The sequence below is a fragment of the Centroberyx affinis genome, unplaced genomic scaffold (genome assembly GCF_046629955.1).
Source record: "Centroberyx affinis isolate AG114_WGS23_722 - 3 ecotype Tasmania unplaced genomic scaffold, CSIRO-AGI_Caff_v1 ptg000012l_1, whole genome shotgun sequence".
Taxonomy (NCBI): Eukaryota; Metazoa; Chordata; class Actinopteri; order Beryciformes; family Berycidae; genus Centroberyx; species Centroberyx affinis.
In genome coordinates, this window is record NW_027278728.1 from 53,202 (window position 1) to 123,795 (window position 70,594).

The 70,594-nt window shown below is 42.8% G+C and overlaps 6 protein-coding genes and 1 long non-coding RNA gene across 9 annotated transcripts in view; 1 reads left to right on the forward strand and 6 right to left on the reverse strand.

The window, feature by feature from the left end:
• The window catches only part of LOC139656844 (single-strand DNA endonuclease ASTE1-like), a 4,088-nt gene extending 587 nt beyond the window's left edge, over positions 1–3,501 (reverse strand). Inside the window, exons 1-3 of the mRNA XM_071534510.1 lie at positions 2,245–3,501; positions 792–1,005; positions 339–483 (exon numbers count right to left, since the gene is read on the reverse strand). Of these exons, the coding sequence (XP_071390611.1) occupies positions 339–483; positions 792–1,005; positions 2,245–3,501 (1,616 nt within the window). The remainder of the gene's footprint in view (positions 1–338; positions 484–791; positions 1,006–2,244) is intronic.
• Positions 3,502–13,712: 10,211 nt separating this feature from the next.
• On the reverse strand, positions 13,713–17,836 carry LOC139656939 (single-strand DNA endonuclease ASTE1-like). The gene is made up of 2 exons (XM_071534623.1): positions 16,571–17,836; positions 13,713–13,811 (listed from the first exon to the last, which is right to left on the reverse strand). The coding sequence occupies exons 1-2, from the start codon at positions 17,834–17,836 to the stop codon at positions 13,713–13,715; spliced, it is 1,365 nt and encodes a 454-aa protein (XP_071390724.1).
• A 2,926-nt stretch (positions 17,837–20,762) lies between these two features.
• LOC139657818 (single-strand DNA endonuclease ASTE1-like) lies at positions 20,763–26,662 on the reverse strand. Its single transcript, XM_071535787.1, has 4 exons — positions 25,418–26,662; positions 23,681–23,894; positions 22,910–23,054; positions 20,763–22,479 (listed from the first exon to the last, which is right to left on the reverse strand). Exons 1-4 carry the CDS (start codon positions 26,660–26,662, stop codon positions 22,047–22,049), a joined length of 2,037 nt encoding a protein of 678 aa, XP_071391888.1. The 3' UTR covers positions 20,763–22,046.
• Positions 26,663–30,599: 3,937 nt separating this feature from the next.
• On the reverse strand, positions 30,600–37,280 carry LOC139657014 (single-strand DNA endonuclease ASTE1-like). Its single transcript, XM_071534744.1, has 4 exons — positions 36,021–37,280; positions 32,862–33,075; positions 32,435–32,579; positions 30,600–30,999 (listed from the first exon to the last, which is right to left on the reverse strand). Exons 1-4 carry the CDS (start codon positions 37,278–37,280, stop codon positions 30,600–30,602), a joined length of 2,019 nt encoding a protein of 672 aa, XP_071390845.1.
• Positions 37,281–40,758: 3,478 nt separating this feature from the next.
• LOC139657188 (NLR family CARD domain-containing protein 3-like) lies at positions 40,759–50,882 on the reverse strand. Of its 2 annotated transcripts, none has more exons than XM_071535061.1 (8): positions 50,801–50,882; positions 50,174–50,387; positions 47,425–49,237; positions 46,785–46,958; positions 46,005–46,178; positions 45,268–45,426; positions 45,056–45,102; positions 40,759–44,109 (listed from the first exon to the last, which is right to left on the reverse strand). In XM_071535061.1, exons 2-8 carry the CDS (start codon positions 50,277–50,279, stop codon positions 43,568–43,570), a joined length of 3,015 nt encoding a protein of 1,004 aa, XP_071391162.1. In that variant the 5' UTR covers positions 50,280–50,387; positions 50,801–50,882; the 3' UTR covers positions 40,759–43,567. The 2 variants fall into 2 exon arrangements, with proteins under 2 accessions (XP_071391162.1, XP_071391084.1); XM_071534983.1 differs by having other exon boundaries at positions 45,268–45,441.
• An 8,852-nt stretch (positions 50,883–59,734) lies between these two features.
• On the reverse strand, positions 59,735–66,244 carry LOC139657343 (uncharacterized). Its single transcript, XR_011696176.1, has 3 exons — positions 66,131–66,244; positions 64,101–64,224; positions 59,735–59,824 (listed from the first exon to the last, which is right to left on the reverse strand). It is a non-coding gene; the product is annotated as an uncharacterized lncRNA (long non-coding RNA).
• Positions 66,245–67,491: 1,247 nt separating this feature from the next.
• aldh5a1 (aldehyde dehydrogenase 5 family, member A1 (succinate-semialdehyde dehydrogenase)) overlaps positions 67,492–70,594 on the forward strand; it is a 15,920-nt gene continuing 12,817 nt past the window's right edge. For both annotated transcript variants that reach the window (XM_071535256.1, XM_071535338.1), the window contains exons 1-2: positions 67,492–67,874; positions 69,817–69,900. In XM_071535256.1, coding sequence (XP_071391357.1) covers positions 67,587–67,874; positions 69,817–69,900 — 372 coding nt within the window. In that variant the 5' untranslated portion in view covers positions 67,492–67,586. The remainder of the gene's footprint in view (positions 67,875–69,816; positions 69,901–70,594) is intronic.

The window sequence follows — 70,594 nt, forward strand, 5'->3', positions numbered from 1 at the left end:
ACAGCAAATCAACACAGATTTGGGTTTGAGGTTTAGTTGCTCTTGAATAGAGAGCAAAGACTGAGCAGAAATCATCAGAAATTTATTTGGAAGCCATATCAAAAAGAAAAGGCAGCATCTGGCCCAATGTTCCCTCTAAGCTGATAGTTCAGTGAAGTATCAGCTAAATGTGAATGTAATGACTGCAAGATTTCAATCCAGGTGGCTGACATGCTTTGTGAATGTGACCCATCAGTTGATAATTTCACCCAAACACTATAATAATTCTTTATACACTATTAGTAATTGTAGCCTAGTATTTAATGTAGAGAGCATAGTCATTGGTTGTGGAGTCTCACCTTGCGATGTGGGGTTCAGGTAGCGGGCAGCCCAGCAGCTGGTTCAGGTGAATGCTGTCCTTCATGCAGGCCTGCCATTGGTTGTAAGCGTGAACCACGCCCAGATCCGGCTTCTGGCTGCAGTGTGTCTTCATAGACCACAGAGCTGCAACACACACAACAGTTTATTCAGATGTTGTATTAGGAAAGATTGCTAGCTTGTGTCACTCAGAAATGTCAGTGGATATAATATCAATGGTGTGTGTGCATATACAGGTATATGTATCTAAGGTCAAAGAAAGACTTGGGGAATTTGAAAATTGTGCTTTCCGGGCCAGGAAAAGTTCTGGTAAATTATGCATATTCAAGATGTTTTGGAAATTGAGAAAGTGTGAAAGCATGTCAAAGTGCATTTGTGTGTATCTGTGTCCTGCAATGTGTGTGTGTGTGTGTGTGTGTGTGTGTGTCTCCTACCACTGCTCCCAGCGCTCTCTCTCTGTGTTTCTCCGGTCACCAGTCCCAGCATCAGCGCCTGCAGCAGGCTGCGGTCTGGAGGAGGACTGGCCTCCCGCATCCAGTAGCAGGTAACGGCCACTGGGAGGTGCAGGTGAGGCGGCAGCCCGCTCAGACGGGTCGGCTTCACCCCCAGAGCCTCCAGAAACACCTGGAGACGCAGCGAGTGTGCAGCCTGGAGGAACAGGACAGGACAGGACAGGACAGGGTAGAGAGTTCAGTTCAATGCAACTTTATTTTATCCCACATGAAGAAATTAAAAGGACGCAATGAAAGGTTCAAATATTAAAAGCAAGACATAGAAAAAGTAATGTAATTTAATGTCATGTAAATAGTAAATAGTAAATAGTATTGAATGTTTGTTTTTCCACAGTAGCTATTGATATGTTTCTGCTCAACACAGCACTTGAGAAATGTCTTCATGACCTCATGTAAATGCAATGTTATTTGGGGGGGGTTTGTTTGTATGTTATTGTACTCAGTCGTGTATGTGTGTATTTTAGATATATATAAATAGAATAAAAAAATAGATAAACTATTTTGGATTCTCTGTTGAAAGTGTAGCTTTAAGCCATATCTGGTGCAATTTATTTATTGTGTATTGTCCCTGTCAAATAAACAATTTAAAGTAAAAATTAAAAATCAGAAATAGAAACTTTTTGGACCATCGACGAACAAATACATTGGTAGAACCTAACACTAAAAATATATTTTCAGATCCAACAATGTCATAAATTGTTGAATCTGCATTTGTGAATCTAGTTACATTTATGACATGGCTTGCATTAATTTGTGGATTTTGTAATTGGTTAATCAATACATTTTTAAACAAGATTTCTGATCTATCCACCTAGAAAATGTCAGGTGGTGCAAAAATAAAAAAATAAAAAAAAACATTTTTTACAGCATTCCATTGGGAAGGTCACTTTGACCCTAAAGACAGAAATCAAAAGCTCTTAAAAAATGTAAAGATTATTATGTAAGAGGTTAAAAAATATGGGTTAGGATTAAAGAGAAAATTAAAAAATTGAAGAGAAAATGTATAAATTTAAATGTAACTGTACTGTGGTCTGACTGTTTTGGATTCTTTTTTTACTTTGGAACAAGAAAACTCCAAAATGAATTACATCTCAATAAAATGATAATATAATGATAAAAGTGGTTTCTAATTAATATTGTAGAATAATTCCATATCACATAGACTATTTCTTCTGCTTTTTTTTTTTTTTTCCAAACAATGGAGTTGGATTCAAAAAGTCCACGTCATGAGATGAAATCTTGGCAAGGCCTATTTTTTTGGGCTGTCATTATTATTCATTGCCACTGTCACTTTTTAAAGATATTTTTTCAGTTATAGTCTACATATATGATGAAAAAGTCTATATTCTGGTTGTGACAATGTTATGTAGCCTACCTTATCCATTGATAACAGTTTGAGCTGCTGAGCGACCCCCCGCACGGCGGGACGGACCATGCAGCTGCCCAGCCGGAGGCCCTCTCTGTCGGACTCCTCCACCCGCACGCTCCGCCCGCCGCCCAGCAGCAGCCCGTACATCACCTGGCGGAGCGGCTGGGAGGTCAGGTAGGCGCTGGGCAGACTGCCGTGGTCCACCATGGGGCCGAGGCGCACCCTCTTCAGCAACAACACAGCTAGGATGTCTCTGGTCAGCCGGCCCTGGGTGAGAGGCAGCCGGGCCCAGTCTGGGACCAGACCCACCGCCTCTGGGAGGAGGGGGGGCGCTGTCCCGTCTGTGAAGAACCGCTTCAGGTAGCTGGGAGGGAGCTGGTACTCCTCCGTGCCCCGAGACAAGCCCTGCACCACCCCCGCCTCTCTCTGCCTACTCAGGTCGCCCATCAGCCTCAGCGCCGCCTCCACGGCCTCCCGGGGCCGCTGGAAGTCCCTCAGCCAGCGGAGCAGCTCCTCCAGGCGGCCCGCCGACCCACTGCCGGCCGGGGCGGAGCGCGCCCAGCAGGAGGTCAGCTCCTGCAGCTTCACGTAGTCGTTCCCGGCCAGTGCGGCGAACACCGGAAGGATTTGGGTCTGGATGTTGAACAAGGTGCAGAATCTGGAGGTGGTGTAGCTCTTACAGCGGATGAAGCTCTCCCTCCAGGAGCCGTTCCGCCCCCCCGCCTTCCAGTGGAAATGGGGGGTGGGCAGCAATCCCGCCGGGAGGTCAAAGATGTAGAAGTCGCTGTCATTGGAAAGCACCGGACACTTCCACTCACTGGCCAGGGCGGCGATCTCTCGGTCGGCCTCTCCAAAGCACTGGGCCACCGGGACCTCCAGCCGGGCCAGCGTCTGTTTGAACACCTTCTTAGCCAGCGGAGGCTTGATGCTCCCCCGGCCGCCCAGCGCCGCGGCTTGGGCTCTTCGGAACCGGTCTTTGGCTCTTCTCCCGTTGGTGTCCAGTTTCTTAACGGTGATGTCCGTCCCTCCGCCCAGCACCACGTACGGCTCGATCCGGCAGTCTTTCAGGGCTTTGACAAACTTTCCGATCAGGTCCTCAAACGCAGCATACTCCCCGCCGTGATTCTGGTCCAGACCGGAGCCGAAATACAGCCAGGTGCACACGTTGGGTCCGTCAATCACCAGCCGGCTGTCCCTGAAGCAGACATCCTGGTAGATCTGGCTGTTGGCTTCGATTAAGCTGCACAAGCCCTGAACTCCCATGTCGAGTCTGGACGGCAGACTCGGAGCTTCAGCGGCCCGGGATATAGTCCAGTTGTTAGACTCCAGTCCGCTTTCCTTAAGTTTCACTTTCCTGACATCATTATGAAGCTCAGTGTTTATCTGCACGGCGACCATAATAAACTCTGCATGTGACCAGAGAGAGAGAGACTGGTGCGAACTAGCCGGGCTGCATTTTATTTCCTTATGGAACTGGCAAATATGATTTTATCTCCTGTCATTCATCTGCAGTGAGAGGGAGTTTCCAAAGAGCTGTCAGAGTCCACGTGAAAACAAACAGGGATGTATATAGAGTGATAGGCCTATCTATAAAGTCTATAGGCCTGCTGTCTGTTTTAATGGATTATGTAGTGGAGAGTAAATTAACTCTCTTTACACACTGTTTTATTTGCAGGAATACTGTTTACCATTTTTTCAGGCTGATATAAATCTTTAAATATCATATGATGGTGGATCAAACTGTCAAAATGGGTCAATGACGAGGCTACGTTTTTCTGACTAAAATGGATTTTCAAGTCCACAACAGTGTAGGCCATTCTGTGCAAAAAATACTTTGCTTGTGCATGCTTGTATTGCATTTCATAGGAAAGGTCACTTTTGGTTTCAAACACCTATTGAAAAGTCTAATAATGGTTTGTATGTAGAGTTCATTTTGCAGTTGCAATGAGAAGTGATAAATATAAGTTTACAGTGGTTACACCTCACAATTTTTATAAACTCCCAAAAATGAATTACATTTCAATAAAATTAAAGTGGTTTCTCGGAAAGCAAATACTGTAGAATAATTTGATATATTCCATGTGTTTCTTTAGGTTTTTTTTTTTTTTTGACACAAAATTAGCCATAACTAATCGACTGTGTGTGCAGTCATCACAAAGCTCGTGTCTGTGTACGTTCTGTGATGTTTTGTCTGTCTGTCTTTTCAAAGTGTATTCAAACTTTATGAATTTCTGAACTCTACCTATGAAAATGACTGTCCATCTACTCATATGCAAGACATTACTTTCTCCTTGACAGTTTGTTCAATCATTGAGAAACTCCGGGTCACAGGTTGGAAATAATGTGTCTAATTGTTGGTCCACACAGGTGGCAGTAATGAGCTTACATGTTGGATGCTAGGCCATGTGTGAGCCACTGTAAAGACATGAAGAAGAAGACCTCACTATGGAAATGTAGAGATCATTTGAGCGGAGGTAAGTTGTCCTGTAGGCTATACGCAGTGATTAATCTTTATAAGCAGACTTAGTATGGCACCATTGAATATGGCATTGCTGCTAGCGACTGTTGTTTGATAGTAGTGACAATGATTTGTTTGACATAAGTATGGAGATGCAATGAATTTAGTGTAAATCAAATGGTTGAATACATTTCTTTTAAGATTATGTAGCCTATTCAATATCGAAGGTAGGATTTGCTATATATTTCTTAAATATATCATTAAATACAAATATCGAAATTGTTGTGTATTTGTTCAATAAATTAAAAAAAACAGAAGAGGGTTCAGAAGAGTCGAGGGCCAAACAAAGACACAAATGTTTGGGCAGAGATTTCAATTGTCCTGCTGGCAACAGGTGCAGCTTCTTAATTAAAGGCAACAAGGCACTGCACTAGTGACTGGCTGCTTATTTCCACTGCATCTTTAGTTAAGTGTTCGAATAGCATTCCATGTCTAACAAATGTATGGAGCTGATCTACATACTTTGAGGATTTATATTGGGAAGGTTGGCTTTTTTCTTGTCAGGCATGAGGAAATTGTACTTTTTACTGTTCAGCAGGCTTAATGAGCGCACCTTGGCTGTTTGGATTCCATGTGACAAAATCATTACTTAACACAGCCTTTCTGTGTCAATGTCTTAGCGGCACTTTAACTCCTGAGCAACTCACCATTATTGCTGTTAATAAATGAGGGCAATGCCTGGTTCTAGCCATCCTGTTCTCAATTAAAGGGGCTGACTCTCCAGCTAACCATTAGTTTGTTACAGTAGGGGCCAATAATCATCTTTTGTAAACTATTCAACAAAGGCTTTACAGGCCCACATTAGTATACAATAAAACAAAATGATAGCAGCCACAAGTAAACTAGTGTGAGAGCTGGCTAGAGTTGCAGTGATATGTGCGGTGGTAAAATAACAAAACATTAGTGTACTTGGCAGTAATTACACATAGAAATTATTAAAAATATTATAAAGTAGTAATGCAGCCAAATAAACATATAGATGAGCTTTTATTTATGTTTGGTTTATGCTTAGAGTTTCTGAATAATTTACAGAGGATGATTCTTGGCCCCTGCTGTACCAATGTTAATGTGGCTAAAAAGCCAAAGGCTAGCTGTGGAGTCTGCCAGTTTAACTCGGAGCAGATGGGCCTGAGGCAGGCATGGCCCTAACTGCAATAGTGGAGAGTAGCTCAGGACACCTGGGTTCAAAAATTGTGAGCTATCTCTTTTAGCTAATGTCTATGCAACCAATAAACACTCTCTCCAAAAACTGCTTGACGAACACTTTTTACATCAGTTTGTGTTCTGAGATGGTGGATGCCAAAACCTTTTTTCATGTGAATTTATGTGCAATAGCCTGTAAATGTTGTACAATCCATTACTAATAACATAGCTTTAAAAATGTAAGGTTAGTATCATGGGTTTATAAGGGATGGATTGGTTTGTGGAGATATCAGTAATTAAGGGGGTTTCATGGCTTTTGTGCAGGTTTATAGGTTATTAATGAGTTATTAATGGAAAGTTCCTGACTCCCTGAATTTTACATTAAATTAGAAAGTAAGTTCAGTTTAGGTGTAGTGAAATAAATTTGTGCTAAATACCTAACTGTATTGTTATTGTAATAATGTGTGTTCTGTGTGGTGTTTTCATTTTTTCTGTACACAGTGTTTCAGTACACTTTTACGTTTTATCCTCTGGGATGCACTATTGCCTGTACTTTTATACCCAATAAAGTTAATCAATCAATCAATCGAGGAGTCAAAAATTAAGGGGGTTTTCAAGGTTGTTTGGATGGGCTCTCCTGCATTAATAACTCCCTTAATTGCCTTTTGTCTGCCTTTTCTACCTTATGTAATATTTTGTCTGCCTGTCCAAGTGTGCTTGGACCAAAAATAATAATTCCTGAGCATTTTTCCCACGGCGGAGCATCAGGCGCATCAGGAGCCAAATTCAGGTCAGGCAGTCAAACACCTGTCGCTTCGTCAGATGGCCTCTAGAGGGCGTCTTTGACTAAGAGTTGGCCTCTCTATGGGCTGAATAGCACATTCAGTCCCACACACTGACAACACGCCACATTGACTCACACAGAGAGCCCCACTCTCTGCCGATATACAGACACCCATGTGTCCTGCTGTCCTGCAAACCTTAAAGCTACACTAAGAGATTTTTTCTGACCACTAGAGGGCGACAGAAACCGCAACACATTTGTAAACACACACAGCAAACCTGCTGGGCTACAGAAGCCCTTTAGGACAAACCGTGCATAAAGGCTAATGGCTAAAATAAACTAAAAAAAAAATATCACCGGTTACCAGTCTCATTTTGACAGATTTTTCTCCCTGAAGGTTACATGTCCCACAATGACAAATGAAGAGGCAGGTAGTAAGTTTACTAGCTGAAAGTGCTTACTCGCTCGCTTCATCGATTCGCCATTACCAGTATTTTTTTCAGGGATGGGAGGGGCAGAGAGAGGAGAGGAGCTAGTTTTAAAAAAAAAAAAAGAAAAGCTACGACTCGGGCAGATGTGACACCAAGCTTTAGGAAAGACGTGAAAACAACAACACAGCTGGTCCGCATGTATGACTGTTTGTTTATATCATTACTTCTCACGGATATCTCCACGTAGCACACGTTAGTTTCAGGATTGGCTACTGGGTCTGAAATCGCTTATTGCAGGTTTAACTGTAGATAACGATATTACCTTGAGGTATTGAAGTGACATTAGTGGAATAGGCAATTTAACCATAGGCCGATAACCATGTGGTGCTAGCTGACCATTGCTCCGCATTGCTGACGCATGCGCCGTGGGCCTGCAGGATCTGGACTTGTTTTAGATGTTCGACTAACATTGACAAATAGTTTACCTGCAGCTGCTTCGCTGCCTTTGCTCACTATTCCCTCTGAAATAACCAAAACACTTTAACACCAATGTATAGTTTTCACCTGTGATTTTCTCTCAACAAAGTTCCATTAATCTGATAAACAGAAACTTAGGCTGCAGCCACACTGATCCGTTGGAAAACGGACAGAATTATTGACGATATATTCCTGTCCGTTGGGCTGTTTTGGAACATCAAGGTGGGAGAGGCAAAAAAACAGCTTTGCTCATAATGTTATGACAAGAAAAAACAATAAACAGTAGGCCTATAAATTAAATAAGAAACTGCCTCCAGTCATATCCCAACGTTACATCAGGCTTTCTCCGTTTTATCTTTGTTTTGGCTGTTTTATCTTTGTTTTGGTCGTGCCGTTGTTTCTGTGATCGCCGCTATTTTTTCCAAAACATAGGAATGACTGATTGGCTAAACGGACAGTGAGAAGTCCATCCGTCCAGAAAAAGTGGACTGGGTTGGGTTGAACTTTACCTCTATCAAAACGGATGGAAATCTGACGGACACGTCGTCCTGTCCGGACAACGGACAGCTGTCATTGAAAATGAAATGAACGGAGACGGACAGTCAGTGTGGCCGCGGACTTACCGGTTTGAATGTCAATATTTACCTCCGGCATCCCGTCCTCTGTGTCCAGAAACCATTTGGTGTGGGAACAGACAATGTGGCGCCGTCGAAATTATCCTGTCAGACGTTCACTTTCACTTTTTTTCACTTTCACTTCAGTCTGTTGTTGAAGCCCCAGGAACAGTTCAGCTCTGGGCTGTGCGGCGGTTTGGGCGTAGTGGCCAAACTCGGAACTGCAAGTCACGTGCCGCCATGGGGCCCAAAAATACTTACTACTACTACTACTATAAAATGAGAAATACTCTGTCCTTCTGTCTGTCTGCATCCATTTTGCTCCTCAATGGGTTGGCCAATCAATCTGAAACTTCACATGGGCATTGAGCATTGGCATAGGCAGGGACTGATGAAGCAGATTTTTCAATTTTCCCAAATTTACGCTGTTTATGCACATTTTTGGCAAGTCTGCGCGGAGTTGTGGCACGCGCATCCCCGGGTATGGACTAGTAGAGATTAGGGCTGGGCGATATGGTTGCAATCTATATCATGATAATCATAAGGATTTTTCTCGATATCAATATATATCACAATATGGTTCATGTATGCAAAAACACGTTAAATAATCAAATGAATGTTCATCTCATTGAACCGAATGGTGATGTTAGGTGTGGTATACCTCATTTTATCAGAGTTTTTAAGTAAAATTTGCTTGTCATCATCAATTTAGACAGCAGAAATGTATGTCACGATATTAAAATATCTTCATATCATCACGATATGATTCCACTGAAAGACGATAAACGATAATATTGAATTATCGCCCAGCCCTAGTAGAGATACATTAGAAAAGAAACGCCTGAAAAACCTGAAAAACTGAACATTTTTTCTGGGTATCGTGCAAAGTCAAAAAGGACTCTTTGAATTATCAAATTTTAAATAATTGGGTCCATTTTTTTTTAGAAGCCACCAAGAGCCGTATGAAACTGTATTTATGGTGCTCTGTGAAAGCAGGGGGCATGTGGTTGAGGAAGGTGGAGGAGCGGCCAAGCTTTGGTGTTGTAATGACATCACTGAACGATAGAGGCCAGCATTGGACCAGATACTACTGACCCTTTAATAATAGAATTGAATTGCTTTTAATAGAATGTTTCCATCAAAAATATAATTTTACACTATATAATAATAACATTAACATTGCCATTAAGCTAATCAAATACAAATAAAGGTTTTAAATCATGTATTCAGACAGTGAAAAACAAAATTGTTCATTTAAATTCTATTTGCTTTTCTTTTACAAATCCAAGTACATCCAAAACGAGACAAATGATCAGATACTGGTACAGCAGGTTTTCCTATCAACAAAAATTAGACCAACAGAGAAGAAACAGAAAAGAGTTGGTAGTCAGTGTCTTACCCAAGGACACTTTGATAGTACAGCTGGACAGCTGTGGGAATCAAACCTGCAAATGTTTTCTGTTATGGGACGGCCTCCCTTACAATGATGCCAACCTGCATAAATTTGTTTTCAAAAGAGACTTCAGAAACTCAGCCGACTTAATATCAGCAGACAAGCTCATTTCAAATTTAGCAGTTGTAATGGAAGTAGATAAAAATACAATTCTTCAGAATCCCAATATTAAGCAAAATAAATAACAGTTAGAATTTTTCTTGTCAGTATTTTCCAGTCTAGATTAGATTAGTCACCACAGCGTCTTGGTCTCTGAGCTAAAACTGTTCATCAGTTCATAAGGTTTTAAAAAGCCCGAAATCTTTTTGTATATGATGTATTTGTTCATACACCTTGCTTTGTGTAATAAGAAAAATCTCATTCAGTTCTAAAATAGACATTACTGATTTGGACCAAGAAAGGTTTGACTGTCCAAAATCAACAGCGACAGGATTTCAAATACTGATTTTTTCAGCACGTATGAGCATGTGTTAAAACAATGGAAAGTTGTGAACGTAGCCTCAGCTCCACTCTCTGTGCTCCTTCTTGCTGGCGAGTTCTGGGTTTTTGGGCCGGTGGCCTCGGTCTTTGGCTCTGAAGCGAGTTCTCACTGACACCAAATCCCAGCCCAGATCCTCCTCTGCTATCGCTGCGCTCAACGCTCTGGCCGTCAACTCCTCCTCGTCCTCGTCTTCGTCCAGGAGGAAGAGCCGCAGCTGGCTGGCGGTCAGATCTTCTAGAAGCTTTGGCTGATGTGGAGGCTTTCTTCTCTTCCCCACCGCTGACGAGGCCGTGATTTCCTGAGGCCGAGGCCGAGGCCGGCGTCGGGGCACGGCGGACAGCAGGGCTCGGAACAGCTTCATGCTTGTGGACTTCTTTGGCAGAAGAAACTCGAGCTTCATCCTTCTCCTCAGCGTGTGGACCAGCTGGTGGGCCAACGGTCCCTGGTACAACCTGGTGAGAAGGTGAGGAACACCACATCAGCCAGTAGCATCATGGGCGTCAATTGGGTATGTTGGGGTGTGGCACTCTCCATACTTTAGGAGTCCAAATTTGATCTTGTATTTTTTGGGCCAGTTTCCCAGACAGCAAATCAACACAGATTTGGGTTTGGGTTTTAGTTATTTTTGAATGGAGAGCAAATATTGAGCAGAAATCACCAGACATTTATTTGGAAACCACATCAAAAAGAAAAGGCAGCATCAGGACCAATGTTCCCTCTAATCTGATAGTTTGGTGAACTATCAGCTGAATGTGAGTGTCATGACTACAAGTTTTCAATTCAGGCGGCTGACATGCTTTGTGAACATGACCCATCAGTTTCACCCAAACACTATAATATTTCTTTATATACTACTAGTAATTGTAGTCTAGTATTTAATGTAGAGAGCATAGCCATTGGTTGTGGAGTCTCACCATGCGATGTGGGGTTCAGATAGCGGGCAGCCCAGCAGCTGGTTCAGGTGAATGCTGTCCTTCATGCAGGCCTGCCATTGGTTGTAAGCATGAGCCACGCCCAGATGTGGCTTCCGTTCACAGTGTTTCCTGGTAGACCGCAGAGCTGCAACACACACAACAGACAGTTCATTCAGATGTTGTATTAGGAAAAATTTCAAGTTTGTGTCACTCAGAAATGTCAGTGGATATAATATAACTGGTACATGTGCATATACAGGTATATATATATCTAAGGTCAAAGAAAGACTTGGGGAATTTGAAAATTATGCTTTCCAGGGCTGGAAAAGTTCTGGGAAATTATGCATATTCAAGATGTTTTGGAAATTGAGAAAGTGTGAAATGTGTGTGTGTGTGTGTGTGTCTTACCACTGCTCCCAGCACTCTCTCTCTGTGTTTCTCCGATCGCCAGTCCCAGCATCAGCGCCTGCAGCAGGCTGCGGTCTGGAGGAGGACTGGCCTCCCGCATCCAGTAGCAGGTAACGGCCACCGGGAGGCGCAGGTGAGGCGGCAGCCCGCTCAGACGGGTCAACTCCACTCCCAGAGCCTCCAGAAACACCTGGAGACGCAGCGAGTGTGCAGCCTGGAGTAACAGAACAGGACAGGACAGAGAGTTCAATTCAATGCAACTTTATTTTATCCCACATGGGGAAATTTAAAGGAGGCAATGAAAGGTTCAAACATTGAAAACAACGCATAGATAAAGATAGAACAGGACAGGCTTCTGTATGTAGGGAGGGCAGGGTTTGTAACTCCACTTTTACAAATCTCAGTGAGTGAGTTCAACATTCAGAAATAGGAAGAGGAGAGCAGATGAATACAAATAAAATTGAGTATCCTCTTGAATATTTGTTTTCCAAGATAGCTATTGATATTTTTCTGCTCAACACAGCACTTAAAGAATAAGGCCGGTGTTTTTTAATGCATTTCTTACCGTCAACAAATCCTATGAAAATAACAAAATCAACAATGCGTTGTCTCTACAAATATAAACGCGAATGTCTGTCACTCACTGACTGACTGACTGACTGACTGACTGACTGAGTGACTGACTGAATGACTGACTGACTGAGTGATCAAGTTACACCGTTGGTCGGCCGTGGCACGTGGCACATCATAGGCTCACAGAGCCAGAAATTTAAGTTTCGTTTTCATTGCCATCTTGTTTCTCCCACACAAGCAGGCTGACCAATATCATGCATGTAAGCTGAAGCTAACTGAAGCTGAAGTAGAATCTACACAATTATATCATATTAGCGTTTATTTCGATGCATATGCGCAAGCTCAGTCCACCTGAAGCCCTCTGTTCTATCAGTGGAGAGAGAGACACAGACAAGCATGGAGGTTTCGAAGCGCCGAGGGTTTACTGCCGACCTTCCACCAGTTTCCCGGGGGGCACGGTTCCAGCCAGTGCTGATAGATGGGCGCCGATTTGTACCCAGTGATCCGGCTGAGGGGGGGGGGCCTCCTTAGCAGGTGCCTGGTTAGGCTAGCTTCCATATAAAGTGACTCACAGCAAGTCACTGAGCTGAGAGGTTTTACAGCAAGAACCGAAGCAGCTTCTCTGTCTCCTTGCTGCCATGGATTGTTAACATGCTAATGTTGCCTAGAAGAGCTAGAGAGAGAAGTACAGTTTTTGATATGCTACGTTGCTAACGTCAGCTGTCAGTTGAGTTTTCACAGTTTGCTAACAAACTCATCTGCACAGTTCTCAAGCGAGACAGACTTTACAGCCTTAAAGGAATAGTTCATCCAAAAATGAAAATTCAGTCATTATCTACTCACCCCCATGCATTATGCTTCACAAGCTGTATGGAGTAATTTTATGGTTATTTTTTGTTATTTTTGGAAGATTGGTCCTCAAAGATTTAAATTGTTTTGGAGAGGGCTGCCACAGAGTCGTGTTGGGGAGCTAGGCAGGAACTATTCCTTTGATGACCAGACTTCTGTTGTGACCGTAGCAATTAATCCTTAGAATTCCATAATCACCACTTTATACTGTACTAGCCAAATTACCATGGCAAACTGCAGAAGTACCCTCCTATCCATTCAAGTTCTGCGGGCCAGCCGAGTACACGCCTAACAGCAGTTCAGCGTATTCAGCTCTCTTAGAGAAGGTGAGTGGGGAGCTGGAGAAGGCTCTACCTCCTCACTCTATAGTCCTACTGGGAGATGTCAACGCTTATGTTGACAATGAATTCAATTCCTGGAGGGGTGCGAATGGGGGGAATATCTGTTCTTGATCTGAACCTGAGTTGTGTGTTGTTGTTAGACTTCTGTGCTAGCCATGGATTGTCCATAACAAACACCATGTTCGAACACAAGGAGGCTCATAAGTGTACATGGTACCAGAGCACCTTGGGCCAAAGGTCAATGATGGACTTTGTAGTTGTTTCATGAGACCTGAGGCCAAATGTTGTGGACACCCGCAGTGAGGGGCTGAGCTGTCAGCTGATCACCATCTGGTGGTGAGTTAGTTCAGATGGCGATGGAGGCTGCCAGACAGACCTGGTAGACCCAAATGAGCTGGAAGGGGGTGAGCGGCCAGACAGGCCCAGTAGATCTAATGGGTTTGCTTGAAACGCCTGGTACAGGACTCTGTCCAGAACAATTTCAACTCTCAGACGGCCTCAAAGAGGTTCTGGAAAACCGTTGGTGACTCAGGAGCGGAAGGCAGGAGATCACCCAGGCTGTTCTCAGCAGGGCGGGGAAACCTCAACTGGGGATATAGTCAGAAGGTGGAAGGAGCACTTTGAGGAACTCCTAAACCTGACAGACTCATCCTCTGAACAGGAGGCAGGGCTGGAAGATTCAAGAGAGTCAGAGCCCATCTTCTTGGCAGAAAGCTCCTCAGTGGCGAGGTGCCGGGGCTGAGCAAGCAGCCAAAACCACGGGTGAGTTTTTATAGCTATGCTGAAGTGATGGCAGCGGCAGTTCCTCTAACGTCCACTAGAGGACGACTCCAAAAAGACTCCAAACTGCCCAACAAGAAGTGGAAGTTGGGCTGTCATCTCAGAAAGTCTCAAAAATCCGCAAATAATACAAGCCAAGTCAAAAATTTCATTTGATTCACAAATGCAGATTTAACAATTTCAACATTTTGGCTCTAAAAATATAAAATATCCTCTAAGTTTGGTAACTTGTGTGAAAACCTGTTGGGCTTTTTTTGAGGTACCAATGGATATTTGTTGTTCTTATTTTTATTTGTATTAATCCTATCTCATATATTTCTAGATCTTTAAGCACAATTCACTCCACAGAAAATAAACTACTTGAACCTCTCCTCTTCATCTTCGTGACTTAAGTGGATTTGATAGATAAGATCAATAGATCATAACTTTCACCTGGTTTTTGTTTTTAAATATGTTAGATTATTATTATTAATGTTGTTGTTTTGTTGTTATATCTGGGCTATTGGTGTAATTCCCACTGAAAATGCACTCATAACATTATAAGGCACTTTGGATAACAGCCTCCACCAAATGTCAGATGCATTTTTATTATTATATCCTGGATATAAAAGCATCCTATTCCAATTACTTTCTTATTTACAGGAATAGAGTTTACCACCTTTCGGCTAATAAAAATCTTTATACCTGTGATATCCACCTGATGTAAATGGGTCAGTGACAATAAGGTTTACAAAAGAGGGCAAAAATTCAGACTAAAATGGATTTAAAATGCAACTTCAAATCCGCAACAATGTATTCTGTGTATTCATATTTGTTTATAGCTTTTAAGATGGCATCAATACATGTTTAAACAAGATTTCTGATCTTTCCACCCAGAAAATGTCAGGTGCAAAAATAAAAAATACATTATGGCACTTTAACTGCATTTTGTATATCAAAATCTCTTAAAAAATGAAAAAAAAAAAATATATATATATATATGTAGGATAAGAGGTTAAAGATTTAGAAATTAAAAAGAGGTTAGAAATTAAAAATTTAACAAGACAAAATTGATAAATGTAACTGTACAGTTTTTATCAGATTTTATAATTTGGAACAAGAAAACTCCAAAAATGAATGCTTCTAATTAAACAGATATTGTAGAATAATTCCATGTATCACATATAGACTGTTTCTTTTTTCTTTTTTTATTTGGGCATAAAAGGTAACACATCATGATATGAAATGTAGGTCTGTAGGTTTTTCTTGCTGGATCACCGATGTGATGGCAGATGTAGGCTATTTTTATTATTAGCCTATATTCTGGATGTCTACTGTTACACATTACAGCGAACTATTTCAGAGTGTATCTACTTAATTTTGTTTAGTGTTGTCCTTATTAATTTTACCGGCTATATTGGGTGAATTAGGGTAATGTGGGACACTGACTAATGTGGGACACCTAAGCTCCAGTGCATTTATCTCTTCTTCTAACACATGCAAGTGAATAGGTTTGTTGTCAAATCCAAGCAGGGGTGTTATGTGATTGAAATCACATGACTTCACGATTGTGATATCATAGATGCAGGAGGGGCAATCGTCAAACAGGAAGTACCCCATGTAAAGTCCAATCAAAGGTCAATAACATAGGTTTTAGACAAAATGAATGCTAAGGCTATAAATCTGTCATAAACAAAACAATGTTCCTAATTGTTATCAGATTATGTTTGTGATATATTTATGCGTCAATTTATACAATAATATGGTGAAAATGTGTTTATGTTTTTTTTATTTCAATTAATTTTTAGTTGTCCCACTTTAGGAAAGGTGATTTTTAAAGTGGGACAGCATGCTTTGACTAATCTGGGACAGTCAAAATTGGGGAAATATGCATTTAGGAAAACTAAATGTGCAATATATATATTTTTATTCAAGGTTTGGGGGTCCTAGTCTTGTAATAGAGCATTTTATTTGTTTTTAGGTCAGGGATCAAAACCTTATCATGATTGGCCAGGTAAGATAGCTAGCTAGGTCAAAGCGACAGCTTTTAGTCACACTGAAATCAAATATATAGCATTTCTATATACCTATCAGTTAATTCTGTGCATAGAACATATTCATTTTCTTAGGGCAGACAAGTTTGCCTTGCATAAATTACGGTGATATAGCCTAATAATGAGTGTCCCAGATTTCAGCGCAAGCCGTCCCAGATTACAAAATGCACATTTTCTAGGAACAATTGGCACATGGAACACTAATATATGTGCCATTTCCTCTCTGAGTATGATATCTGAATTCTTTCTTCTGATTTCATTAGGAAACATCTTGGGGATTTCAGAATGGTATCAGGTGTGGATCTAATGTATTGGCTTCATATGGAAAAGTGTTACGTAAATCACAATTGCAAAAATTGTCCCACTTTACACAAATCCACCCCTTTATCTATTTTGTATTTAAGTTTTAGTCTGTCATTTCTTTACCAAGGTATTTTTTCAGTTGTAGCCTAGTCTAAATCTACGATGTCTGGATATTGTAAAATTATTAACTTAAAGAAAGTCTAAAAATGTGAATGCGTTATGTAGCCTACTTTATCCAGTGAGTCCAGTTTGAGCTGCTGAGCGACCCCCCGCAGAGCGGGACGGATCCTGCAGCTGCCCAGCCGGAGGCCCTCTCTGTCGGTCTCCTCCACCCGGACGCTCCGCCCGCCGCCCAGCAGCAGCCCGTACATCACCCGGCGGAGCGGACGGGAGGTCAGGTAGGCGCTGGGCAGACTGCCGTGGTCCACCATGGGGCCGAGGCTCACCCTCTGCAACAGCAGCACGTCCAGGATGTCTCCGGTCAGCCGGCCCTGGGTGAGAGGCAGCCGGGCCCAGTTTGGGACCAGACCCACCGCCTCCGGGAGGAGGTGCGGCGCTGTCTCGTCGGTGAAGAACCGCTTCAGGGAGCTGGGAGGGAGCTGGTACTCCTCCGTGCCCAGAGACAAGCCCTGCAGCACCTCCGCCTCTCTCTGCCTGCTCAGGTCTCCCATCAGCGTCAGCGCCGCCTCCACGGCCTCCCAGGGCCGCTGGAAGTCCCTCAGCCAGCGGAGCAGCTCCTCCAGGAGATCCGCCGACCCGCTGCCGGCCGGGGCGGAGGACGCCCAGCAGTAGGTCAGCCTCACCTCCTGCAGTTTCACGTAGTCGTTCCCGGCCAGCGCGGCGAACACCGGCAGGACTTGGGGCTGGATGTTGAACAAGGTGCAGAAGCTGGAGGTGGTGTAGCTCTTACAGCGGATGAAGCTCTCCCTCCGGGACCCGCTCCGCTCCACCGACTTCCACTGGAAACGGTGGATTGGCAGCAGTCCGGCCGGGAGGTCAAAGATGTAGAAGTCGCTGTCATTGGAAAGCACCGGACACTTCCACTCGCTGGCCAGGGCGGCGATCTCTCGGTCGGCCTCTCCAAAGCACTGGGCCACTGGCACCTCCAGCCGGGCCAGCGTCTGTTTGAACACCTGGTTGGCCAGAGGAGGCAGGATACTCCCCCACCCGCCTTCCTCCGCCGCGGTATGGGCTCTCCGGATCCGGTCTTTGGCTCTGCTCCTCAGGGTGTCCAGTCTGTTACCGGTGATGTCCGTCCCTCCGTCCAGCACCACGTACGGCTGGATCCGGCAGTCTTCCAGGGCTTTGACGAACTTTCCGATCAGGTCCTCAAACGCAGCATACTCCCCGCCGTGATTCTGGTCCAGACCTGAACGGAAATACAGCCAGTGGCGCAGATTGGAGCCATCAATCAGCAGCCGGCTGTCCCTGAAGCAGACATCCTGGTAGATCTGGCTGTTGGCCTCGATCAACCTGCACAAGCCCTGAACCCCCATCCTGAGTCTGGACGGCAGACTCGGAGCTTCAGCAGCCCGAGATGTTTAAATACCAGAGTCCAGTCCGCTTTCCTTAAGTTTCACTTTCCTGATGTCATCGAGTCGCTGTGCAGATAAACACATAGGCTGACTGTCAAAATGGGTCAGTGACAAACAGGCTATGGTTTTCTGACTAAAATGGATTGTGTGTATTCCTATTTGTTTTATTGCTTTGAAGATGGCTTCAGTTCATTTTTAAACGAGATTTCTTATCTTTCCACCCGGAAAATGTCAGGTGACAAAGATAAAAATAGCTACTTTGTTTATGCTGCTTTTATTGCATTTCATAGGAAAGGTCACTTCATGGTTTCAAACACCTATTTCTCCATAGAGAAACCAAAATATCTTAAAAAGTCTAATAATGAGTAGCCTATACATTATTTAAGGGGTTAATTTTGCAGTTGCAATGAGAAGTGGTAAATGTAAGAGGTTACACCTGACATAGTGATAGTTTTCCCTTTCTGAATCACACTGATGTGAGACTGAAGCGGCAGAGATCTGACCTGTGGAAAGATGGTTGCATTTTCTAAACTGTAAACTGTAAATCTATCGTTGAAGACGCTGCTTCTGTAATTTTTTTATTTGCTCTATTATCTTCAATTATTTTCATCCCGATCAGACTGGGAAGCAGTCTGGCAGCTGAAACGGGTTTCACTGCACCGGACAGGAAAGAGAAACTTAAAAGCCCTTGTGGGGAAACGAAAGTGAAGCTCCAACCTGCTGCTCCTCCTGACTCTGGATCAGTCGGGTAGAGACGGAAACACTGAAAATGTTGTAACTTCATCTAACATCCATCCAGCTTGTGAATTCCAAACAAACATTTCAACGTCGATCAGGTCTTGTTGGTCCTGGAGGTCGATACAGCTAGTGGAGAGGCTGATATGAAAGTTTTTCTGATGTTGGTCTTTTGTATGGAACGCCGTTGGGGTGAAAACGGCGTGACAAAATACTCCTCGACATGGTCATTTATTACCTCTGGAGACGAACACAAAACCCACATTGAGAAGATCAAACACACGCGTTCGAAAGCACCTGTTAACACGTATTTCTATTTCCATGTCAACAGTTAAAAAATGTACACGTTAAAAAAGAACATGTTACTTTCAAACATTGCGCTTTTCTTTTGAACAATAATAATAATAATAATAATTCATTTTATTTATGTAGCGCACTTTAAAATACAACGAAATCTCAAGGTGCTTCACAGAAAGAGTAAAACAATCATAGTTCAATGTTAAAACTGGTCAATTTACACACAAAAAAAAATCATACGATTATAGGCATAAACCAAAATAAGGGTTAAAATAAGATGAATAAAATTTGTTTTTTTTTATATAGATAATTAATTTTGAAGGCTGAATGCCCAAACCGGAAGTCTTATTTTCTGGTTATTCTGGCCAGAATAACAACAAACTGGTGCTGCTTCCTGTTGTGACATAGTGGGCGATATAGTTCCCATGTCAGCTGCCTTGACAGAAATGTAAGCATGATAAATCATGGCATATGGCTGTAGTCACAACTACACCACTTGCTCATTAATATAACACAGCGTTTTTACACGCTCTGAAATGTGTGTAGGTGCTTACATAGCCTACCAACTGACCAAGTCAAGGTAGTAGTATGCAAAGAATGCCAAGAATTGCAAATATAAGGAACTTCACTGGCTGAACTGCTTGAAGACGCGATGACACGGGCAAAAATGCCCTTCAACGTGGGTTTTTTGCTCATGTCTAGAGGAAAATAAATTACTGTGTCGACAAGTATTTTGTAATGCGGTTTTTGCCCCCAACAGCGTTCCGTACATTTGACCAACGTCGTTTCAATGGACAACATCAATCCACGTCGTTTCAACATTTTATAGATGACATTATTTCAACCTAAATAAAATTTACCTTTAAGCAAAGCCACCAAATCCCCACATACTTATTGAAGAAAATACAATTAAGCTAAATTTCACATCTTTCTTACCTTGTAATTTGGCCCAAATTGCGGTTTTCTGTATTAGGCCACACTTCGACTCCCGCCTGCATAAAGTTGGACTTGACACACCCACCAGAGGCGTGCACAGACTCTCTAAGGGGCAGGGGCAAAAAATGAAAAAGGGGCACCTCTTCCACCCGCACCAATTCTAACCCACCTGGTTTGGGGAGGCATAAACACACACACACCTTAAGCAAGAGTGTGTCTTTCAGTGGCATGGACACTTCCTGCGAAGGCACTTTTTCATTTTTCCTTTGTGTCGTTACTAGTTATAGGGGCGGCCTCGCCTACGACTTTATATACTCTAATACAGTAGTTCCCAAACTTTTTAAAGTCCTGTACCCCCTCAGACATTCAACCTCCTGCTGTGTACCCCCTTTATCTCAACCGGCCTATATTTGGGACAGGCGTCTATATGGGACAGGCCTTTAATTCCTTTCACACAAAACTCTTGCTCAGCAAAGATGGGAAATACTATCAAATTGTTTATTTAAACCAGTATGAATATTACTTGTATAAAAATTAGGCTATCGAATAACATATCAATTGCGAATCATTCATTTGATCTCGCTCAGAGAGAGAGAGAGAGAGAGAGAGGTGGTTGAGCGAGCTAGAAAGTGAATGAAGAGAGGGAGTGGTGGTAGCGAGAAAGCCGGTAAATCATAGAAATAAAACGTTATTTTCTGATTGTTTCACAGCTGTTATGTTCTAAAGCACAGAGAGAGAGAGAGAGAGAGAGCAAGAGAGCCCCGTATCAAAATACCGGCAGCCTACCTTAGAAAGGATGAAAGCCGAAAAAAGATCAATGGAGAAATGTCTTGCTGCTGCTTCTCCTGAGTTTTGTTCAGCAAATTGGACAACTGACAGCTTGAATTTCAGGTCGTACTTTATTCTCTGTGCCGCCATGGCGATCAACAAATGTGACTGACGTTTGAGTGCAAGTAAAAAATAAAATAAACTGCTTCACAGCGTCAATGGCAACCAGCTTCTAATTGACTGCTAAAGATCATGTGACTGCCGACTGTTAATTTCTGTGACTGAAGTGTTTTTTTAAAAGTGTGGGTTTATTTTTGACACAGAGAGGGTACTACAGATTTTTTTGGGCGTACCCCGACGTAATTGTGAGTACCCCTGGGGGTACTCATACCCCACTTTGGGAATAGCCGCTCTAATAAAACAACACAATGACAAATGTATTTCTGTGGAGTTTCCCTGCATTCCATTTGATGAACAAACCAAACCCTCCCTCCTTTCCAGGTCGTAACACATCACATAAACACCAGTGAACAGGTTAAAATAACAGGGACGACTAATCAAATCGAAACTTGGATCGAAACTCTTATACTAGGATTAATGTTTTATTTATGATTCTGAACTAAATTGTCATCACGAATAATTAGACAATGCTGTTTACCATTTATTTAGAAAGATTCCACACATTTGAATTTGGGGAAACCAGAAAAAAAAATAGGGTCGGCCAAGCTTTGTTGTTGTAATGACATCGCTGAACAATAGAGGTCAGCATTGGACCAGATACAACAGACCCTTTACTAATACAATTAATTGCTTTTTATAGAATGTCCCCATCAAAAATATAATTTCACACTATACAATAGATTGAACATTGCCTTTAAGCTAATTGGTTTTATCTCATGTATTCATTCATTTATAGACAGTGAAAAACAAAACCAAAATTGTTAAATTAAATAATGATTGATGTATTTGTTTTTCTTAAAAAGAAAAAGTTAAAGTGCTGCAATAAATAGAATATAAACAAATTCAAGTGCATCCAAAACCATTCGAGACAAATGACCAGATACTGGTACAGCAGGTTTTCCTATCAAAAAAAAAAAAAGACCAACAGAGGAAACAGAAAATAAAGGAGTTGGTAGTCAGTGTCTTGCCCAAGGACACTTTCACAGTACAGCAGGACAGCTGTGGGAATCAAACCTGCAAACGTCTTCTGTTATGTTCTGTTAAAATAAATAAATGTGAATTTTTCTTTTTCAGTCTAGATTACATCAGTCATAATAAGAAAAATCTCTTTCAGTTAAAATAGACATTATTAATTTGGACCAAGAAAGGCTTGGCTGCCCAAAATCAACAGCAACGGGACATTTAGATGGACAGATGAGTTTTTCAGCACATATCAGCATGTGTTAAAACAATGGAGAAAGTTGTGAACGTAGCCTCAGCTCCACTCTCTGTGCTCCTTCTTGCTGGCGAGTTCTGGGTTTTTGGGCCGGTGGCCTCGGTCTTTGGCTCTGAAGCGAGTTCTCACCGACACCAAATCCCAGCCCGGATCCTCCTCTGCTATCGCCGCACTCAACGCTCTGGCCTTCAACTCCTCCTCGTCCTCCTCCTCGTCCTCCTCTTCGTCCGGGAGGAAGAGCCGCTGCAGGCTGGCGGTCAGATCTTCTAGAGGCTGTAGCTGCTGTGGAGGCTTTCTTCTCTTCCCCACCGCTGATGAGGCCGTGGTTTCCTGAGGCCGGCGCCGGGGCACGGCGGTGAGCAGGGCTCGGAACAGCTTCATGCTTGTGGACTTCTTTGGCAGAAGAAGCTCGGGCTTCGTCCTTTTCCTCAGCGTGTGGACCAGCTGGTGGACCAATGGTCCCTGGTACAACCTGGTGAACATCAGCATCATGGCATCAATTGGGTGTAGGTGTGGCACTCTCCATACTTTAGACTCCAAATTTGATCTTGTAGTTTTTGTGCTGTTACCCAGACAGCAAATCAACACAGATTTGGGTTTGGGATTTAGTTGCTCTTGAATGGAGAGCAAAGATTAAGCAGAAATCACCAGAAAATTATTTGGAGGCCACATCAAAAAGAAATATCAGGCAGCATCAGGACCAATGTAGGGAACATTGGTCCTGATTGGTCCTAAGCAGATAGTTCGGTGAACTTTCAGCTAAATGTAACTGCAAGTTGTCAATTCAGGCGGCTGACATGCTTTGTGAACATGACCCATCAGTTTCACCCAAACACTGTAATATTTCTTTATACTACTAGTATTTAATGTAGAGAGCATAGCCATTGGTTGTGGAGTCTCACCATGCGATGTGGGGTTCAGGTAGCGGGCAGCCCAGCAGCTGGTTCAGGTGAATGCTGTCCTTCATGCAGGCCTGCCATTGGTTGTAAGCGTGAGCCACACCCAGATGTGGCTTCCGCTCACAGTGTTTCCTGGTAGACCGCAGAGCTGCAACACACACAACAGACAGTTCATTCAGATGTTGTATTAGGAAAAATTGCTAGCTTGTGTCACTCAGAAATGTCAGTGGATATAATATCAATAGTGTGTGTTTTATAATTGGTTTTGTGCTTCTGTACTGTTTATTTTTTTAATGATCTCCATCCTAAATCGCTAGCTTAGTACCAACAGACTTTCGTTAAATCTCAGCTGTGGCTTAGCTGACCAAAGGTCTTTTCTGTTGTCAGTTGGTAACTAACTGTTTTCATTTTACATGTATGTACAGGAGTGCGGAGGAGGAAATATTATATGAACTTGACTGAGCTGTTCTTTTTCTGCCAGTGTGTGTTTTGCAATGAACGGGGGCAGCTGCCTGACTGAGAGAGAAGTTGTCCAAGTCTTCAAACCAAGGGGTTACAGATGCTGTATATCTAAGGTCAAAGAAAGACTCGAGGAATTTGAAAACTGTGCTTTCCAGGCTAGGAAATGTTCCGGGAAATTATGAATATTCAAGATGTTTTGGAAATTGAGAAAGTGTGAAATACATGTGCATTTTATGTGTATGTGTGTCCTGCAGTGTGTGTGTGTGTTTGTGTGTGTGTGTGTGTGTGTGTGTGTGTGTGTGTGTCTCCTACCACTGCTCCCAGCGCTCACTCTCTGTGTTTCTCCGGTCACCAGTCCCAGCATCAGCGCCTGCAGCAGGCTGCGGTCTGGAGGAGGACTGGCCTCCCACATCCAGTAGCAGGTAACGGCCACCGGGAGGTGCAGGTGAGGCGGCAGCCCGCTCAGACGGGTCGGCTTCACCCCCAGAGCCTCCAGAAACACCCGGAGACGCAATGAGTGTGCAGCCTGGAGGAACAGGACAGGACAGGACAGGGAGTTCAATTCAATGCAGCTTTATTTTATAATTTAAAGCATTTACAATTTAAAACATTAACAAGACTAAGAGTCTAACAGCCCCGTGACAATTTTCATTCCTGCTGGGAATCGAACTCGGGTCTTCCGATTGAGTCTGCAGTCTAACTCTCTGCAGCACACTTTCACCCATGTGACCCATAAAGTGGTGAACAGAGCGACTGACCGTCTGACCGACAGTGAGACAGAGCGTAGATCCCCTGCTGTCACAGAGCTAAAAACAAGACGTAGAAAAACACAGGACAGATGATCACATTTGCAATATAGTATAAATGTAATGTAATTTAATGTCATGTATTTTTGGCTTCTGTATGTAGTTAGGGTGGGGTTTGTGAATCCATTTTTACAAATCTCAACTGTCTCAACACAGAACAAGTACAGATCGTGTGCAGACCCACAGCGCGCCCTCTAGAGGCCACCTGGCGAAGCGCAGGCTCCGTGCAAAACCGTTCATGAGTGAGCGACTGCGTGACCTGAATTTGCTGAATTTGAAAAATATGGAGTGAGGTCAACATTCAGAAATATAGGAGGAGAGTAGATGAATACAAATAAAATTGAGTATCATCTTGAATATTTGTTTTCCAAGGTAGCTATTGATATTTTTCTGCTCAATACAGCACTCAAGAAATGTATTTTTTTGGGGGGAGTTTGAACCCAACTTCTCCATGAAATTATATTATTAAGTCAATAAATTTTTTCCACAAGAAGTGGAAATTGTTGGGCTGTCGTCTCAAAAAGTCTCACAAATCCACAAATAAATGCAACCCAAGTAAAAAATATAATTTGATTCACAAATGCAGATTCAACAATTTTGGACATTTTGACTCTAAAAATCTAAGTTTGGTAACTTTTGTGAAAACCTGTTGGGCTTTTTTTTTTGAGGTACCAATGAATAGTCAAAAATATTTATGGTTCTTAGTTTTGATTGTATAAATCCTATCTCATATATTTCTGGATCAATTCACTCCACAGAAAATAAACTACTTGAACCTCTCCTCTTCATCTTCTCTCCATGACTTAAGCAGATTTAATAGATGATATCAATAGATCATAACTTTCACACAGATTCACCTATTTATTTTGTTTTGAAAATGTTATAAAATTATTATTATTGTTGTTTTGTTGTTATATCTGGGCTATTGGTTCAGTTCCCACTGAAAATGCACTCATGACACTGTAAGACACTTTGGATAAAAGTCTCCACCAAATGTCCTATCCCAATTAACGCATCACTGTTGAGCTTTCTTGAATACAGTAAAAGATAGACTAAATCACTTTCACCAAAAAAGGAAAATGCTAAGTGACAAACTATTGATATATGTAGGCTTAAGTTTTCCATCCTTTTCTCTATTAGTTATAGGCTATATTATTATTATTAGGCTATTATTAGCCTATTCTGGATGTCTGCTGTTACTTATTACAACGAATAATGGATGTGAAAGCGTTAGTTAGGCTACCTTATCCAGTGAGTCCAGTTTGAGCTGCTTAGCGACCCCCCGCAGAGCGGGACGGACCATGCAGCTGCCCAGCCGGAGGCCCTCTCTGTCGGACTCCTCCACCCGGAGCCTCCGCCCGCCGCCCAGCAGCAGCCCGTACATCACCTGGCGGAGCGGCCGGGAGGTCAGGTAGGCGCTGGGCAGACTGCCGTGGTCCACCATGACCCCGAGGCGCACCCTCTTCAGCAGCAGCACGTCCAGCATGTCTCTGGTCAGCCGGCCCTGGGTGAGAGGCAGCCGGGCCCAGTCTGGGACCAGACCCACCGCTTCTGGGAGGAGGGGGGGCGCTGTCCCGTCGGTGAAGAACCACCTCAGGGAGCTGGGAGGGAGCTGGTACTCCTCCGTGCCCAGAGACAAGCCCTGCAGCACCTCCGCCTCTCTCTGCCTGCTCAGGTCTCCCATCAGCCTCAGCGCCGCCTCCACGGCCTCCCGGGGCCGCTGGAAGCTCTTCAGCCAAACGAGCAGCTCCTTCAGGCGGCCCGCCGACCCACTGCCGGCCGGGGCGGAGGACGCCCAGCACGAGCTCAGCCTCACCTCCTGCAGTTTCACGTAGTCGTTCCCGGCCAGCGCGGCGAAGACCGGCAGGACTTGGGGCTGGATGTTGAACAAGGTGCAGAAGCTGGAGGTGGTGTAGCTCTTACAGCGGATGATGCTCCGCCCCCCCGCCTTCCACTGGAAATGGGGGGTGGGCAGCAGTCCCGCCGGGAGGTCAAAGATGTAGAAGTCGCTGTCATTGGAAAGCACCGGACACTTCCACTCGCTGGCCAGGGCGGCGATCTCTCGGTCGGCCTCTCCAAAGCACTGGGCCACCGGGACCTCCAGCCGGGCCAGCGTCTGTTTGAACACTTGCTTGGCCAAAGGAGGCAGGATACTCCCCCGACCGCCCAGCGCCGCGGCTTGGGCTCTCCGGATCCGATCTTCGGCTCTGCTCCTCAGGGTGTCCAGTTTCTTGTCGGTAATGTCCGTCCCTCCGTCCAGCACCACGTACGGCTCGATCCGGCAGTCTTTCAGGGCTTTGACGAACTTTCCGATCAGGTCCTCAAATGCAGCATACTCCCCGCCGTGATTCTGGTCCAGACCGGAGCCAAAATACAGCCAGTAGCACAGATTGGAGCCGTCAATCACCAGCCGGCTGTCCTTGAAGCAGACATCCTGGTAGATCTGGCTGTTGGCCTCGATTAACCTGCACAAGCCGTCAACCCCCATCCTGAGTGCGGATGACAGACTCGGAGCTTCCGCAGCCCGAGATATTTATACCAGACTCAAGTCCGCTTTCCTTAAGTTTCACTTTCCTGACATCATCAGTGTTTATCCACTACGTTACCATAATAAACTCTGCATGTGACCAGAGAGAGCGAGACTGGTGCGCACTAGTTGGACTGCATTTTATTTCTTTATGGAACTGCCAAATATGATTTTATCTCCTGTCATTCATCTGCAGTGAGAGGGAGTTTCCAAAGAGCTGTCAGAGTCCACGTGAAAACATACAGGGATGTAAATAGATTATTATTATTATTATTATTTTTAATCTGTTTATTGGGTTTTGCAATTTTTTCAACATACCACAAACAATCATGCGTATTCATTATTATTTTTATTATTATTATTATTTATTATTATTATTATTATTATTATCATTATTATCATTATTAGTAGTAGTATGTTCTTTGGTGATATGCTCTATAGTCCTGCTGCCAAGCTGTTTTAATGGATGATGTAGTGGAGTTAACTTACACAATGTTTCATCTGCAGGAATACAGTTTACAATTTTTTTCAGGTTAATATAAATCTATATACATCATAGCACAGTTAAACTGTCAAAATGGGTCACTGACAAACAGGCTAAGGTTTTCTGACTAAAATGGATTTTTATCGCTTTGAAGACTCCACTCAGAAAATGTCAGGTGACAAACAACTATTTCTCAACAGTTTTTTTTAAACAATGGATTTGGACACAAAAATGCACGTCATGATATAAAATGTAGCCTAATGGTTTTCCCTTTCTGGATCACTGTCAGACTGAAGCGGCTGCAGAGATCTGACCTGTGGAAAAGTGTGTTTGCATTTTCTCAACTAAACTGTAAATCTGTCACTGAAGACGCTGCTTCTGTAGTTTTTTATTTGTGCTGTTATCTTTAATTATTTTCAACATTATGTTCAGTTGTAGTAATGATGTGTTGTAATTTTATATAATATTAGTAGTAGTGATCATAATCGTAATAGCTGTATTTGAACACTCTAAGCCACAAGGGAAGAAGAACCAGTGAACTGATGCAGCTGAGGAGAAGATCAGTCATCTGAATTGATCCGGATCAGACTGGGAAGCAGCCTGGCAGCTGGACCGGGTTTCACTGCACCGGACAGGAAAGAGAAACCTGAAGATCTCCGGAGGGAAAACTAACTGTAACTGTTATGTGAAGCAGGACAAGTTGCTGGAAAACAACATTCCCCAAATTAATTAAAAAGGATTAAACATTTTCCCCAACAGTCATTATGCTTAATATAATCAATACTATCCTTATTTATATACTAATTTAAGTATACTAATACTTACTTAGTACTTCTACCTATAGGCTATCTGAGCATAATCAAAGTTTTGTTGTTTTGCACCTGTTTGTTTAATAAAGACTGACAACAGATTTAATCATGAATTTAAAACAAACTTTATTTAGAGTTAGTGCAATCACAATATAAGTGCTGGTTATAATGTGCTGTGTCATGATGTCATGAAGTGCCAAAATAACTACTGGTACAATCAATCATTTATAGATGAACCATAAACAAATGCAAATATTACAGCTGCTGCTTATACTCGGTCACATATCACATCACACACAAGCCACACGTCAAAAATGGATTGTCAGGATGCTGTGGATGGAGAAGTGAGACAATCTGTTTACTGTTAAATAAGGAAGTGACATGCATGACATATTGACATGACAACAGGTGAGGAAATCTGGTTTCAGTGTGTTTACCAAAGCTGCATTATCATATTATCATATACTCTATCAGATGTAAACATAATCCATTTTAGCCATATCTACACACTGGGTACAAGATGAATGTTAATGCCAGGTGTGAAGCGGACCTAAGTCACACCTACAGTAAATAACACTATGATAATAGTGACACTATTGCTACAGCGTGACACAGTATACTTGATAATGACTTGATAATATATATATATATATATTTTATACAATTTGTAGCAAGTAATCAGTACATAGAAATGGGGGGTGATCCCTATTTGCCTCAGTCCGCCCAATGTTTCTTCCAAGTTTTCGTAGTAAGGTTTCTCTTGGGAGTTTTTCCTTGTGTGCATTAGACTCTAAGGCTGGGGGTGCCGGGTAGGTTAGGCTATGCAGAATAGGTAGATTGTTTGTCTTGCTAAAATCTGCTCTTGCCTACCTTGTGTTTTTTGCTATGCTTGTCCTATGTAATTTTGTTCACCACTGATTGTGTTTAGTTAGATCTAGCTAGACACATCCTCTGTTAAGTCCTCTGAGACATGCTTGTGATAAAGGGCTATATAAATAAACAAACTTGAACTTCCAAAGAATAATGTATGGTTGGAGAAACAAGAAACTACTGCAACCGGAGGATCTGGAGGTGGGAGGAAATCCTTTAACTCTTTTCTGTTACACAAGTAAAATATATTGTGTGAAAATATTTGCAATAAAATACAAAATCTCACCTTGTGTGGCTTCTTCTTTCCCTGTGAGCTGTAAGACGTTAGCCCTGTTGGGGGCTCGCTGCACAGGGAAGAGAAATCCACACAATCCATATTCCAGTCCATATCCATATTGGAAAAGCGAGCCTCTAAATGAGCCGTTTGGACTTCCGTAACTTTGTGACGCCACAAAGGTTCGCTCATTATCATTTTTGTAAGAAGTAATAGACTAACAAAGTGTTTTTTTCAAAGCGGTTGAGCGGTTGTCATTGTTTATTACCGGAGAGTTTTCCCTACCTGTAGCCGCCGGGCCGCAGAGTCTCACGTTTCACTCTGGAAACGGTTAGCCAATCGGAACAGAGGGGGTCGTTAATATTAATGAGCCTTAAAGATGCGGCAGCAGAAACAGCCTGTTCTCGGTAAGGCTCAGAGAGATGCTGGAAAAAGAACGTGGAGAAATGGATTGAGAGTTTTTTTGGCACATGACACCACACACACAGCTTTGAATGGACAGAAAGACAGAAAATAAAACACTGGAAAGTATAGAATATGGGACCTTTAATAATACAGTTTGATTGCTTTTAATAGAATGTCTCCATCAAAAATAGAATTTCACACTATATTACAATTGTTTGAACATTGCCTTTAAGTACAAATAAAGGTTTTAAATCATGTATTCAGACAGTGAAAAACAAACAAAATTGTTCAATTAAAAAATAATCTACTTGTTTTTCTTAAAAAGAAAAATCGTTAAAATGCTGCTATAAATAGAATATAGACAAATCCAAGTGCATCCAAAACCATTCAAGACAAATGACCAGATACTGGTACAGCAGGTTTTCCTATCAACAAAAATCAGACCAACAGAGGAAACAGAAAAAGAGTTGGTAGTCAGTGTCTTGCTCAAGGACAGCTGTGGGAATCAAACCTGAAAATGTTTTCTGTTATGGGACGGCCTCCCTTACAATGATGCCAACCTGCATAAGTTTGTTTTCAAAAGAGACTTCAGAAACTGACTCGGCCAATTTAACATCAGCAGACAAGCTCATTTTTTAGCAGTTTAAATTTAGCAGTTGTAATGGAAGTAGATAAAAATACAATTCTTCAATTCTTCAGAATCCCAATATTAAGCAAAATAAATAACAGTTTGAATTTTTCTTGTCAGTATTTTCCAGTCTAGATTAGATTAGTCACCACAGCATCTTGGTATCTGAGCTAAAACTGTTCATCATTTCATAAGGTTTTAAAAGGCCTGAAATATTTTTGTATATGATGTATTTGTTCATACACCTTGCTTTTTATAATAAGAAAAATCTCATTCAGTTCTAAAATAGACATTGCTGATTTGGACCAAGAAAGGTTTGACTGTCCGAAATCAACAGCGACAGGACATTTAAAATACAGATAGACAGATGAATATTTCAGCACATATCAGCGTGGGCTAAAACAACAGAAAAAGTTGTGAACGTAGCCTCAGCTCCAGTCTTTGCGCTTGTTCTTGTTGGCGGGTTCTGGGTTTTTGGCCCGGTGGCCTCTGTCTTTGGCTCTGAAGCGAGTTCTCACTGATACCAACTGCCAGCCCGGATCCTCCTCTGCTCTCGCCGCGCTCCTCGCTCTGGCCGTCAACTCCTCCTCGTCTTCGTCCAGGAGGAAGAGCTGCTGCAGTCTGCCGGTCAGATCATCTAGAGGCTGTGGAGGTTTTCCTCTCTTCCCCGCCGCTGACGCGGCCGTGGTTTCCTGAGGCTGGAGCACGGCGGCCAGCAGGGCTCGGTACAGCTGTATGCTGGTGGAGTTCCTGTTCAGGAGAAGCTCGGGGGTCGTCCCTCCCATCAGCGTGTCGACCAGCTGGTGGACCAACGGTCCCTGGTACAACCTGGTGAACATCAGAAGGTGAGAGTCATCACATCAGCCAGTAGCATCATGGGTATCAACTGGGTATCTCAAGGTGTGACTTTACTTTAGACTTGAATCCATATTTTAACTTGTATTTCTTTGTTTCCCAGACAGCAAATCAACACAGATTTGGGTTTGGGGTTTAGTTGCTCTTGAATGGAGAGCAAAGATTAAGCAGAAATCACCAGAAATTTATTTGGATGCTGTATCAAAAAGAAATATCAGGCAGCATCAGGACCAATGTAAGAAAGTAAAGTAAAAATGTATTTGTATAGCACCTTCAAAGACAAGTGTCACAAAGTGTTTCACAAGTTCAAACATAAAAAACATACACAGTGAAAATACAAGCAACACACATAAGTGCGTCACAAATTAAAAACATAAGAAGACACGGTGACAGAACAGTCAACAACACACATTAGTAAAGGCCTGTCTGTATATATGGGTCATGTGTTGCCTTGAGTTGTCACTTAAAACTCTCCACAGTATTGGCATATCTATTGTCCATAGCCTAAGTGCGACCACAGCAAAAGCACGATCACCCTTCATCTTGAGTCTGGACTGAGGAATCACCAGTAGCTCCTGGTCTGAGGACCTTACAGACCTACCAGGTAGGTGTGGGGTCAAAAGTTTAGTAATATAGACCCGAGCCTGAGCGTGCAAAGCCTTGTATGTGATCAACAGAATTTTGCAATCAATCCTGAATTTAATAGGTAACCAGTGGGAGGCCAATATGGGTGTAATATGGGCCTTCCGACTGGATCTGCTAAGTGGTCTAGCAGTGGCATTCTGGATTAACTGAAGCTGGTTTAGAGAAGACTTGTTATGGCATGTAGACAGGGCATTACAATAATCCAGGTGAGAGGAAACAAATGCATGAATAATCATTTCAAGTTGCAGCTGAGGCACAACAGGCCTTAATTCAGCATCATCCACATGGATGTTAAAGTCACCAACAATAAGAACTTTATCCAGCTTAAAAACAGAAGACAGAAAGGGAGGGGAGATGACCGCAGCCGCCCGAAAGAGCAGAGGATTTTAAGGCACCATCCCCCAGATTCAGGCCACCGTGGTCCATCATGGACGATGGAATGAGAAGGAGAGTTTGGCGATCATACTCCAAAACACAAGGCACATCTTGGACAAACAGAAAAGCTAACAGCACAACCACACACAGGACAGGTAGGAACAGACAGGCAGCGGCAAAGCCAAACACAGGTGCCATTGTTCCCTCTAAGCTGATAGTTCACCAAACTGTCTAAATGTAAGTTAAATGTAAGTGTAATGACTGCAAGTTTTCAATCCAGGCGGCTGACATGCTTTGTCAACATGACCCATTGGTTGATAGTTTCACCCAAACACTATATCTATTTATATACTATTAGAGAGCATAGTCATTGGTTGTGGAGTCTCACCATGCGATGTGGGGTTCAGGTAGCGGGCAGCCCAGCAGCTGATTCAGGTGCATGCTGTCCTTCATGCAGGCCTGCCATTGGTTGTAAGCGTGAACCACATCCAGATCCAGTCTCTGTCTACAGTGTGTCTTCATAGACCGCGGAGCTGCAACACACACAGTTCATGCAGATGTTGTAAATAGGAAAATTGCAAGCTTGTGTCACTCAGAAATGTCAATGGACATAATTTCAATGGTGTGTGTGCAGAAAGACTCTGGGAATTTGAAAAGTTTCCAGGCCTGGAAAAGTTCCGGGAAATTATGTGTATTCAAAATGTTTTGGAAATTGAGAAAGTGTGAAATCAAAGTGCATTTTGTGTGTATGTGTGTCCTGCAGTGTTGGTGTGTGTGTGTGTGTGTGTGTGTGTGTGTGTGTGTGTGTGTCCTACCACTGCTCCCAGCACTCTCTCTCTGTGTTTCTCCGGTCACCAGTCCCAGCATCAGCGCCTGCAGCAGGCTGCGGTCTGGAGGAGGACTGGCCTCCCACATCCAGTAGCAGGTAACGGCCACCGGGAGGCGCAGGTGAGGCGGCAGCCCGCTCAGACGGATCGGCTTCACCCCCAGAGCCTCCAGAAACACCCGGAGACACAGCGAGTGTGCAGCCTGGAGGAACAGGACAGGACAGGGTAGAAAGTTCAATTCAGTGCAACTTTATTTTATCCTACATGGGAGAAATTAAAAGGAATTAAAAGGACCTTTTCCGGGAGAGGACCATGGCCTCAGACTTGGAGGTACTGATCCTCAACCTGCCGCGTCACACTCGGCTGCAAACCGGTCTAGTTCACATTGGAGATCACAGTCCAATGAAGCCAGAATGATGACATCATCTGCAAACAGCAGAGGTGCCTCCCTAATGTTACCGAACTGGACGCTCTCCAGACCATGGCTGCACCTTGTTATGCTGCTGCACCTTGATAAGCTCTGACTGTTGTTCAGGATTACGCACCTAACAGCAGTTCAGAGTATTCAGCTCTCTTAGAGAAGGTGAGTGGGGAGCTGGAGAAGGCTCTACCTCCTGACTCTATAGTCCCACTGGGAGACATCAACGCTCATGTTGGCAATGAACGCAATTCCTGGAGGAGTGTGATTGGGAGGAATGGCTTTTCCTGATCTGAACCCGAGTTATGTTGTTGTTAGACTTCTGTGCTAGCCATGGATTGTCCATAACAAACACCATGCTCGAACACAAGGAGGCTCATAAGTGTACATGGTACCAGAGCATCAATGATTGACTTTGTATTTGTTTCATGAGACCTGAGGCCAAATGTTGGGGACACCTGCAGTGAGGGGCTGAGCTGTCAGCTGATCACCATCTGGTGGTGAGTTAAATCAGATAGCAATGGAGGCTGCCAGACAGACCTGGTAGATCCAAACGTGTAGTGTGGGTTTGCTTGTAACACCTGGTAGAGAACTCTGTATGGAATGATTTCACCTCTCACCTCCGAGCAAACTTTTCTTGTATTGGGGTGGAGGTTGGATAGTTCAAAGTAGAGACCGGGATGACATGCAACAAAGGTCCTGGGCTGGATTCGAACACAGGACATTGTGGCTACATGGTACTTGCCTTAGACCACTGAGCCACCAGGACACACATTATATATAATTATTAAGTCAATACAGTTTTAGCCCCGCAACAGCAGGGCCTCTATGGGTCGCTCTGTTGGTCGGTCGGTCGGTCGCTCTGTTCACCACTTTATGGGTCACATGGGCGAAAGAGTGCTGCAGGGAGTTACCCAATCGCGGCATTGTTTTCAATGAAGGACGCGGCAGCGCTCTCCTGAACAGCTGCGCAGCCGAAAGCAGCGCGCGCCACCTTGATATTTCACTAGGTTTTGCGCCCAGGTTTTGTGAAAAGCCCTGCACACTCTCAATCGGGAGACCGGAGCACGATTCCCGCCAAGAACGAAGATGTCGACTGTTATAGTCTTGTTTCCACAAGAAGTGGAAATTGTTCAAAAAGTCTAAAAAAAAATAAATAAAAAGAAAATACACAAATAAATGTGAGCCAAGTCAAAAATGTAATTTGATTCACAAACGGAGATTCAACAATTTAGGACATTTTGGCCCTAAATAAATATAAAATATAAAATATGAAAAACCTGTTGGCCTTTTTTTCTGAGGTACCAATGGATAGTCAAAAATATTTGTGGTTCTTAGTTTTATTTGTATAAATCATATCTTATATATTTCTGGATCTTAAAGCACAATTCACTCTACAGAAAATAAAGTCCTTGAACCTCTTCTCTTCATCTTCTCTCCATCACGTCATCAGATTTAATAGATTATATCAATAGATCACAACTTTCACAAGGATTCATCTATTTTTTGTTTTGAAAAATGTTATCAAATTATTATTATTATTGTTGTTGTTGTTGTTGTTGTTGTTGTTGTTGTTGTTGTTGTTGTAGTTGTTTTGTTATATCTGGGCTATTGGTTCAATTCCCACTCATGACACTGTAACTTTGGACTGCACTTTGGTTAAAAGTTTCCTTTATCCCATGCATTTTTATTATATTCTGGAATTAGTCCCCAGTTTTATTTACAGGAATAGAGTTTACCACCTTTAGGCTGATAAAAAAATATTTATGTGGTATCCAAATTAAGTAAATTAGTCAGTGACAAGAGGTCAACAATTCGGACTAAAATGGATTTAAAGTCCACAACAATGTCCTCCGTGTATTCATATTTGTTTTATAGCTTTTAAGATGGCATCAATACTTTTTTAAGCAAGATTTCTGACCTTTCCACCCAGAAAATGTCAGCTGGTGCAAAAATAAAAATATATATTGTTATATTGTAAAACAACAACACAGCTGGCCCGCGTGTGTGGCTATTTGTTTATATCATTACGTCTCACGGAAATCTCCACAGCACACGTTAGTTTCAGGATTGGTTGTAGGGTCTGAAATCGCTTTGTACAGGTTTTAAAATATGGGTTAGGGTTTAGTTAGAGAAGCGAAAATTGAAAAAGAGAAGAGAAAATTGATAGGCATTTAGGCCTAAATGTAACTGTACTGTACTGATCTGATTTCTGTCTTTGGAACAAAATTCCAAATATGAATTACATTTCGATAAAATGAAAGTGGTTTCTGTCATTTTATTGAAATGTGATTCATGGAATTATTTTACAATATCTATTCTAATTAAACAGATATTGTAAAATAATTCCATATCACATTGACTATTTCTTCTGCTTCTTTAAAAAAAAACATAAAAAAAAACCAATGGCGTTGAATACAAAAATAGGTTTTCCGTGCTGGATCATCACTGATGCAATGGCAGATGTATTTTTATTAGGCCTATATATTCTGGATGTCTACTGTTACGTATTAGGACAACGAACTATTTCAGAATGTATGGACTTAATTTTATTTAGTGCTGTCCTTCTTATTAGGCTACTCATTTTAGTCTGTCATTTTTTTACCATGGTAATGTTTCAGTTAATCTATAGTCTAAACCTAGCTGTCTGAAAGTTGTATAGCCTAATTGTTCATTTAAAAAAAATAAAAAATAAGTCCATATTCTGGATGTGAAAGCGTTAGCTATACCTTATCCAGTGAGTCCAGTTTGAGCTGCTCAGCGACCCCCCGCAGGGCGGGACGGACCATGCAGCTGCCCAGCCGGAGGCCCTCTCTGTCGGACTCCTCCACCCGGAGCCTCCGCCCGCCGCCCAGCAGCAGCCCGTACATCACCTGGCGGAGCGGCCGGGAGGTCAGGTGGGCGCTGGGCAGACTGCCGTGGTCCACCATGACCCCGAGGCGCACCCTCTTCAGCAGCAGCACGTCCAGCATGTCACTGGTCAGCCGGCCCTGGGTGAGAGGCAGCCGGGCCCAGTCTGGGACCAGACCCACCGCCTCTGGGAGGAGGTGGGGCGCTGTCCCGTCGGTGAAGAACTGCTTCAGGTCGCTGGGAGGGAGCTGGTACTCCTCCGTGCCCAGAGACAAGCCCTGCAGCACCTCCGCCTCTCTCTGCCTGCTCAGGTCTCCCATCAGCCTCAGCGCCGCCTCCACGGCCTCCCGGGGCCGCTGGAAGCTCTTCAGCCAGCGGAGCAGCTCCTCCAGGCGGCCTGCCGACCTGCTGCCGGCCGGGGCGGAGCGCGCCCAGCGGGAGGTCAGCTCCTGCAGTTTCACGTAGTCGTTCCCGGCCATCGCGGCGAAGACCGGCAGGACTTGCTGCTGGATGTTGAACAAGGTGCAGAAACTGGAGGTGGTGTAGCTCTTACAGCGGATGAAGCTCTCCCTCCAGGAGCCGTTCCGCCCCCCCGCCTCCCACTGGAAATGGCGGATGGGCAGCAGTCCGCCCGGGAGGTCAAAGATGTAGAAGTCGCTGTCACTGGAAAGCACCGGACACTTCCACTCGCTGGCCAGGGCGGCGATCTCTCGGTCGGCCTCCCCAAAGCACTGGGCCACCGGGACCTCCAGCCGGGCCAGCGTCTGTTTGAACACCTTATTGGCCAGCGGAGGTATGATGTCCTCCTTCCCGCCCTTCTCCGCCGCGACTTGGGCTCTCCGGATCCGGTCTTCGGCTCTGCTCCTCAGGGTGTCCAGTTTCTTGTCGGTAATGTCCGTCCCTCCGTCCAGCACCACGTACGGCTCGATCCGGCAGTCTTGCAGGGCTTTGACGAACTTTCCGATCAGGTCCTCAAACGCAGCATACTCCCCGCCGTGATTCTGGTCCAGACCGGAGCCGAAATACAGCCAGTGGTACAGATTGGAGCCGTCAATCACCAGCCGGCTGTCCCTGAAGCAGACATCCTGGTAGATCTGGCTGTTGGCCTCAATCAAGCTGCATAAGCCCTGAACCCCCATCCTGAGTGTGGACGACAGACCTAGAACTTCAGTAGCCTGGATATTTATACCAGACTCCAGTCTGATTTCCTTAAGTTTCACTTTTCTGACATCATTATGAAGCTCAGTGTTTATCTGCACGGCGACCATAATAAACTCTGCATGTGACCAGAGAGAGAGAGACTGGTGCGAACTAGCCGGGCTGCATTTTATTTCCTTATGGAACTGCCAAATATGATTTTATCTCCTGTCATTCATCTGCAGTGAGAGGGAGTTTCCAAAGAGCTGTCAAAGTCCACGTGAACACACAGGGATGTAAATAGATTATTATTATTATTATTATTGTTATTATTATTATTATTATTATTATTACTATTATTATTATTATTATCATTATCATTATTATTTCCCCTGGTGACATCTAGAGGCTCTATAGTCCTGCTGCCAAGCTGTTTTAATGGATGATGTAGTGGAGAGTAAACCAAATTAACTCTCTTTACCTGCTGCTTGATCTGCAAGAATACAGTTTACCATTTCTTCAAACTGATAAAAATCTTTATACATCATACAAGATTCAAGATTCAATAATTTATTGCCATATCAACCTTACAGTTGATTGTATTAAAAGCTGAGCTATAGTTGATGAACAGTACTCGAGCGTAGGTGGCAGGTGCCTCTAGATGTTGCAAGATGGAGTGAAGACAGAGAGATACAGCATCATCCACCGACCTATTGGCCCTGTACGCAAACTGGTTGGGATTCAGCACAGCACTGGACAGATGCTTACATACTATACGCTCAAACACCTTCATTACAACAGATGTTAGTGCAACAGGCCTGTAGTCATTTAAACAGCTAACAGAATTACTACTGCAGATTTAAAGCATGCTGGTACTTTACACTGGTTGATAGGCCAGATAAAAATACAAGTCAAAACAGAAGCAAGTTCAGCAGCTCACCATTTTAAAGTTGCTGAAGACACAAGATCAGGGCCTGCCGCTTTCCTGCTGTTCTGATTGTGTAGCAGACACCTGACCTCATGTTCCCCAATCACAAAAGGTGGACTCAGGGGGGCTTTCACTGTAGGCATACTCTGTTGGAGGGTTGAGGTTTCATCAAACCGACAATAATATTTATTAAGTTCATTAGGAAGCTTGGGGTCATCGTTACAGGCTGAGTGTTTGGCCTTATAGTTGGTTATTTGCCGTAGTCCCTGCCACACACCTCTGCTGTCCTTATCCTGGAGCTTGTCCTCCAGCTTGCCTTTGTAATTGGCCTTAGCCTTCCGCACTGCCCGATCAAATTCATATTTTGTGGATTTGTAGAGTTCTCTATCATCCCTCTTTGAAAGCATTGTTTTTCTTCCTACATAATATTTCAACCTCTCTGTTGAACCATGGCTTGTTGTTACTAAACACAGTCACTGTCTTCGATGGAATGCACACAGCTTCTGAGAAATGGATGTAAGACATACTAGTATTGTATTCGTCTAAGTCATGGCATGACTCCTTAAAGACAGACCAGTGTGTGATATCTAAACAGTCACTGAGCCTCTCCATGGCCTGGGGAGACCATTGTTTCACCATCCTAGTTCTTGGTTTTGTGTGTTTCAATTTTTGATGATACTTGGGGATTAGAAAAATCATGTTATGATCAGACAGTCCCAAGCCGAATGAGCAGAATGAAAAGCATCAGAGATGACACTGTAACATTGGAGTCTTTTCCAGGGTGTATTAAAATGTCAAAATGGGTCAGTGACAAACAGGATAAGGTTTTCTGACTAAAATGGATTGTGTGTATTTGTATTTGTTTTATTGCTTTGAAGATGGCTTCAGTTCATTTTTAAACAAGATTTCTAATCTTTCCACCTAGAAAATGTCAGGTGACAAAAATCAAAATAGGACATTGTTTATGGCGCTTGTATTGCATTTCATAGGAAAGGTCACAATTTTCTCCATAGAGAAACCAAAAGATCTTAGAATGATGGTTAATTTTGCAGTTGCAATGAGACGTGATAAGGTTCCACCTGACATTTGTAATAGTTTTCCATGGATAACACTGTCAGTGTAAAAGTGTGTTTGCGTTTTCTAAACTGTAAATCTGTCACTGAAGACGCTGCTTCTGTAGTTTTTTATTGCGCTATTATCTTCAATTATTTTCAACATTATATTCAGTTGTAGTAGCCTAATGATGTGTTGTATTCTCCTGAAGCCTGTTGCTCCTGTCAGTGTCTGATCTGTGGCAGGCAGCTGCAGCCTGAAGAGTTTCTGTGCAGCTGAAGTGAAAGTAGAGAACAGAAGCTGCTGAGACGTTCCCTATTATAGTTACACTGTTCAATGCTATTTACTACTACTAGTATTACCACTGCTGCTGTTGCTACTGCTTTTACTACTAGCAGAATTACTACCATTACCACTAATAATATTACTACTAATAATAATTCAAAAATGCCATGTGATGTAGTAGGCCTATGTGTATGACATGTATTGTATATGATGCTATGTACAGCCCTTTGAGACATGCTTGTGAAAAAGCGCTACATAAACAAGACAAGACTAGATTACTAACGTAATAATAATAATAGTAATAATACGTAATCAAAAGAAGTAGGCCTATTATAAAATTAGTCTCTAAACAATATTATTATTAGCAGTAGTAGTATTAGTATTATTGACAATTATGACAACATTCTCTATTAGGCTATTATGTACTTATTTAATATATTATAGTGATCATAATCATAATAACTGTATTTGAACACTCTAAGCCACAAGGGAAGAAGAACCAGTGAACTGATGCAGCTGAGGAGAAGATCAATCATCTGAATTGATCTGGATCAGACTGGGAAGCAGCCTGGCAGCTGAACCGGGTTTCACTGCACCGGACAGGAAAGAGAAACCTGAAGAGCTCTGGAGGGAAAACGAAACTGAAGCTCCAACCTGCTGCTCCTCCTGACTCTGGATCAGTCAGGTAGAAACGGAAACACTGAAAAAATGTTGTAACTTCATCTAACATCCATCCAGCTTGTGAATTATGAATAGTGACATAAGAACTGCTTTTGCCACATTTCCTCCATAATGCACTGCTTTCCTCCATCAGTTTCCTCAGTATCAGGAAATAAAACAGAGAGAATCCCTTGGTACAGTGCAGCTTTATCTTATAGAAGTCCATCTATCCCAATACATATACACAGTATATACACATACACATTTGTACCAATAGGCTGGGTATTGGGTGGTGGTCAACTCCCAGTGTGAATGTATGTAACTGTATGTGAAGCAGGACAAGTTGCTGGAAAACAACATTCCCCAAATAATTAAAAAGGATTAAACATTTTCCCCAACAGTCATTATACTTAATATAATCAATACTATACTTATTTATATACTAATTTAAGTATACTATTACTTACTTAGTACTTCTACCTATAGGCTATCTGAGCACAATCAAAGTTTTGTTGTTTTGCACCTGTTAGTTTAATAAAGACTGACAACAGATATAATTATGAATTTAAAACAAACTTTATTTAGAGTTACGGCAATCACAATATGCTGGTTATAATGTGCTGTGTCATGATGTCATGAAGTGCCAAAATAACTACTGGTATAATCAATCATTTATAGATGAACCATAAACAAATGCAAACATTACAGAACAGCTGCTGCTGATACTCGGTCACATATCACATCACAGACGAGCCACACAGAATGAAACCAAGCTGAACTAACGTCTTCTCTGCTCTACTTTCCCACCTGGCAGTAACATCCATCCTGACTGGAGCAGAAATGCTTCAAATGTATGCTTCAGGTGTAAATACACTAAAAAACACACTGAAGCTTCATTCTCCCAAACCAGCTCAGCAGGTGGACAGAGACACAAGAAATACCAACAAATTGGAAATGAAAAGTGTCTCCAATCCAAATGTAGCAACTAGGAACAGAAATAAACTTTTGCAGGTGGATCCAACCAGGAAGTTCAAGCTCTTAATGCTTCAACTGCTTAGCCATTCAAATCAAACAGGTGACAGGCAGCTCAGATAGAAATATACTTGTCAAAAATGGATTGTCAGGATGCTGGTGGATGGAGAAGTGAGATGATCTGTTTACAGTCAAATTTAAAGGTAGTAAACATTATGGAAGGAAGGGGCATGCATGACATATTGACATGACAGCTGATGAGGGAAAGGAAAATCTGGTTTCAGTGTTTATACCAGAGACATCATATTATCAAATCAGATGAATGTTAATGCCAGGTGTGAAGCGGACCTATAGTCACACCTGCAGTTAGTTAATAACACTATGATAATAGTGACACTATTGCTACAACATGACCCAATATACTTGATAATGACAAGTAATGAAGGGTACAGGCATTTTTTTTAACAAGTAATCAGTATTTAGAAATAAATCATATTTTGAAAATAACTGTCCCAACCCCAGACCAAGAGAAATAATTGGTTGAGTTAAACTTCAATGGGCGGAGCCAAAGTACAACAGTTTTTCAGAGCTAACTGGCGAACTTAAATAGAAAATAATGAACTGTGGTCAAAATATAAGTGGAGATGATGTCTTTGTTTCCTTCATTCATGACCATGGCAATCAACATGTGGAAGGTCAGCAGCTAGCTAACTAGCTTACCTAGATAGCTATAGGCTAGTATGGCTAGTTTGAACTTGGAAGCTCAGCTAGCTAACCTAGATAAATTAATTTGTATTTTTTTCAGTTAGCAGCAGAGCGCTAGGCTTCATAATATTAGCTTCCTCCTCTCTTACTGCTTGTCTTTTTTCACTGGGCTTCAGTCTAATGTTAATTAGTCTGAAAAACTGAGGTTCTTTGGCTCTGCCAACTGAAGTTTAACTCAACGTTTGGAATGAAGCATGATGGAATCTGTCCATATTGCCATTAATATCTGTGCCAGGCAATGGGAGACAGAGGCCTGAGACAACATCCCTGAACACCTGGTCCAGGTGCTGCAGCAGCTGGACCAGGTGTGAAAAGGAGCTATGTTACCTGGACTAACGTGGAGGGGTGTTGGCTGTGCAATCTGGCTCTGCAAATCATCATTCAAAATGGCAGAGCTCAGTGATTGAGGCCCTATCCTTGCAGAAATGATGCACTGGGCTTCTGGTGAACTTGGCTCATGTTTGGCATCCTCTGTGTGCCTGGGTATTGCCTTCTCCTTTGATGATCCTTTAAAACCTCAAACACATTAATGGCAGGCCACATATACTTATTGTGGAGAGTTGTCAAAAAGCTTTAAACTTCATCCCAATTATTCACAGACCAATCAACAGCGCTGCACAGTCTAATTAATTTCTTTCATGTTTTTGTGACTCAGCGATTAATATCCGACTTCCGTCTTCGATGTTCATTAGTATGCAGATTTCTTGTTTTACATTATTTCAGTCTGCCAACTCATGTAAATAGATTACTGAGAATTAATGCAAATATATATACAGAGTTTAGTTTGGCATCTAGGCTCTGATCTATCATGAAACCAACGGAGCACCAGACACTTTATATGGTTTCTGGTGCATAAAGAAAGGTGTGTACAATGGACTTAAATCAGTGTCAGAATCCATGTATGGATTCTGTGAAGACACCTTGATTTACATATTCATCACCTCAAGATTACATCTTGCAGGAGGATGTTCTTCTCCAAACTAACAAACACAACTCTAGGGTTGGAATTGGTGCAGTAGGGTGGAGCATAGATAATGACAAGCAATACTGTACAGAGCTTAAGTCGAGATATGAATTGGATCCTTAAAAAAAAGTAATTGAGCTTGAGGCTAAATAATTCATTGGGTTTTAAGGCAATGCCTCAGCAGATAGACATGAAAAGTTGAAAATCCCATGATCTGAGTTTTCACCATACCATTGGAAATGACAAAGAAGCTAAAGTTTTGAATAAACTTGTGTGCAGGCAAAGGCACACCCAAAATCCTCAGTGTGCACACCAAATAGTCCAAGTCTGAGTAGGAACTGCTAAAACATGCAGATCTCAATCTGTGAACACTATGATCCACTTAATTTTACACAGTCTGAATCAGCTCTGTGTGTATACATTTGGCAGCAACAGTGCAATAGCTGCAACTGATCAGAGAATGCCTCAGCTGATGTCTGAGAAAAACTCTTGCAGGAGCATTATTTTAGAGAGATCATAGGTCTATTATGTCAAAGCGTTGACGTTATCTGAAATTAATTGGCCCTTCCAGCCAATCAAAAACACTGACTCACCCAAGTCACAGTTTAAGAGGACTTAATACAACAGAGTCCAATCCTTTGTGCTGTCAAGGAAATGCCAAGCTACTTCAACTGACACAATTTCAACGAGGAGTCACATTCCCAGACTTGAAAAACTGGGTAGACAGGCTCAGTGAATGTGGTGTAGAAGGTGTACAAGTGTGTCAGCGACCTGCCAGAGGAAACTCTGTAGAAGGACAGGATGCCGGCCGGACAGTCCAGGTAAATGGCCAATCTACGAGAAGCAGCCAAAGGGACTTGAAGGGGAATGCTCTTAAAGTTGTGACATGCATAGCAGCCATCAGCAGAACAGTGCAGACCCCAAGACAGTGGATTGTACCCCATCATACAATCATTTCCAACCCCCTTGCGACTGATGCCCTTGTATGCAACTCCGAGCCCGGCCCAGTTCCCTTCCCACTCAGCCTCCCAGTAGCAGCGGCCAGTCAGGCCTTCTTGGAACAGGACTTGTATGCAGTTGTCAAATCTGTCTGGGTGATCAGGATATGGCTGCTCTTCTTTCCTGTGGGTGATCTTCCTGTTCCCATCAGACAGGATGAGGAGTTTGTGGGCTGTGTTAGGATCCACTGTGAGCTCACATGCATCTGACGGCAGGAAGAAGTCAAGGAATTAGACAGAATTTATTATAGCAGTAATACCTGAGAGGGTGATGAAGATGATCTCAAAGCTCCCATAATCACAGTTAAGACTGCACATTTAGGTATTCTGGCAGTTACCAAAGCACATGTACTTTGTGAAGAGTTTTCTTCAAGTAGTGTAGACAGGTGAAAGCCAAAACACCACTATAGCTCCCTGGTTACCACAAGAATTGGCATGGTAACCAATAAAGCACTGGCTAGCCATCTGAGATGTAACAAAAGTATGTCACACAAAATTTAGCAATGGAGGGGTGTCCTGGTGGCTCCATGGTCTAAGGTACATGCCATGTAACTGTGACTTCATGGGTTCAAATCCGCTCTGGGACCTTTGTCAGTTGTCACGTCCTCCCTGTCTTTCCTGTCTTTCTTAATAAAGGTAAAAAGGTCTGTAAAACAGAGCTGCTTCTCTTTTCACTATTTTTTTTCACTATTTTTCTAGCAAAAAAAAACCTTGGTTTCTTTTTTCCTCTTCAAGCATATGTGGGGTTGAAATAAGTCTTAATTTTATTTGAAGTAGCATTTAAAAGGTCTTAAAATGTTTTAAGTTGAAGAATCGTGTAGTCACTGAGTTTATGGTTTGTTTATGCTTTTGTTTTTGTTTTCCCTCAGAAATAAAAAAATATTTTTTTTCAGTAATAAATGTCTTCATTCAGATTCTGCTCAAAATATTGTCATAATATTGAACCGCATCGCATTTCGAACCAACTAGCTGAATGTTTTGTTACATCCCTACTAGCTGTGCCTATGTGAATTACGGTTGGAAACACAGTTGGAACACATCTTTGATCAATCTGATTACTACATTTACTTTTCAAAACTGTGTTTGTTCATTTTCAGCAACAAAAACATCAACTTAGAGACAACAATGCATAACTAATATTTGTTAACTTACATTTTCTCAGTCCTGATTTTAACCAGCATTCTGCATTGTGGTCCACACTGTGGAATAGATAGGAACATGTGCTGTCAGTCTGGACATTATTGAGGCAGTGAACATAAAAGCCTGCCTGGCCTACTGCTGTCACATCTGAATCTGCCTCATGTGACATCAATATTGTTAATAGAAGAAATAGAAGAATAATCACACTAGATTATGGACTTTACCTGAGTTTGGTTAAGTCACAGTGTGCTTCCTTCACAGCTTCAGAGATGAGCTTCACTCCAGAGTCTCCTGGGTGGTTGTAGCTCAGATCCAGCTCCCTCAGGTAGGATGGGTTGGACCTCACAGCTGAGGCCAAGAAACCACAACCCTCCTCCGTAATGCTACAGAACGACAACCTGTCGAGCAGCAGAGTTTGGTCTCAACTCATTGCCTAAGGGCGTTTCCACACCTATAGTTCGATTGCTCTGGTCCGAATCAGTTGATGTGTTTGTAAACTTGGAGCATTTTCCCCTTGGTTGGGTTTCTTTTCACACAGAGAAAAATCCAAGCGAACCAAAATGCATCACTACAAACCACGTGAGAACGTGGTTTGTTGAAAATGCTATACTGGCTATTAGCCAGTATAGCATTTTCAAGCCAGTGGCTATACCTGGCTATACCTGCTATACCTGGCTACAGGAGCCGTTTAGCTCAAACTTGCGGAGTAAATTGAGTACACCTGGTAGTTTGGTCGGATCGAGGTCGGATCACGTTCCCACCACAAACGAACCACTCCAGAGTTCGTTTGGACCGCACCAAGACCTTACCTGCCCAAACGAATCGCACCAAGGGGGAAAACGAACAAGAGTCTGATTTAACCGGACTAAAAGCGCAGTTGTGAAAACGCCCTAAAACACCTAAACCAGAATGACCCCCAGATTATTTCTTTAATCTCTGCAGGATATGAGGATAATGATACCTGAGGGTTTCCAGTTTACAGCACAAACTTCCCAGTCCAGTGGAGAGCATTTTCACTCCTGAGTCTTCAATGTCGTTGTCACTCAAGTCCAGCTCTCTAAGATGTGATGAGCCACAGCTCAGTACTGAAGCCAGCTTTTCACAGCACCCCTGGGTGAGACTGCATCGGTTCAGCCTGAAGGGGAAAAACAGACAATGCTCTCATATAGTCCACATTTCATTGCTGACTGGTAAAAGCCTCCTAAATCTGATTTTATTGTTTTCTTTTTCTTCCTTGTGACAGCAGAGCCTCCAGGACCATGTCAGCATCACACCAGCTCATCCATCCCCATCTCTGCAGAGTTTGGCAGTGGCATGGCTGAGGTAAATATTGGACTTTTGGACGCACAATACTACCTGTTAGCTTCAGGACACTTGGATTATGCTGTTTTGGGAGCCATTTTATCGTCAGTTTTTGGCCATTTTTGGAACTCTGATGAAATGGTCTCCATTCACTCCAGTTGTTTTTGGAGAAGGGTGCTACGGAGCAGTGCTAGCTAGCTCGCTGTGTTATTTTGACATACAAATTTCACCAGTGTATCAGCTTGCATGAGGATGAGTAGATAATTAACTTATTTTAATAATTAACAAATCTTCATTTTGGGTGAACTATTCCTTTAAAAAGTTGACTAGTTAAAGAATACACTTGTACTAAGTTCTGCTAAAGTATTACAACCCATTGCATTTTGAGAATATTGTACTTAAAGAGACATCATCATTATCAGGTACAGCACTTATTCACCTTAGTGTCTTCAGTCTGCAAAATGGGCTCCCGAGTCCAATGCAGAGAAGCTCAATTCCTGAATCTTGTAAATTGTTGTCACTTAGGTTTAAATCACTCAGTTCACAAGATGTTGAGCTGAGAGTGGAGCACAGCGCCTCACAGCAGTTTCCAGTGAGATTACAATCATTCAGCCTGATAAAGAGAAAGACAAATTTGATTTGCAATTTAAATTTGCGATCCATGATGACAATAGGGTGTCATATCTCAGGTCTAGAGGTGTAACAATACGGTCTAATATTGAATACACAATTCACAGTTTGTTATTGTCACAATATCATTAAATGGAGTTGAGATTAAAACAGTGTTGCCTATCAGGGAATACATTTCTTCTATGCCAATTGTATCTTCCCAAATAAGAGGGATTAAATGGATTAAGACAACATGCATATATTAGATTTCAAGACCTGCCAGCATCTGAATATAAATTGCTCAGTCTGAGTGTCAGGTCATCTGTTCAGTGTAGCTCAATGTGTACAGCATGGTACCAACAATTCTACTTCCCTTTCCACTGGGGCCATAGTGGGATTCATGGTACATTAAGGTGGAATGACCTGGGAAAAGTCAAAATGACTAATGAATGATTTGCAGAGATACTTGCATTGCTGATCTGGATGCTTTGGCAACTGGAAGGAGCCTCAGAAGACCCTCTTCTGTTTTGGAGTATTTCTTCAAGTCAAACACCTCCAGCTTCTCCTCTGAGGTCAGCAACAGAAAGACCAGAGCTGACCACTGTGCAGGGGAGCAGCGGTCCATCGACGAGTCTTGTTCTGAGCCCAAGTAGCTCTGGATCTCCTCCTTCAGAGAGTGGTCATTTAACTCATTCAGACAGTGGAACAGATTGATGCACCTCTCTGGATGTGGATTCTCCCTGATCTTCCCCTTGATGTACATGATGGTTTCCTCATGACTGTGTGAGCTGCTGGCCTCTACCTGTATCATTAAGTCTCTGAACAGAGCCTGATTGGACTCCAGAGAGAGTCCGAGGAGGAAACGGAGGAAGAGATCCAGGTGGCCGTTGTCACTTTGTAAGGCTCTATCCACTGCAGCCTTGTGCAGACCGGCTACAGGCGTGGGTTTGGACATCTGAGGTTCGGTCAAGGTGCCATGTTGTTCGATCATCAGGTTTACACCGTGGTTCCTGTACATCAGGTAGACGTACAAAGCTGCGAGAAACTCTTGGATGCTCAGATGCACAAAGCAGAAGACTTTATGAAGCAACCAGGACTCTTCCCTGAAGACCTGAGTGCATACTCCTGAGTAGACAGATGCTTCTGTGACATCAATACCGCAGTTTCTCAGGTCTTCCTCATAAAAGATCAGGTTGCCTTTCTCCAGCTGCTGAAATGCCAGCTTTCCAAGTGACATTATGATCTTATTGCTCCCTTGTCCAATTCCCTTGTCCTTGTCCAATTCCAGCTGTTCACAGTACTTGTGATGCATCTGTGTGGTCTGAAATGCCAGAAAGTTGATGTACATCTGAGTCAAAGTCTTCGGCATTTCTCCTTTTTGTGATTCTGCACACTTTTTTCCCAGAACGATGGAAGAAATCCAGCAAAACACTGGCACATGGCACATGATGTAGAGGCTTCTTGTTGACTTTATGTGTGCGATTACTCTTCTGGCTAAGTTCACATTATCAATTTTCTTGTTGAAGTATTGCTCCTTCTGTGGGTCATTGAAGCCTCGTACTTCAGTCACCAGGTCAATGTACTGTGGAGGGATGCAGCCAGCGGCAGCAGGTCTGGAGGTTATCCAGAGACGAGCTTTTGGTAGCAGGTTTCCTGCAATGAGGTTTGTCAGCAGCACATCCACTGAGGCTGACTGTGTGGCGTCACAACAGCGCTCGTTGCCCTGGAAATCCAGAGGGAGTCGACACTCATCGAGACCATCCAGCACAAACAGAACGCTGTAACTCTCCAGGTCTTTGAGTCCAGAGGCTTCCAGCTCGATAGAGAGGTCACACAGTTCCATCAAACTTCTTTTTTCTGTGTTTAGCAAATTCAACTCCCTGAAAGGAAGTGAAAACAGGAGCTGGATATCTTGATTGGCGTTCTCCTCTGACCAGTCCAGCATGAACTTCTGTGCCAGCACAGTTTTGCCGATGCCAGCTATTCCCTTGGTGAGCACTGTTCTGATTGGTTTGGCTTGTCTGGGTAAAGGCCTGAAGATGTCCTCACACTTGATTGGAGTTTCCAAAGTCCTTGGTCTGTTGAAGGCTGTCTCAATCTGTCTCACCTCATGTTCATTATTGATCTCTCCACTGCCTCCCTCGATGATGTAGAGTTCTGTATAGATCTCGTTGAGAGGTGTGGTATTTCCTTGCTTTTCTTTTACTTCAGGCAAGCACTCGCATTTCTTCTTCAGGGAAGATTTTTGCTTCCTTTGGTACATGACAAGTTCTCCGTAATGACCTAACAGCACAGACATTAGTCACATTAATAAGAAGTCCTTTTTTTCTTATCTTACGAGGTAGGATGACCCCAGTTATTGAAAAGAATCATTACTGGCCAATGAAAAAAACATTTGTATTGCACTGAATATTTGGTTATAGAAACCGTTAAAATGTACTCATGTTGTGATTTTAGCTTTGTGCCAATCTGGGAACCCATCGTCTATCGGTCTGACGACGATTAGACACTGGGGGTGACGGCCAATATTTCGGGGTTTCTGGTGTAGCCAGCGGACATCCGGGCCAAGACTTCCTCTTCCGTGCGCCGGTCATTGTTTACAGCCCGATTAGCAACTTGAGACGCGAGAGTCGAACGTTTCTCCACAAAAAACACAAACATCGATACTTTTTGTAGGTGTTTTAGGTCCAGACGACATTTCAGCTAATCTCTATAAACAGATATCTGCATATGAGACGTCGTCTCTCAACTCCAATTCCATTCTCGCGTCTCAAGTTGCTAATCGGACTGTAAACAATGACTGGCGCACGGAAGAGGAAGTCTTGGCCCGGATGTCTGCAGGCTACACCGGAAACCCTGAAATATTGGCCATCGCCCCCAGAGTCTAATCGTCCTCAGACCGATAGACGATGGGTTCCGAGATTGGCTTTGTGCTGCTTAATATACAGTGGACGCAGAAAAAAATACCTGTATGAGCCAATGTAAAATAACTGTATAAATAATGTGCCAGTACCAAAAAGGATGTTTTTAATATTTTGATTCTCTGTAAAATATGGATTACATTTCATCAACAATGCAAGTTGAGTACTAGAATTTACTAGAATTTACTTCTAAATTGACCTCTCTCACCATCTATAACACACACACACACACACACACACACACAAACACACACACACACTCACAAACACTTCCCCAAGAAAAGATGCAATTTCTTACTTTGCTCCAGCAGGTAAGCAAGTCCATTCTCGTTCATGGTCCTCAAAACATGGAGGGCGATCTTCAGAGCCCCTTCATTGGCTTCAGCGTCTGACTCATCGACCATTTCCTCCTCTTCCTCTTCCTCAAACAGTCCTTTGTGCTCTGCAGTAAGGGCCTTTGTATGTCTTCTCAGTGCTTGTTTCAGGAAAGTAATGGCTTTGGATTGAAACACCTGATATGGACAAGGATTGTCATTTTACTACACAATGTTTTAACTTGCCTTTAAAAAGCTTTTTGAGGCTTGATGTCCTAACTGGCTGGTGCACGGGCTTCTTTTCCTTTTTGATGGTGTTCATGAATTATGCTTTTGAGACAGTGTGCCCAAAGTAAACACTAGTGCCTCACATCGGATACAATTTCAAAAGACGAACAGTTTGCCTACATTCATTGTCTATGAGAAGCAAGTAATCACGTGTATATGACATGATGGGATAGGTGGCAATGTGAACCAGGCACACGCTGCAACGAAAAAAGGTGAAAAAGCCAGGAGTGCAGGTAAGGGTTCAGTGTCTTGCTTAAGGACACTTCAACAGGGCTGAACCTGTGACCTTCTGGGTACAGGACGTTCTCTCTGAACATACCCACCTTTAATATATCCAGGGTCAGTTGACGGTTTGGCGTCGGACCACCAGAAACGCCCACTCCTACATATTTGCATCTATAAATAAATGTATATATTAATAACACATAATATATATATTTCATACTGGCACAAAATGCTTTCAACTGAAGCATATTTTCCTTATCACATGAGGTAAATACTTCAACATACTGCGAACTGAAATTAATTCAATCCTTCTACAATTTGACATTTTACACACTTTTCTGATGCTCTTATCCAAAGCAACTGACAGTGAGTGTAACGGGGCTTTCACACCAGAAGCGATAATGCACATATTTTGCGTGAGGTAGAGTGCAAGCTGGAATCTCGGTAGGCTAGTAGAGTCACCAGTAGTTTATTAAACAATTTCAACAGCCTATGGGTTAGTTTTCTGTAAATAGTCTGTTTAAATGGTGTAGATAGATTTACTAATAACATGAATAATGTGCTAAGTTAATGCTTTCAGGTAGTTCAAAGCAGCTGAATTAATCCAACGATGATACTATCTAGGCTTCTTTTCAATATGCAAATAACGCAATATAATTTTTCCAACCTGGTATCCCCATCCTTTCGGATATTATCTGCCATGCCTGTGACTTTTTGGCCAGGTTCCGATATGTTTTTAATGTTAAGTTATATAACTCTGTGTGCTCCAGCGCCTATAATAACCTCTACGTAACTCGTAGAGGTCAGCGTATTTGGAGGTTAAAGTTCAATAAAAAAAAGGTGAAAAATCAAGCGCAGCTGTTTAGGAGAGCGTTGCCGCGTCTCTTTCATAGCATTTGTTTCAGTGTCTCACTATGGAATACGCTCCCTTGTGTATTCTCAGAAGTATTTATTTCACTACACCAGCCCTGAGTGGCTGGCAGTCATGACGTCTGCATCAGGACCCTCCTCCCTATATCCTATAGGGCTGACAGTGCATTACTCGTCATTCAATCACCGCTTCTCGCTTCAAAAAAATTATCTCTTGCCTGATGCTTCAGCTAACTAGCTTAATCGTTCACAGATTTGAGCGGACATCTCCATTACCGAACGCTGGTTTTTCTGGAGCTGCATCAAGGTTTCGCTTACCTTCTCCATAGGTAAGACGTTTAGAGAGATACTCTAGTCTGTCTCCAAACAGTAGGGTTGTTGTAGTAGCTTCTCCTGGCTTCTACCACTAAGCTAGCTCCAGCTCGGTATGCTAAGTCTAGGCTACTGCGCTGTCTTCGCTCCACCTGGGCTAACTTGGCTCTTATCACACCAGATATTAGCCACCTGTTTAGCACTCCAGCTAAATGGCGACAGCTGCACAGCTGCCTGCACCACAGGGGAAGAAAATACCGGTGCTTGTCTCTGCAAATGTGGGAATAAAATTTCAAGCAAAGACACCAGGTCTGCTCCTGAACACGGCCAGGCAGCGATGATTCTCCCGGCTGGTGCTGCCACCGAGGACCACCAGCTTGGTGCAAGTGACGCGGAAACCCCTAACCCAGTTAGCCAACGCTGGGGCTCGGTGGTTGATGTTTCAGACCCGATGGCTGAGACGCCCCTCCTGCTGGATTTTGAGTAGGGGGAAGGGTCTGTGGGAGAGGAGTTTCTTGTGTGACGAGGACGATGATGACTCCTCTTTTGTTCCCCTGACTCAAAATGTCAGTGGCAGTCCCCTCGTCATGTCGGCTGCTAAGGGAGTAAGGGAGGGTACACCACCCCTTCCAACTCTCAGCGTCGACATGCACAACATGTGCAAACTCGCCGTGTAAAAACTGGATATTCCCTGGCCTGCTGTCGCAGCAGAGGCCCCCTGGTCTCGCTACGATTTTGAGGGGATAGAAAGGCATGCCATGGCTCGTCCACCCGAAGCTGTCGGCTGCATTGTCCAGGTCACCGACTCTGCCGTCAAAAGCAGACCGGTTCCAGTCCACCATGACGGGCGTATAAGGGGGCTGCTGTGGCGGTGAGGGTGCTGAATGACACATTGATGCTCACTGCGTACCAAGCGGAGCTGTACGATGTCATGGCTGACAAGCCTGATGTGGCTGTGTGGGATGAGATCACCACGGTCACAGACATCTGTCTCCATGTACAGTGATGCGCTGTCCAGGCGACAGGAAAGCCCATGGCAATGATGGTGTTGCAGGAGAGAGCCAGGTGGCTCAACCCACAGAACTTGAATGGATAGAATGGTCTTTACACTGTTTTCTATGGTATTTTGGCTAGTACACCAAAAAATGGCGTCTATGGTTAGTTTCTATGGCGACAACGGAAGTTTGGACATCAAGGCCGTAAAGTGTGTCACACCAGCTGCCACACAGCGTGGGGTTTGCTTTGTAATGTCACAAGACTAATGTTAAATGAATAAAATGTGACATCTTACCAACAGTAATATAGCGCGGTTAAACCCAATCAGTCCAAAAATCCTTTAGTAGCTCTCTGCTGTAGATCGCTGTGACTTGCCGTAAGGCAGTTTATACGGAAGCTAGGCCAATGGTAACAAGGAGGTTTTATATTATGGAACGGTACACCAATTGGGATCTCTTCAGAAACTCCTGCAGTGATCTAGACGAACTGACCGACTCCAGTCACTAGTATGACGTTCTGTGAAGAGTCAGTTATCTCATGTAAATTGTGTACAGTGTTTCCAAACAATAAACCTTGGATTACAAAGTCAGTTAAATGTGTTCTGAATCAGAAAAAGATCTGCTTTTACCGAGGTGATTCCGCTCAGAGAGCAGTGGCAGCTAGAGGTGTGAAAAGGGAAATTAGGAAAGCTAAGCTGAGATATAAAGACAAAGTAGAGAATGAACTAAGCAAAGGAAACTCGCGTTCTGCATGGGAGGGTATTATGTCAATGATGGGGATGGAGAAAAAAGGGAAGAAAGCTATAATATCTTATAAAGCCGATGGGCTGCTGGCTGAAGATCTGAATCACTTTTATTCACATTTTGATGTGCATGATGTTAAAGATGAACACCTTGCTTTTAGAAGTAATGCTGGAGCCTCTAATAGTTGTATTATTATTGATGAAGAGGAAGTGCTGAAATCTCTCTTGCAGACTAAGGAGAGGAAACGTCCTGGCCCTGACGGCATTGGTGGCAGGCTATTAAAAAACTGTGCCAGGCAACTATGTGGCATCCTGTCTTTTATATTTCAGCTGTCACTCCAGCAGAGGAGGGTCCCAAAAATGTGGAAGAACACTATTGTAGTTCCAGTAGTCAAAGTTAAGGCTCCTAAATCATTAAATGACTATCGCCCTGTGGCCCTTACTTCCCTGACTTCAAGGGCTTCGAGAGGATTGTCAAAAATGAAATCCTTGCCATGACTGAAGACAAACTCGATCCCTTACAGTTTGCTTACAGAGCTAAGAGGAGGGTAGAGGATGCCACCATTACCCTCTAAGACCCATGCTAGGTTGCTTTTTATTGACTTCTCTTCTGCCTTTAATTGTATTCAACCCCATATTCTTGGACAAAGGCTCATATGTAATTTTGGATTTTTGGATTTTAATATTGTTGGCTGGCTTGTGGACTTCTTAACTGACCGTTCTCAGAGGTTGAGAGTGAATGGGGCCCTCTCTGGTGCTCTTAAATCTTCTACTGGTTCGCCACAAGGGTGTGTCCTCTCACCCCTGCTATTTGTGTTGTACACCAATGACTGTGTGAGCCACCATGAGTCCAGATATGTTATTAAATTTGCAGATGATTCTGTTGTACTGAGCCTTCTAAAGGATGGTGAGACCTGCCATGGCCTAATAGTTAATGAGTTTGCACACTGGTGTAACAAATCTTTTCTTAAACTCAATGTGTCGAAGACCAAAGAAATGGCCATTGATTTTCGCAGGGGAGTTGCTGCCCCCCCACCTACCCTTATTAATGGTGAGCAGGTAGAGGTGGTAAAGCAGTATAAATACCTGGGGACAATTTTAGATGATGATTTATGCTTTGAGCCCAATGTGAAGGCAATTGTAAATAAAGGTCATCAACGTTTATTCTTTTTAAGGAAGCTCCGTAATGTGGAGAAGTCTCTTATGAAAATGTTCTATTCATCCTGCATTGAGTCAATTCTTACTTTTGCTCTCATCTGCTGGTTCGGTAATCTAAATCAGAGAGAAAAGAACCTGTTAAGAGGAATTGTGAAGTTGTGCTCTAAAATCACTGGCACTGACCTCAATGATCTTAGTTATATCTATCAGAAGAGAGTTACTAAGAAAGCTCAGGATATACTTCAGGAGCCCCTGCACCCTCTTTTCTCTGAGTTTTCCCTTCTTCCCTCTGGGCGTAGGTTCAGGCTCCCTAAAGGTAGCAGTAACAGGAGCTCTTTTATCCCTGAGGCAATCCACAGATTGAATGTGTAGGCTATGTGCAGTTAGGTGTGTGGAACAAGGGCCTGTTCCCTTCTTATGCATGGATGTAGGCCTACAGTTTCCTTGTTGGCATAAATTTATATTGTGTCATATTGTCTGTGTTTTTGTGATATGTGATTATGTTTCTCTGATGTTGTTGATGTATTGCAGCTGCTTGCTGTGAACCAAATTGCCCCATTGGGGACAATAAAGATTTCTACTACTACTACTCTTTCTTTGTATGATTGTAAGTGGAGGGTGTTTGAGGAATGGTGTGCTAATGCACAGGAAATTCCTTTCCAGTGTTCGGTGGGTGTGATTTTATCCTTCCTTCAGGATTTAATCAATAAGCAGAGAGCATTCTCTACTATTAAAGTGTACTTGGCCACTATTGCTGCGTGCCATGTTGGCTTTTGGGACAAGACTGTGGGTCAGCATCCCCTTATCTGCCGGTTCATGGGGGGCACGGAGGTTGCTCCCTGTCTCTAAACTGGTTTCCCTGTCGTGGGATTTGGCTGTTGTATCGGAGGCTCTCGTAAGTCATCCATTTGGAGTCGGGAAAACTTATCCTACAAGTATGCGATTTGCCCCTGGGAATTTGAGGGTGACCTTGCGGCCTAACCCTGCTTTTGTCCCTACGGTAATCAACTCATTCTCACCTGTGGAGCTTGTTGCTTTTCCAACGGCTCTCCAGAGCAGCAACAGCTACACTTTTTGTGTCCGGTGCGCGCTTTTCGCACATATTTTTATAGAACTGGTGATTCCAGGAAAGGGGACCAGTTGTTTGTGTCTTGGGTTAAGCCCTGCAGGGATAAGCCTGTCACAAAGCAGAGGCTTTGCCAAGGGATAGTGGAGCATGGGTCTTCAGGCCACAGCTGGTTTACGCATGCACTCTATCAGGGGTTTGGCAACTTCCTGGGCCCTGTTTAGGGGGGTTTCTATTTAGGATACCTGCGCTGCAGCTAGCTGGTCCTCGCCTCTCATGTTTGCAAGGTTTTATAAGTGGAATAAATGCTTCTGAGAATACGCGAGGGAGCGTGTCCCATAGTGAAACATCTCACTCGTGCAACTCAGAGAACCGGGGATACACAAGTAACCTAAAGTTTTCAGGAATTCCCATGGACTCTGGGCTGGTCTATCACAGATCAAATAATAAATGATACATTTATTTCAGAATCTTATTTTTATGAGGCTCAACATAGTCTATAGTATAGTCTGCAGTCCAATTATATAGAGAAAACAATAATAGATGTTGATGAGGCAGTTGTGGGAGGAGAGATTTGTGCGCTCTATAGCAGAGCATAACCTAACACTTCTGTAAATTGTTGTGTTGATTCATGTTTTATTTATTCATGCACATTTTTTTGTTTTTTTAATTAGAAGAACCTAGTCTTGTCATGTTGTCTTGCCAAGATCATGTTACAATGTCTGTTTTTGAAGTAACTCAGAATTGTTTTACAGCATGTAGCATAATCCAAATGTTTTGTAGCCAAACAATTACACTGTGGGTCCAAAAATTCAATATTTACCTTATTATTTCCTACATCCGCCTACGATATTGCTTTGGTCTAGAATGCGGCAACAGTCACATGCCTAGTCGCTCCCTGCAAAACACTTGTATTATGCTGCACCAGCTGTTTGGAGAAATTTAATGGAGATATTATGCTTTTTTGGATCGAACCCAATCTGTTTGTCCGTCACGCACAATATCTCGGACACTACTGATCGGATTTTGACAAAATGTTGGGAAATGATGTGTGTCATCGCTCTGTTCCAGCATTTTCAAAATTACACTGATTGACCCAAGGGAGTGTGAGAGGAGCTGGGGGACGAAATGTTTAGTGTTTTCGCGTTTCAACAGTAATTTTACTTCAACATGAGTAAGATATTTTGGTACTCTTTCAATCCATACTTAAGTCTTCAAATTCATTCATGAAATATCCTATTAACTAAACTCCATTTGTTTGAAACATATCATAAATCACATTATTCTTATCCTGAGACTCCTTTGAAAATAAATTCATGAAGGGTAAATGATATAGATACTTTAATGCGGATAAGTATTAGTAGACACAGCACTAGAATTGGCTTTACTTCTCTCACCTTTTATCAATAGGAAACTCTGTTATAGGAAGTTTCATAGACCGGTGTCTCTTCATGGACACACCGCTGGGAGAAGGAGATGCTGGTTTCTGTTGGATCCTGTTATCCAGAAAAGAACATAATACATTTCATCCAAGATTATGGACGGCCATGAAAAATAATTTAAATGAAAAATGAACATATTTTACATTGCATCTTGGTCATAATATGCTGTAAGTAATCCATGTTTGTTTATCAGTTGTAGATCACTGTTGTGAGATTTCTTGTACCTGGGAAATTTCTCAAAATGTTCATGTTGTGTACAGTCTGTAAGTCTTGTGATGTGAGTCAGCTGTGCTGTAAAATCTTTTTATTGAGCAACCCAGCACCCTACAGAGCCCAGAGCCTCCATGTCCCCTCTATCCCAGGGGACATTAAGAGACGTAAATGGGTAAGAGAGGTGGTTTGTGGCAACGCATCTGTGCAAGAAAGACCCGACCACCCCTTCCAACTCTGCTCTTTGCTTCCCTTCCAAAACAACTGACGGAGCTCCAACTGTGCGTAAAGTCTATGTACGAATACAGACACAACTGTTTACTTTGTTTTTAGGAAACTTGGCTGAAAGAAACAATAACAAATGACACACTGTACATTGATGGTTTTGGCTGCCCTATCAGATTAGACCGGGATAGCCAGGCCACAGGTAAATCAGCTGGAGGAGGCGTGTGCATATACATCAACGAGAGGTGGTGCTCAAACTACGTCAACAGGGAATCCCTCTGCATGGAAGATGTGGAACTCTTAACCATATCCATGAGACCCTACTACCTACCCAGAGAGTTTGGCCAAATCTTTTTATCTGTAGTGTACACCCACCCTAAGGCAAACTACCCCAAAGCAGCAGAAATTATTCATGATCCTAAAGTGTACTGGAAAATCATATCAGGTGATAAACCTGATGCCCCCAAGTTAATTCTTGGGTAAAACGTATCCTACAAGTATGCGATTTGCCCCTGGGAATTTGAGGGTGACCTTGCGGCGTAAACCTGCTTTTGTCCCTGCGATAATCAACTCATTCTCGCCTGTGGAGCTTGTTGCTTTCCAACCTCCACTGTTCAGCTCTCCAGAGCAGCAACAGCTACACTTTTTGTGTCCAGTGCGTTCTTTTGGCACATATTTTTATAGAACTGGTGGTTTCAGGAAAGGGGACCAGTTGTTTGTGTCTTGGGTTAAGCCCTGCAGGGGTAAGCCCATCACAAAGCAGAGGCTTTGCCAAGGGATAGTGGAGCATGGGTCTTCAGGCCACAGCTGGTTTATGCATGCACTCTATCAGGGGTTTGGCAACTTCCTGGGCCCTGTTTAGGGGGGTTTCTATTTAGGATACCTGCGCTGCAGCTAGCTGGTCCTCGCCTCTCATGTTTGCAAGGTTTTATAAGTGGAATAAATGCTTCTGAGAATACACGAGGGAGCGTGTCCATAGTGAAACATCTCACTCGTGCAACTCAGAGAACCGGGGATACACAAGTAACCTAAAGTTTTCAGGAATTCCCATGGACTCTGGGCTGGTCTATCACAGATCAAATAATAAATGATACATTTATTTCAGAATCTTATTTTTATGAGGCTCAACATAGTCTATAGTATAGTCTGCAGTCCAATTATATAGAGAAAACAATAATAGATGTTGATGAGGCAGTTGTGGGAGGAGAGATTTGTGCGCTCTATAGCAGAGCATAACCTAACACTTCTGTAAATTGTTGTGTTGATTCATGTTTTATTTATTCATGCACATTTTTTTGTTTTTTTTAATTAGAAGAACCTAGTCTTGTCATGTTGTCTTGCCAAGATCATGTTACAATGTCTGTTTTTGAAGTAACTCAGAATTGTTTTACAGCATGTAGCATAATCCAAATGTTTTGTAGCCAAACAATTACACTGTGGGTCCAAAAATTCAATATTTACCTTATTATTTCCTACATCCGCCTACGATATTGCTTTGGTCTAGAATGCGGCAACAGTCACATGCCTAGTCGCTCCCTGCAAAACACTTGTATTATGCTGCACCAGCTGTTTGGAGAAAGTTAATGGAGATATTATGCTTTTTTGGATCGAACCCGATCTGTTTGTCCGTCACGCACAATATCTCGGACACTACTGATCGGATTTTGACAAAATGTTGGGAAATGATGTGTGTCATCGCTCTGTTCCAGCATTTTCACACAAGGGGGTGTGAGAGGAGCTGGGGAACAAAATGTTTAGTGTTTTCGAGTTTCAACAGTAATTTTACTTCAACATGAGTAAGATATTTTGGTACTCATTAAATCCATACTTAAATCTTCAAATTCATTCAAGAAATATCTTATTAACTAAACTCCATTTGTTTGAAACATATCATAAATCACATTATTTTTATCCTGAGACACCTTTGAAAATAAATTCATGAAGGGTAAATGATATGAAAATGCGGATAATTATTAGTAGACAGCACTAGAATTGGCTTTACTTCTCTCACCTTTTATCAGTACGAAACTCCGTTTCAGGAAGTTCCATAGACTTCATGGACACACAGCTGGGAGAAGGAGATGCTGGTTTCTGTTGGATCCTGTTATCCAGAAAAGAACATAATACATTTCATCCAAGATTATGGACGGCCATGAAAAATAATTTAAATGAAAAATGAACATATTTTTACATTGCATCTTGGTCATAATATGTTGTAAGTAATCCATGTTTGTTTGTCAGTTGTAGATCACTGTTGTGAGATTTCTTGTACCTGGGAAATTTCTCAAAATGTTCATGTTGTGTACAGTCTGTAAGTCTTGTGATGTGAGTCAGCTGTGCTGTAAAATCTTTTTAATGAGCAACCCAGCACCCTACAGAGCCCAGAGCCTCCATGTCCCCTCTATCCCAGGGGACATTAAGAGACGTAAACGGGTAAGAGAGGTGGTTTGTGGCAACGCATCCGCACAAGAAAGACCCGACCACCCCTTCCAACTCTGCTCTTTGCTTCCCTTCCAAAACAACTGACGGAGCTCCAACTGTGCGTAAAATCTATGTACGAATACAGACACAGCTGTTTACTTTATTTTTAGGAAACTTGGCTGAAAGAAACAATAACAAATGACACACTGTACATTGATGGTTTTGGCTGCCCTATCAGATTAGACCGGGATAGCCAGGCCACAGGTAAATCAGCTGGAGGGGGCGTGTGCATATACATCAACGAGAGGTGGTGCTCAAACTACGTCATCAGGGAATCCCTCTGCATGGAAGATGTGGAACTCTTCAAAATCAGAATCAGAATCAGCTTTATTGGCCAAATATGTACACATACAAGAAATTTGACTCCAGTTTTTCCGTTGCTCACAATGTACTTATAGACACAGCTAAAAACAAGGACAACAAAAAGGACAGAGGTAAATCTAAACATCTACTACTACTATGTACAAATACGCATATATATAAGAAAAGTATAAAAAGTATAGAAAGTATATATATATATATATATATACATACATATGTAAACTACACTGGGGCAGTAGTGCAATGGTGCAGAGTGCAAAGATGCTGGAATAAATATTATATATTATATACACAAATCAGCTATTGTACAGATGATGATGATGATGGGGGAGGAGGAGCAGGAGGCTGGGGGGGGTGAATTATATACATGAGGTAGGTGTTACAGGTATATTGCACACTGTGTGACTGATTTAAGTGTTCATGAGTGTGATGGCCTGTGGGAAGAAACTGTTCCTGTGTCTGGTTGTTTTGGCGTACAGTGATCTGTAGCGCCTACCAGAGGGGAGGAGTTGGAACAGGTCGTGTCCAGGGTGTGATGGGTCTGCAGTGATCTTTCCTGCCCGTTTCCTGACTCTGGAGATGTATAAGTCCTGAATGGAGGGCAGGTCGGCACCAATGATTTTTTCTGCAGTCCTGACTGTCCTTTGTAGTCTGTTCCTGTCCTGTTTGGTGGCCGATCCAAACCAGACAGTGATGGATGTGCAGAGAACAGACTGGATTATTGCAGAGTAGAACTGGATCAGCAGCTCTTGAGGCAGGTTGAACTTCCTGAGCTGGCGTAGGAAGTACATCCTCTGCTGGGCCTTTTTGATGAGTGTGTCTATGTTGGACGTCCACTTTAGGTCCTGGGAGATTGTGGATCCCAGAAACCTGAAGGTTTCCACAGCAGACACGGTGCTGTTGAGTATGGTGAGGGGGGGCAGTGTTGGGGGGCTCCTCCTGAAGTCCACTGTCAACTCCACAGTTTTGAGCTTGTTCAGCTCCAGGTTGTTATGACCACACCAGAGGGCCAGCTGTTCAACCTCCTGTCTGTATGCAGACTCGTCCCCGTCTTGGATGAGGCCGATTGTGTCGTTTGCAAACTTCAGGAGTTTGACAGATGGGTCTCCTGAGGTGCAGTTGTTTGTGTAGAGGGAGAAGAGCAGAGGGGAGAGCACACATCCCTGGGGGGCGCCAGTGCTGATTGTCCGGGTGCTGGATGTGGTTTTTCCCAGCCTCACCTGCTGCCTCCTATCTGTCAGGAAGTCTGTGATCCACTGACAGGTGGAGGCTGGTACAGCGAGCTGGGTGAGTTTGGAGTGGAGGATTTCTGGGATGATGGTGTTGAACGCCGAGCTGAAGTCCACAAACAGGATCTTTGCGTATGTCCCTGGGGAGTCGAGGTGTTGCAGGATGTAGTGCAGTCCCATGTTGACTGCATCATCCACTGACCTGTTTGCCCGGTAGGCAAACTGCAGGGGGTCCAGCAGGCAGCCTGTGATGTCTTTCAGGTGAGCCAACACCAGTCTCTCGAAGGATTTCATGACCACAGATGTCAGGGCGACGGGCCTGTAGTCATTTAATCCTGTGATGGAGGGTTTCTTGGGGACCGGGATGATTGTGGAGCGTTTGAAGCAGGAGGGGACTTCACACAGCTCCAGTGATCTGTTGAAGATCTGAGTAAAGATGGGGGCTAGCTGGTCAGCACAGACTTTCAGGCAGGAGGGTGACACACCGTCTGGGCCTGGTGCCTTCCTGGTCTTCTGTCTCTGAAAGAGCTTTCCTACATCCTCTTCACAGATCCTGAGTGCAGGTGGGGGGTCAGTGGGGAGGGGTGAGGGGGTGGCAGGGGGTGCAGATGGTTGTTTGATGTGGACAGAGTGGGTGTGGGGTGTGAATGTGGGCTTATCAAACCTGCAGTAAAACACATTCAGTTCATCGTCCAGTTGAAGGTTCTCCCCAGTGTGGGGGGATGGTCTCCTGTAGTTGGTGATTTCCTGCAGGCCTCTCCACACTGACGCTGGGTCGTTGGCTGAAAACCTGATTTTCAGCTTTTCAGTGTAGCACCTCTTTGCTACTCTGGTCTCTTTAGTCAGTGTGTTTCTGGCCTGGTTGTACAGGATTCTGTCCCCACTTCTGTAGGCCTCCTCCTTGGCCTGGCGAAGCTGTCTGAGTTTTGCAGTAAACCAGGGTTTGTTGTTGTTGTATGTGCAGAAGGTTTTAATCGGCACACACATGTCCTCACAAAAACTGATGTAAGATGTCACAGTGTCAGTGAGATCATCCAGGTCTGTAGCAGCAGCCTCAAAAACATTCCAATCAGTGCAGTCAAAGCAGGCCTGTAACTCCAGCTTTACCTCGTTGGTCCATCTCCTCACAGTCTTGACCACAGGCTTAGCAGATTTTAGTTTTTGCTTGTAGGTCGGGAGAAGATGAACCAGACAGTGATCAGAGAGTCCCAAAGCTGCACGGGGGACAGAGCGATAGGCGTCCTTTAATACAGTATAGCAGTGGTCCAGTGTGTTTTTATCCCTGGTGGGACACTTGATGTGCTGTCAGTACTTTGGCAGTTCGTGGCTGAGGTTTGCTCTGTTAAAGTCCCCAAGAAGAATGAGCAGGGAGTCTGGATGTTTGTGCTCCATGCTAGATATCTGGTCAGCCAGGTGTTGTAATGCCTCACTGACACAGGCCTGAGGTGGGATGTAAACAGCAGCCAGAATAAAGGAGAACTCCCACGGTGAATAAAACGGTTTACAATCTATGAAGATATTACAGTCTATGAAGATACTCTTGTATGTATCATTTCAACCAGGTAATGCAATCCACAAAATTTCAAACATCCCACCTCTCGCTGCCATTTGGGGCAGCCAAAGCACAAAATTGCCGAGAACAGCTTTAATTTGAGTATTGTGTTATTGTCTGTAAAGAGAGTTTTATAATATATACATCTAGGGCTGGGCGATGTGGCCTAAAAATAAAATCTTTTTTTTTAAAAACAAACTAAGTGTATGAAAAACATATGAAACACCAGTTTATCTGTAATGTCTTTCCACCGGGGCTCCTTCTTGTCATATGGGATGCCACAGGAAAATGATGCTGCTAATGTTACCTGCTTTTTTGCAGCCGTTTGGGGGCTGCCGCTAGCTCGTGCATCTCGCAGTGCCACACACTTCTCCCAGTCGGCTGCTGCCTCTGTCGGAGATGCTGGAATAAATTTGTTGCGTTGCTGCCTGCTTCGCTCGACGTCGGACGTTGCAAAACCGAACCACTTCCAAACGAGCTCCTCACTTGTAGAAGCCTGTGCTGCCACCTTGATACTGTGTTTGTGGGGAAATCTCGGTGGGCGTTGTTATCGACTGTGGAAGCTCAGGGAAGCAGTGGGGCTGACTGACAGAGAGCGATCCGTGCCGTATTTACCCAGGTTAAAGTGAATCTCGATTTTCATTTTTACACATCGTCCTAAACCATAAATTCAAATTAATTGATAAAATCAATTTATCGCCCAGCCCTATATAAATCCTCAACTCTTTTTAAGTTTAACACACACACACACACACACACACACACACACACACACACATACACCATTCACTCACCTAGCCTCCTCCCCACTGTCAGGTCCATCTTGTCCATCCCCCTTGGGTGTTTCACCTCGGTGGAGACTCATTTCTCCTGCGGTGTGTTTCTACAGAGAACAGCAGTGAAGTCGACAGTCATTCCCTGGTTTGAGAAATATAAATAAAACTTAAATGATCATTGTTGGGAAACAGGGTCGTTGCAGCAATGGACACAGCAAAGCAAATTATAAGAATAGAGTAAAATGGGGGATATAGAAACAGGCAACCCACAATTTCAACACTAGAACATATTAAGTAGGAATACATGAATAAAAAGTCTAGATTACAGTATTAAGGTGGAGCTGGGTCGGGTAATGACTTCAACATGTTTGATTGTCTGATGCCTAGAGGTCAGAGGTCGACCCATCTGTTGCAACTCTAAAAGTGATTCAAACAAATGCATTTCTGTTTTCACTTGTATTTTATTATGTTATGACCAGGGTTAGACACTGGCCAAAAGGTATCTGGAAATTTAGATGGTATTCATTCAAAATCTTCTTGAAAAACCAAAGAAGATTTTGAATGAATGCCAATGTAAATGTATATAAATACATTTACAAAACATAAAAGAACATAGGTGTCTGTAAAGTGCAAATGAATAATAAACAAAAAAAACCTCAAGTCAATATTACTGACACTCAGGTTCAAGGGTGGTGTTACCATTAGGCAGAGTTAGGTGACTGCCTGAGGCCCTAGCAGCCAGAGGGCCCCACAAAAGACAAGAATAGAGCTAATATAAACAAATTTCATCAATTGAAATGTCTACCTACCAACTACCTCAAGACAAATGGTGCAAGAGACATAAAAAAAATTAAGCAAAGCTATTCCAGTGGTGCAGAAAAACAAAATACATAGGAAAATAGAAGTTTGGGTTGACAACTTTTTTTCATAAAAGAATCAACTGTTGCTAGTGTTGCTGGTAGTAATATTATCACCACCTCCAAGCTCAGCCCCAACTTGAAGGTAATGTATTGAAAGGATGGATTAAAAAGGGTGAATGTTGGGACTCAGGGGCCCCATGTTTGCATTTGTTCTTCTGTGAACCAGTAATCCCTTAAAATAACCTTACATTTTCATTAATTTACATTAAGTCACTACTTAATTCATGCAACATCCCCTTAAAATTCATTACGGGAGTTATTAATCGAGGAGATCCCATCGAAACCTCCTTAATTTTGACTCCTTACTTTCTAATTTAATGTCAAATTCAGGGAGACGGGAACTTTTCCATTAATTTCCACTTAATAGCCTATAAACCTGCACAAAAGGCATACAAAAATATGTTAATTTCTAGTGTCTCTGTGAATCAACCCATGAATAAATCCGTTATAAACCCATGATACTAACCTTACTTTATTATGTTATTTTTAATGGATAATTAAAATTTATGTAATTGAGAGATTAAGGACATTTCAGGGATAAAATGAAGGGGTTCGGTTATTCTGTGATAGATTATTGATTAGTTAGATCCACAGTAGGTCTGCTTGTTTTCTGTAAAGTCCTTGGAGACAGACTGTGATGAAGAGCTGTAAGAAATAAACCTGGCATGACCTGTTAGACGACATGATACCGAGGACATGACAGTTGATTCCCAACAATTTCATATTATCAATTTCATAATTATTTTGGCTGAATGTCTAATCTACAAATATGTGTTCTCTGTGTTCATTAAGGAATCTGAACAACATATTAAAAAAGCTGTATATTGAAAGCTGTATGAACTCTGGAAGCTTGTAAAAGTGTTTATATAAATCTAAACCCCCTGGCTTTTCTTTCATGCTCTTTTTTGTTTGTTATGAGCATACTGTATAGCCTACTATTGATGCATACCACCATAGGTCAATTTCAAAAATAATAATTCATGAGAATTTTTACATTCGACTAACTTTGACAAACAGTTGGCCTTCAGCTGCTTCCTGTCTCTCCGCATTTCCTCATTATTCCCTCTGAAATAACCAATTCACCTGTGTTTTCTCTCAAGTTTCAGTATTCTGATAACAGTAACTTACCAGTTTGAATATAAATATTCACCTCAGACGTCCCGTCCTCTGTCCTCTGTCCAGAAAACCATACGCGGCGCCATGGATGTATTAAACTAGTGTGGCGCAGTTAAAATTACCCTGACACACTTTCACTTTCACTTCAGTCTCTCCTTGTTTTGATAACATACAGGACCTGATTTCACTAGGTGGCGACAAAGCAAATTCAATAGGGTCTGGCTGCAGACCTCCAACAATTCGGACCAAGGGATTAATAATAATAATAGCCTACATAAAAAGAAATTAAATAAATAAATATAATACATTTTATTTTTTATTTTATTTTATTTTTTCACTTAGCCTCAGGCAGGCAGTACGTATGCTCAACAATAAGTCCACATTATTGTTGAGCATAGTACTGCCTGTCTGAGGCTAAGTGAAAAAATAAAATAAAATAAAACTCAAAATAAAATAAAACTCATTTTTCCAACAGACATATAGGCTATGCTGAAAACTACATCCACTACGAAACCAAACCCCTTAATTTTATCCCTGAAATGTCCTTCATTTCTCCATTACATTCTCCATTCTCCACTACATTGACTGAGTATTGTGTCTAGTGTGAATATTATTTAGCATATCGTATATGTGTCGATTGTGTATACTGTAACTGACTGTATATAGTATAATAATGTCCTATATTGTGTTTGATACTGTGAGAGGAAGTGTGTAAGAGTTCCACTGTAGGCCTACTGGTTGCAAATGGCAATAAAGAATCCTGAATCCTGAACGTGTAAAAATGTTTTTTGGTACATGACACCACACAAACAGCTTTGAATGGACCTCGAGACACAAAATAAAAAGTGGAGAATATGAATATGAATATGAATATATTTTATTTTGGAAGAACAAATTTCCTAAAGTCGAATGAATTTCCTACAGTCGAACGAGTAAGTCGGAAAAAAAAGTGTTATGACGCAGTAAAAGTGACCTTTAACCTTCTCAACAAGGAGAAAAACTCGTGTTTTGTGTCAGTCAACAGTAAGAAAACAAACACATGCACCTTTATTGTAAGTTTTTTGTTCGGCAGACTAACCTAACATTTGTTTAAGTTCGTCTGATTAGCTCGTTAAGCTGCAGGAGCTCCTGATTGTTTAATTTGTGCTTTGATTTTCCGACATAACAGCACATGAACGAGACGCTGACTTGGAAGTCCCGGATGTCGGACGTTCCCGTAGGAACCTGAACGCACCAATATTCTCAGCCTTGCTCTATACATTTCTGCATCTCTAGTGCTCCCGGCGGTACCGTTTCTTCTATTATATTTGTGCAGCGTCACGTGTCTGACGCGCCTCCCCCAGACTGGCTGAAACCTGACAGATCCGCCGACAGGAGCCGGACCGTGCTGCAGGGAGAAACAAACCCGTCCAGCAAACACACCGTGAGCTTCACACACACCTAACCTAACCCGTGCCTCTCCTCCAGCATGGCTACTGTCTGTCTGCTGAGGACTCGCTGCTTCCTCCGGCAGGTTTTGCCCGGCCTGCCCGCCGCCATGCAGAGGCAGTACAGCCTGGATGTTTCCGCTCAGCTGCTCCGGACGCAGAGCTACGTGGACGGCCGCTGGGTGTCCGCAGCCTCGGTGTTCCCCGTCCTGGACCCGGCCACCGGCCAGGAGATCGCCCGGGTGTCCGACTGCGGCCCAGCCGAGGCCAAGCAGGCTGTCGACGCTGCGTACAAGGCGTTTTACTCCTGGAAAGAGCGCACAGCGAAGGTAGGCTATGTTTTAGCCCAGCCACCTGCCGATCTCTCTGCGCGCCGTACTCCATTTGAAAAACTGGCAGTTTAATGTGTCGTTGCTTAACGGCTAGGACATATGCCCCTTAAAATATGACTCAAGGCCCTATCTGAATGGTTAGTAGCCACTATTCACTTCGGCATACATATAATCGACCAAGCAATACTGTATTTCAATAAAATCTCAACATTCGCTTTACATTGCTCGCTTCCGTGCTCAGCGGATTTGTTTGGTGGAGGAAGATGATAAGACTCACATCCGCACCAGTTCTAATGGTTGACATTTTATTGAAAAGGTTTTATTGCAGCTTGGTGGATGACTTTTATGCCGAATTGAAAAGTGGCGCCCACCGGTTCAGAAAACGTTTGAGTTATGTTCACAAAATGTGTACCGTAGCCGATAAACAAGTCCACATTGAATTGTCAGATCTTTGAATGGAATTTGGCGTGGCGTCTGTCCACCCAAGATAAGCTGCACCTCAGTAATGCTTACTGTGGACTTGGGGAAGACATTACCAGTTATTCCAAGCCTTATTGCAATTAAGACTGGAGTGCAAACTTGGAGGCCAATCTGTAATTTAAGAACTACCTTGTCAGTAAAGCACTTTTTGGTGGTGTTTTGTCCTAGATATACTTTGACATGGGAAATTCCTATAAGTCCACACAACAGTATGATATGAGTTTTGTTGTCACACAGCAACTATACCAAACAATATGGCAGCATATATGGTCAAATGACCTGACAGAGCAGACAAATTGTAAATGGGGACACCACCCAATTTAAGAACTCAGTATTTATGAGTATTAACAAGTCTCACAAATAAAAAAAACAACAACTGACAACTTCAGTCTGCAGTGTCAGAGCAATACACAGCAGAGAGCTGCACCAATGACAATCAATAGGATAATAATGTCCTCTTGTTCCTGGCTATGGAAACACTAGTGAACATTTCCAAACTGTAATCCACACACATACACACACACACACACACAAACATACATGTCTGTTAGCCTTTAATAAATACGTAACCATTAAGGCTTTACTGGAACCTGTCAGGTTGACCTGTGATTGGCTGGTCAGTTCAGGTCACAGCTCCGTGTCTCTTCTCTCCTCCAGCGATCACTGAATCATTAAACCTCCTCATGTTCACACTTAATACATCAGCTTCAGGTAAAGTATTCCTTCAGAGTTTCCAAAGGGAACCTGATGTTTCCTGTTTGTACCACCAGACACATGGGACCTGAAAGGAGTAAAGGACGGTTCTTTTAGCTCAATTTTGTTATATTTTCCATCCCTTTGAGGTTAATTCTGAGGTTTTTACATGGATGCAACATGATTAAAAATATTTTTAAATCAGTTTTTCCAAACCTCTCCGACTCATTCACTCCCATTCAATTCCAAACAACACAGAAAACAACTGGAGGCTTCTAACTCTACTATAATACTCTAATGTAATATTTAAATTTTCTGTTTTTTATTATTATCCTTACTTGCCTATTTTTCATCTTTCTTTCTTTCTTTCTTTCTTTCTTTCTTCTTTAATGTCATTTTACTGGACTGTGATTGACTGTTTTAATGTGTGCATATTTTAGATTTTGCTTGAAAAATCTTGCTTTCGCTAGTCATTGTTTTAATCCACTTATTTTATGTAAAGCACTTTGAGTTACATTCTAATGGTGCTATAAAAATAAAGTTGTTGTTATTGTTATTATTACTAATTCAGTCAGTAAAGTTAATCCATCACTGTGAAGGAAAAGCCAACAGTTGCGTCTTGCAGCTGTCCACTTGTCCTGGTCGGACAGTGTATGAGGCGATGGCCGATTATATCTGACCTGTGTAACATGTGGAGTCTGAGTGATGCGACCCACATGTGTCCCGTGTAGCGACCCCTCCTCTGATCTGATTGGCTCTCCTCCAGGAGCGGAGCGTCCTGCTCAGGAAGTGGTTCGACCTGCTGACGCTGCACAAGGAAGACCTGGCCAAGCTCATCACCTTCGAGTGTGTGAGTACAGTGTTTGTTTAATCTTCACACTGTACATCAGTGTTTGTAATAGTTAAATTTGCATGGAGGAGACACCTGTTCTTGTGTCTTACTGGTCACACTGGTCACACTGGTCTCACAGTAAACTCTGGGTCTAACAGTGAATATCCGACGCCACCTGTTCATTTGAAGATAGATAGATAGATAGATAGATAGATAGATAGATAGATAGATAGATAGATATAATTTTATTTATGTGTCACTCCTCCACATACAGGTCAAACAGAGCAACAAACACAGTACCCCAATAAAAAAGGAGGTTGAGGACCACTCATTTTATAGTTATGAGACACAAGCTAAAAATAATATACATAAAAAAATACTAGAATATACACACACATAAGTACATACATTCGTACAGATACATTGATACACATATACATACATACATACACACACACACAAAAATAGAGGTCATATTACACACAAATAAAATTTAGACACTCATGACTGAATGTCTTCTGTTAAGGATGAGGTGGCAAAGCTTTGGCACATTCGTTGATACAATATTTACCAGCTAAAACTTACTTAAATTTATTTAAATCATCGTACTCATTAAAATTTGCTACGTGGTTTGGAAGTTGAAAAAATAATTCAGAACGAATGTCTGTATAGAGTTCATAGTATAAGAGTACATGGATGAACAAGGTGTGGT

Coding starts and splice junctions, on each gene's coding strand:
- LOC139656939 (XM_071534623.1), bottom strand. CDS start 17,836: ATGGGGGTTCAGGGCTTGTGCAGGTTGATCGAGGCCAACAGCCAGATC. Junction 13,812..16,570: donor AACTGGACTCACTGGATAAA/GTAGGCTACATA, acceptor CTATATCCCCAG/TTGAGGTTTCCCCGCCCTGC.
- LOC139657818 (XM_071535787.1), bottom strand. CDS start 26,662: ATGGGGGTTGACGGCTTGTGCAGGTTAATCGAGGCCAACAGCCAGATC. Junction 23,895..25,417: donor AACTGGACTCACTGGATAAG/GTAGCCTAACTA, acceptor CTGTTCCTCCAG/GCTGCACACTCATTGCGTCT. Junction 23,055..23,680: donor AGTGAGCGCTGGGAGCAGTG/GTAGGAGACACA, acceptor TGTGTGTTGCAG/CTCTGCGGTCTACCAGGAAA.
- LOC139657014 (XM_071534744.1), bottom strand. CDS start 37,280: ATGGGGGTTCAGGGCTTATGCAGCTTGATTGAGGCCAACAGCCAGATC. Junction 32,580..32,861: donor AGAGAGTGCTGGGAGCAGTG/GTAGGACACACA, acceptor TGTGTGTTGCAG/CTCCGCGGTCTATGAAGACA. Junction 31,000..32,434: donor CCTGAACCCCACATCGCATG/GTGAGACTCCAC, acceptor GATGTTCACCAG/GTTGTACCAGGGACCGTTGG.
- LOC139657188 (XM_071534983.1), bottom strand. CDS start 50,279: ATGGTCGATGAGTCAGACGCTGAAGCCAATGAAGGGGCTCTGAAGATC. Junction 45,103..45,267: donor TGTGACTTAACCAAACTCAG/GTAAAGTCCATA, acceptor TCTATTCCACAG/TGTGGACCACAATGCAGAAT. Junction 44,110..45,055: donor AAAATCAGGACTGAGAAAAT/GTAAGTTAACAA, acceptor TCCTGCCGTCAG/ATGCATGTGAGCTCACAGTG.